General features: G+C 51.4%; 2 protein-coding genes across 3 annotated transcripts; one reads left to right on the top strand and one right to left on the bottom strand.

The window, feature by feature from the left end:
* Positions 1-6,148: 6,148 nt before the first annotated feature.
* Positions 6,149-8,684, bottom strand: HSBP1L1 (heat shock factor binding protein 1 like 1). 2 transcript variants are annotated; one of them, XM_079717156.1, is made up of 4 exons: positions 8,368-8,684; positions 7,388-7,454; positions 6,288-6,390; positions 6,149-6,201 (listed from the first exon to the last, which is right to left on the bottom strand). In XM_079717156.1, the coding sequence occupies exons 1-4, from the start codon at positions 8,416-8,418 to the stop codon at positions 6,180-6,182; spliced, it is 243 nt and encodes an 80-aa protein (XP_079573282.1). In that variant the 5' UTR covers positions 8,419-8,684; the 3' UTR covers positions 6,149-6,179. The 2 variants fall into 2 exon arrangements, with proteins under 2 accessions (XP_079573282.1, XP_079573283.1); XM_079717157.1 differs by having other exon boundaries at positions 6,155-6,390.
* A 9,570-nt stretch (positions 8,685-18,254) lies between these two features.
* SLC66A2 (solute carrier family 66 member 2) lies at positions 18,255-66,537 on the top strand. Its single transcript, XM_079717092.1, has 6 exons — positions 18,255-18,293; positions 18,592-18,929; positions 24,027-24,160; positions 31,254-31,304; positions 53,151-53,367; positions 64,805-66,537. Exons 2-6 carry the CDS (start codon positions 18,727-18,729, stop codon positions 65,010-65,012), a joined length of 813 nt encoding a protein of 270 aa, XP_079573218.1. The 5' UTR covers positions 18,255-18,293; positions 18,592-18,726; the 3' UTR covers positions 65,013-66,537.
* The last annotated feature ends 2,930 nt before the right edge of the window (positions 66,538-69,467 follow it).

Here is a 69,467-nt window from a genome sequence, read left to right as displayed (position 1 = left end):
GCCTCTGAGGTGAAGGAGGAGGCATGTGGCGTGGATGCAGCCCGGGGCCTGTGTGGGGCGCACCGTGGAGCCCCGACCTGGTTTCACAGCCAGGCTCTGTCGTTCCTGAGGACCTTGGGCGAGTGGACCCCAGAGCTCCGTTTCCTCCCGTGTGAAGGGGATGATGGTGTCTGCTGTCCGACCTGTGCTACACGCAGATCAATTAGAACAGTGCCTGGTGGGCCCTCCTTGGAGTGAAAACACCCACTGCCTCGTCAGACTGACTCATTGTTGAAACATGAGGAGTACATACCAAAGAATGAAATCAACAAATACAAAAAAAGCTACACACTCACACGAAGGAGTGTATTTTTTTTTTTTTTTTTTTTTTTTTTGCGGTACGCGGGCCTCTCACTGTTGTGGCCTCTCCCGTTGCGGAGCACAGTCTCCGGACGCGCAGGCTCAGCGGCCATGGCTCACGGGCCCAGCCGCTCCGCGGCATGTGGGATCCTCCCGGACCGGGGCACGAACCTGTGTCCCCTGCATCGGCAGGCGGACTCCCAACCACTGCGCCACCAGGGAAGCCCAGGAGTGTACTTTTAAATGGATATAAAATTCAAATGTAAATCTGCAGTTTAATATCTCCAGCTTTAATTTTCCCATTTACAAAATAGTATAATACCATATCAAATGAGGCGCTAATGAAAAAAGTCAACGTGACCCCAAGTACCTGGCATATAAGAGACATTCAATAATATATTTCTCGGACTGTATGCAAAATGCATAATGCAAAGTATTCTGAAACTCTCAAAATTCATTCATTAATTCAAAGAAAATGTCTGAGTAGCATCTGGGCACCTGGGGTGAACAAAATCAATCCAGTTGCTGCCTTGTGGAGAAGACAATCAAATGATCACATAAAAGTAAAATTACAACTGTGATAGTCAGCAAGCGATCCCATAAAATTACTTCAGACCCAGACAGGCGCTCAAGGAAAGAATCTCTGAGGAAATTATTTTCAAGCTGAGATCAGATATAAGAAGTGCTAACTAGGCGTGTGTGTGTGTGTGTGTGTGTGTGTGTGTGCACGCGCCTGTAACTCCATTCCAGAGGGGACCTCGGGAGCCAAGCCCCGTGGTGGGAGGGAGCGGGGCTCGTCTTGCAGGGAGAGTGTAGTGGGATGGGGGGGGGCGGGGAAGGGGGGTGCTGGCAGCTGCGGAGGCTTTGCTTGGGGAAGGAGGTGTAAGGTGACGGAATTTCAGTTCTGAAAAGATCTTTCTTGCCCAAGCTTGGAGCGGCTGAAGGGAGATTTGGGGGGAGTTAAAAATCTATGGTAATAGACTGGGCAATTGTAAACAAGGAAGTGAAATGTGAGAATTTAAAACTTCAGACAACTGCACCCAGAACTTCTGCCTTATAGATTCAACCCTTTATTATTAAGCTTTATGTTTGCATAAGTTTCATAACAGACACATGAATGCAGGATTTGATATTGAAGTAACTCCATCTTACTTAAGTATTCAATGAATACACTGCTTTCTACTAAAATTTTGTGTTAGTCCAGTTTAGATTAGAATAAGAGTATTTAAGTACATGTAAATCCATCTGTTACTTTCCCTCTTTTCCTTATGAAAACATTCTCATTTCTTTTAAATATATGTAACAGGGTGCTGGAAAATAGCAATTCTTTATAAAAACATTAGGAAGATATAGAAACAGGTATGATATTATAAAATGCCAAATAATCTCTTTAAAGCTAGATGTCTGTGGTTTGAGTGAATAATTGAGATGTCAGTCAAATGAGCCAATAAAAGGGGATCAGCCTGGGACTTTCTTTAGAAAGAAGTTAGTATATTTTTGACAATATCAATGTTTTTATTTTAGTTAATAACTAATAGAAGCTTTCTTTCCTACTTATTTAATTTCTTAAAAATCCTGGACTTTGAATTGTGTTCTATATTATTGATGAAGACTCACATCTGTTTAGTTTACTTTAATTCAAGTATTTGCCCCAGTTTCTGCTAAAATTATAATTATGGCTAAGATGCTTTGAGATTTTTCACATAATCAAATGGAAATATCGTGATTTTAAACCACCAAGAATATTGAATTTAAATGATGCTATTTTAAAACTTTGGGTTTAAACTTTGGGTTTGCATCACTGTCCGGGGTGTGAAATGAACCTTCCTTCCTTTTCTTAGGTGCATTCTGCTCAATGTGCTCGGCCTGTGGTCATACTTCTGGCCCTAGTGAAATGTGCAGAGAATTAGTGGATAACAGTGCTCATTAAAGCATTATTTATAACAGCAAGGAAGTGAGAAATAACCTCAAAATCCAAGGAATAGTTAAGGGGATGGTTAAATTATTTCAACCACATAATAGAATATTAGTAACCATAAAAAGTGTGTATGAAACTTTCACCTGGGGAAAAGTGTTTATGATATGAAAACAGGATATTAGATTATAAACAATATCAGCTATATAAAAGTGCCTGCATAGAAAAAAGTATTGCCAGTGGTTAATTCTAAATTGTAGAATTATGAGTGATTTTGACTTTTGTATAAAGAGTATGATTTATTTTATATGCAGGAATATATATTTTACAATGAGAGCCTTTTTAGGTGATCAGAGCTCTATGTGTACTTCGGCTCAGAGACAGGTGAATTGAACAATTGTTTGAAAGCACCTCTAACTGACAAAGTCAACTTAGGTGCAATCTTTGTGCATCTCCTTGGTAACTACCTCTATGGGGGCTGGAGTGGGTGAGGGTGTCCCAGGAAGCAATCATGGAGCTCCTGCATCACCTGTTTCTTTGGTTGTCCTTTGATTTGGTTTCCTTTGGTTTGGAGAACATACTGTTAGAATTTGCTTGGACTGGGCAGATTAAACCAAGTCTTCTCCAAAACTGTGTGACTGGAATTATTGAATTGAAATGCAGTTATTTAAAAAGCAATTTCTGGGATTTCCCTGGCAGTCCAGTGGTTAAGACTCTGCACTTCCAATACAGGGGGTGTGGGTTCGATCCCTGGTCGGGGAGCTAAGATCCCACATGCTGCAGTGGCCAAAAAAAAAAAAGAAAAGCAACTTCTATCAGAAAACTGCTTGTGGTATTTTAAAGAAGGATGTATGTAGAACTTAATTCTGGAAAAAAAATTGACCTAATATAACTCATGCTTTTCCTCCATGATTTACAAATATTAGGTATGCATTGAAAAGTGTTCTGCCATTTTACAACCATCTTTGTTAAGTGGCTAGTCACCTTCTTAATTACATTCTTATTGCATTGCCTTTGTCCTTTTAATCGTTTATTTTACTAAAATGAATTCTTTTTTTTTTTTTTTTTTTTTTTTTTTTTTTTTGCGGTACACAGGCCTCTCACTGTTGTGGCCTCTCCCGTTGCGGAGCACAGGCTCCGGACGCGCAGGCTCAGCGGCCATGGCTCACGAGCCCAGCCGCTCCGCGGCATGTGGGATCTTCCCGGACCGGGGCACGAACCCGTGTCCCCTGCATCAGCAGGCGGACTCTCAACCACTGTGCCACCAGGGAAGCCCTAAAATGAATTCTTGAATTAAATACTAAAAATAAGAATTCATGTTATGTGGATTATTACTCAAAAAGTACAGTTTTCACTCTTTCACATTTTCAAATGACTGGTCTACTATCTTCAAGTCTGTAAGAAAAAAGTTGAAAGAAGTATGATTGATTTATACATCAATTAATGTACAGTTAAGTAAACTGGAATCTAAAGCTATCAATAAAATTAGCTTACTTTCCCGTAATTACTAGAACAGTTTTGTATAGGAAAAATTCGGAATATAGAAAAACCTAAATGTTAAATGATTTTCATTTTAGTCAGATGGAGTCTGTGTGGATTCACAACTTAAGGGGTGTGTTCTTCAAGTGACAAAACGTTACTTTGCATCAACAGTGTGGAGAGGTTCTCCTCAGACAACAGCCTGCCTGCTTCCTCACAGCGGGAAAGGTGTTCAGATGTCCTACCAAGTCGGGGCAGCGGGCCAAATCCGCTGGAATACGGAACAGTAGCTCCTACCATCTGGGGGTCATGGACTCCCCTCCCCACAGCAGGAACACAGCAAGTTTAGGGGGTTTGCCGAATCCCCTGAAATCCGCAGCACTGTGTTAGGAATCTTTGACCCAGCAAAACCAACAAGCACAGATTTAGCCAAACAGATTTAGACTCACTCAGGTCCTTCTTTTAATTTAAAAGGCATTATCAGCTTTTAAACACACTTTTGGATATCTGACCTCTCATGCTGCTTTAAATAATGGCTGTACGTGCATCAAAAAAGTGAAGTTTTGATACCTACTCATCCATTTAATTTGATGCCTAATATATGGTGGGTTTTGACCAAATTTAAAACAGCCAGCTGGAGTCTGGGTGATGACAGGAAGGAACAAAGTTACTGGCCGCCATCCCCTTCCTGGCAGCGTGCCCAGAGTTGGGCTTGGTGCCCTGCAAAACCTGGTCCTCGGCACCCAGAGGGTGGAGGGCGGACAAGGCCCCAGGGCAGGTGGACCCGTCTGACGCAACCTCCCTGGGTAGAGCTAAGTATTCATCCTGCAGACAGAACTGGAGCACCCTCCCCGAGATCTGCAGCTCGTGTGTGCAGGACACAGATTCCAATTACCTTTTCTACCAGAACAGCAGATGTCGAAATTTATAAATAAGTCACTGACAAGTGAACTCACTCTGATTCAGCAGGGTAAGCACGGATGAGCTGCCAGCTGACCTGGGATAACAACTGACAGAGAAATGCGAAAGCAAGGAAAACAATGGCATCTAATTGTTCAACTAAAATTAGCATGTGCTCATAGAATCAGAATATTATGTCAGTGAAACATGCTTGAGTATCTTCATAAAAGACAAAAGGTTTGTGTCTCCAGGTACGTCACACAGATACACGTTCAGTCCAAGACCTGAAGCCAAGCATTCATCTGCATCTTCAAGGTGAAGTGCAGAAAAAAAACAAAAACACTAATTCGAAAAGATACACACGCACCCCAGTGTTCACTGCAGCACTATTTACAATTGCCAAGATACGGAAGCAACCCAAGTGTCCATCAGCAGATGACGGATGGAGAAGAGGTGGTGTGTACATACAATGGAATACTTCTCAGCCATAAAAAAAGAAGGAAATTTGCCATTTGCAGCAACATGGATGGACTTGGAGGGCATCATGCTAAGTGAAATAAGTCAGACAGAGAAAGCCAAATACTGTATGATATCACTTATATGTGGGAAATCTAAAAAATATAACAAACTAGTGAATATAACAAAACAGAAGCAGACTCACAGATATAGAGAACAAATCAGTGGTTACCAGTGGGGAGAGGGACGGGGGAGGGGCAACTAGGGGTGGGGATGGAGAGGTGCAGACGGTTATGTATGAGATAAGCTACAGGGGGCTTCCTGGTGGCGCAGTGGTTGGGAGTCCGCCTGCCGATGCAGGGGACACGGGTTCGTGCCCCGGTCCGGGAAGATCCCACATGCCGCTGAGCGGCTGGGCCCGTGAGCCATGGCCGCTGAGCCTGCGCGTCCGGAGCCTGCGCTCCGCAACGGGAGAGGCCACAACAGTGAGAGGCCCGCGTACCGCAAAAAAAAAAAAAAAAAGCTACAAGGATACATTGTACAACATGGGTAATACAGCCAATATTTTCTAATAACTATAAATGGAGTATAACATTTAAAAATTGTGAATCACTACATTGTACACCTGTAACTTATATACTATTGTACGTCAACTACAATAAAAACTTCAATGAAAAAATAAAACTGAGACTAAAAATTAAAAATAAAATAGTAAAAAAAAAAAAAAGATGAAATGCAAAATTCCACTGGAAAAGAAATATTTGCATTCTGGGGGGCGGGGTGGGATCCTCAGGAACCACTCATGAAATGGGGTGAGAAGGTAATGCACGTGTGTCTTCTTTAAATCCTGCCATGAATGTCTCAAACAGAAGCCACTAGTTGTCATCCCCAAGCACTCATTCATCGTGACTTGTGTTTTGATTGAAAACTAATTTGAGGGATGAGGGTGAAAAGTACTTTAACAAAATCCAATTTTTAAATAATAGTTTTGTTTAAAATGCGCACTTTTTAAGGAACAATGACAAAGAGTGTTTCTGTTCTATTTAGAAAAGAGCATTTGCGACTTTTTTTTATTATTCCTGAAGGGTTTTCATGTAGTGCAGAAGCAGTAGCTCCCTTAGTGAACAAATATGCGCTTGAATGCTTCAAGACGAAAGCAGAAGATATGTAGACGGTGAACATCTTAGTGCCTTAATACGGCCTCGCCATTTGCTCTTGAGCAGAACTTTCAATCCCAGCTTGCACCATCAAGTCGTTCACATTCTTCTGCAAGTCTTCAATGCGACCTCCCATTTCTTCCAGTACAAGGTTAAGGAGAACAGCACATGGAATACGGGCACCTACCCAGGTCCCTCAAAGCCTCCACGTAAACTGCATCACCAGGGCTGATAAAAATGCCCTGTGGTGCATCTAAAATGAGGGAATCAAAGGCAGCGGACGTGTACTAACACCTTAAGTCAGTGCACATGAATCACATCCCCGAGGGTTTGTACGTGCCTTTAAGCTTTGCCCAGTTCTGAAACCTTGGCTCCCTTTCCGTGGACATGGATTCGGGCATATGAGGTTGTCTGGTATGTTTAACTATGTTTTAACCAAACTCTAATCAGTATGTAAATACAATGAAAATTAACTGTGTTTAAAATAAACTTTCCTACTGTTTAATTTTATCCTGTTTCAGAATCTCCTTTTCCCTGTGGGAGCCCATCTACAGGATCTCTCTGCAAACAATTTGCACACATTTTAAGGCAGGAGTTTAATTGTGTGAAGTGAGTTCACTTGGGCAAGTCTTAGGGCAAGTGTCCCCTTTTCTGGATTTTCTTAAACCGGAAACAAACATTCCACCTAACTCTGTTTGAATCCGTGGCTTACCAAATGGCGAGCTGCTGAAGTTACAAAACAAAACAAGGTCAGGAGAGCCAGATAGCGTACCCTGCGTTGGAGACCTAACCAGTACATGTGCAGGGCTCTGACTGTTTGGGGGAGTATAAATGCTATTGAGCACACTGACCAGATTTATTTAGAGCTTGCTGGAAAGCCCCACTGGGTCGTGTGTACTGTGCGCATGTCCTTGTGTTTTATCCTTGCCTCATGAAGTGCCCTGTATTGCTGGTCAAGCCGGAAGTAATCATCTGTGAGCGGTAATTAATACATCAGGATGCCATGTAAAGGCACAGATGCAAACACCAGGACGTCTTAGGTCAACAATTATCCACTAAGAGCAGAAAACAACAAGATAGTCCATGACAGTTCAGTAGTCCAAAAGCATTGCAGTATTTGTTATGAGATAGAAAAGGATATTTCTGAGGTTTAACGTTGCAGTCAGAGCTTGAAAGTGTTCTTGAAGTTCCTGAAATAGATTTTCTGCCTGAAAAATGAACCACAAGTGAATATATATTTACTTGTGATGCAGAGCATTCTAAGCACCATGGAAGAGAGCCATCTATATATACAATTAGTTGATTCCTGACAAGGTGTTAAGGCTTTCCCACTCAAAGGGTAAGGAAGATCTATTCAACCAACAGCACTGGAACAGTGCTAGCCAAATGCATAACTCACTAAATAAGCAGGCCCGACCTTTACCTCACACCATTCACAAAAATTAACTCAAAATGATCATACACTTAAATATAAGCAGTAAACTATCAGACATCCAGAAGATAACGTAGAAGAAAATCTTATTAACCTTGGGCTCCTCAAAGACTTCTTAAGAAGGCCTGAGACAATCACCAGACACACCCACCTACACTTGTGGGTATTTATTAGCTGGGGTTGAGGTTGCAGAAATTGTCTACCAGGCCATATGGATACATCATCTGTGGTGACTGACAGCAGGCGGTATTGCAAGGCGCCTTACAGTTTACAGCTTTAAATCTCATACCATCTACGACACCGTTCACTCCTGGCACCCGTGTATTATCTCCCTTTTAGAGCCCAGGATATGGAGGCGGATCTCCACCCGGAGCCTGCTTTTACGTATGAGGAAGGCCCTCTGTCAGGAGCTCTTCCCTTCAATCAGGCCAGGAAAACGTGGATTCGAGTGTGCACAGCCAACCAATTCTGTTTAACAAGGCAAACTGCTCAGTCCTGATCACTGGGTGTCTCCTCTCCGGCGCTGCGGCTCCTTCAGCGAACGGGAAGCAGGACCGCGGGCCTCCCGGCGCTGGGCGGGGTGGGAGGGGGAGGGGAAGGGAGGGGGAGGGGGAGGGGGAGGGGAAGGGAGGGGGAGGGGAGGTGTCCAGCCCGGGAGCGAAGCTTGGCGCGCGCGGGGTCCGACTCACCGCGTCCCGCAGCGCGCGCCCGCTGGGGGCTTCGGGGCCCCGCGCGGCCATGGGGGTGTCCCCCGGGTCCGGGGTGCGGGGTGTCCAGGTGGGTCGGCTGGTCCCGGGGCCGGTGGCCCTGTCGGCTCCGCTCCGCCGCCCGCGGCTCCCGCGGCGATGGCCGTGGATCCACCCGCGCGGCCCGGGCTGTGCGCCCGAACCGGGGGCACGGAGGTGAGGCCGTAGCGGGGCGCAGGTGGCCGTCTGCGCGGGGCGGGACCTCGCCGGACCAGCCGATCCCAGCTACGCTGTTGGCTTCGTTTTCATTGCGTCAGAGCCCAGAGTGAGCACGACCTTTTCATTATCATTGTGGCAAAGAACACACAACCCACAAGTTGCCATTCTCGCCGTTTTTCAGGCGCAGTGCGGTGGCTTTAGGTACCTTCACACCGTTGTGCAAACCGCCCCCCCCCAACTTCCTAAGCTTCCCAGACCAAGTTCTGCACCCAGGAGACACCGGCTCCCGGCCTTGCCAACCCCTGGCACTCGCCCTTCCCCTGTGTCCCGTCGTGCTTTTGCAAGGTTGTCACCTGTCTAATGGGGGATCCTGGAGGCAGGGGTGGGGATGGAATCTGGCTGCAGTCACCACACAGCCCAAGTTCGCACCGCGGTCCTGGGACCTGTGATCATCCAGGAGGCTCGGCCATCCCTCTGGATCCCTGCCATGTCTGCTGTCAACTTTAAGATTAAGAATATTCATGCTCTGGGACTCCCCTGACGGTCCAGTGGTTAGGACTCCAAGCTCTCCCTGCCAAAGGCCCAGGTTCAGTCCCCAGTTGGGAGAATTCAGATCCCACAAGCAGCACGCTGCATGGTTAAAAAAAAAAAGAATAGTTATGTTCTGTGACCAACTCCAACAGGCTGACAACACTCGCATCTCTGCTCTGATTTTATCAAAGATCTGGAAGGAAGACCTCACTGTGACTTTCCCTCCCTCTGGTGCCCTTTAGGCCTGTCTGGATTGTGGCTCATGGGGCACTTTATGGGTGATGTCCCAGGACCCTGTTCTTAGCAAGTACCTGCTTTGTTTACATGTCTGTACCCCTCTGTGGGGCAAGGCTGTGTCTGTCTGGGTCCTGCCAACATCCCGGGAGCCCAGCCAAGTGACTACGTGGGGACACCTGGTTGTTGAATGTGTGTGAAACACAGCTTTGCATGCAGAGAAACCCAACATCCTTAGTCATCAGGAGAATGCAAATCAAAACCGTCACAAGATCCACTTCACACGCACTGTGATGGCTAAAATCAAAAGAGACAATAACAGGGCTTCCCTGGTGGTGCAGTGGTTGAGAGTCCGCCTGCCGATGCAGGGGACACGGGTTCGTGCCCCGGTCCGGGAGGATCCCACATGCCGCAGAGCGGCTGGGCCCGTGAGCCATGGCCGCTGAGCCTGCGCGTCCGGAGCCTGTGCTCCTCATTGGGAGAGGCCACAACAGTGAGAGGCCCACGTACCGCAAAAAAAAAAAAAAGAGACAATAACAAGTGTGGGCGAGGGTGTGGCAAAGTTGGAACGTCACACGCTGGTGGGAATGTAAAGTCGTGCAGCTAGTCTGGCAGGTCCATAAAAACTTAACCGTGAAGTTACCATAGAATCTCAGTTCTACCTCTAGGTATGTACCCAAGGGAAATGACAGCATATGTCCACACAAAAACGTGTACACAAATGTCTATAGCAGCATTATTAACAATAGTCAAAAGGTAGAAACAACCCAAATGTCCATCAACAGATGAATGGATAAACAGAATGTGGTCCCTCCTCTCGATGGAATATAATTCAGGCATAAGAAGGAATGAAGCCCTGACACATGACACAACATGGATGAACCTTGGGAACGTGATGTTCAGTGAGAGAAGTCAATCACAAGAGGACACGTGGTTGGATTCCACTCACATGACGTGTCCAGATTGGCAAATCCATGGAGACAGGAAGTTGAGGGGGAAGGGGAGAGACTGTGCCATAGTTAAGGGGTTTCTTCTTGGGGGCAAAAATATTCTAAGATCAAATTGTGGGGGACTTCCTTGGTGGTCCAGTGGGTAAGACTGTGCTTCCACTGCAGGAGGCCCAGGTTCAATCCCTGGTTGGGGAACTAGATCCCGCATGCTGCAACTAAGAAGTCCGCAGGCCGCAACTAAAGATCCCGCGTGCCACAACTAAGACTTGGCTCAGCCAAAATAAATAAATAAATATCTAAGGTCAAATCGTGGCGACGGTTGCACAACCCTGTGAATATATTAAAAATCATTGAATTGTATACTTTAAATGGGTGGATTGTTTCTCATATATATGTGAATTACATCTCAGTAGGGTTGTTAAAATTGTAACTTTCTTATTGAAGTATGGTTGAAGTATACAATATCGCGTTAGTTTTCAGGTGTACAGCAAAAGGCTTCAGATATCTACCTCTGTCTCTATCCTAGATCTAGATCTATATTCAGATTCTTTTTCATTATAGGTTATTCAAGATACTGAATATAGTTCCCTGTGTTATGCAGTGAATCCTTTTTGCTTATCTATTTTATATATTGTGGTATCTGTTAATCCCAAACTCCTAATTTATCCCTCCTTCCCTTTCCCCTTTGGTAACCATACGTTTGTATTATATGTCTGTGAGTCTGTTTCTGTTTTGTATATACATTCATTTGTATTATTTTTTAGATTTCACATATAAGTCATGGCATATAATATTTGTCTTTCTCTGACTTACTTCACTCAGTATAATAATCTCTAGTTGCATCCATGTTGCTGCAAATGGCAATATTTCATTCTTTTTATGGCTGGGTATCTATACCTCTGTATATCTATATCTCTCTATATAGATCTCACATTTTCTTAAACCAGTCATCTGTTGATGGACACTTAGGTTGTTTCCATGTCTTGGCTATTGTAAATAGTGCTGTTATGAACATGGGTGTGCCTGTATCTTTTCAAATTAGAGTTTTCATCTTTTCTGGATATATGCCCAGGAGTGGGATTGCTGGATGTATTTTCAGTTTTTTTTTTTAAGGAACCTCCATACTGTTTATCATCGTGGCTGCACTCATTTGCATTCCCACCAACAGTGTAGGAGGGTTCCCTTTTCTCCACACCTTCTCCAGCATTTATTATTTGTAGACAGTGTGAGGTGATAACTCATTGTGGTTTTGATTTGCATCTCTCTAATAATTAACAATGTTGAGCATCTTTTCATGTGCCTGTTGGCCATCTGCATGTCTTCTTTGGAGAAATACAATAACTTTTAAAAGCATGGCCGTCGTGCCACTTTTCTGTGTGGCAAGATGCTAAAAAGAGCCGTGAGTCCTGCCCCCTCCCTGGAGGGGCCTCTCTGTGTGGCCACCGCCTGGCCTGAGGTTCTTTCACTTCAAGCTTCCAGAACAGCCCGACCAGGGTGACTAGCATCAGATGTGCACAGCGGGCCACTGGGGAGGTGGATTCTCCTGTGGAAACAAAGCCCCAGGCCCTCGCCCAGAGTGGGTAGAGGTAGGGGTGGATGACAGGGGTCTCCCCAGGTGGATCTGGTGGAGATGGCCCAGGTCCACCCTTGGGGAGGCACAGCCTCGGGAACGCCTGAGGCTGAATCCTGGCGGGCTCCCTAAGAGCAGGAATCGGGATGCTACAGCAATTCCTCAAGAAATCAAACATACAGTTACCATATGAATCAATTCCACTTCTGGGTATAAACCCCAAAGAAGTGAAAACAGGGACTTGAACAAAGAATTCCAGGAGCTAGGAAACCTGTGACTCTCTTTCCCTACCTCTTTGCGTTTTTTAGTATGTGTCTATCTTTCTCAACTGTAATCTCTGTGGTCCAGTGGAAACCTACTCAGACATTCTCTGATAACCCTGAGAACCCAATCTCTAATGGAGAAATAGAATCTGTCATTCTACATCTAGCACCTGAATGGTTTTTCACCTATGCTGCCTAATTAGGGATCAAATTCTTAGTTCTGCATCCATGGGGGACAAAACCATTAATATGGAAGTGAGAATCACTCAACAAAAACTCATTTTGTTAAGGATATTAAATTTCAGGAACTAGGTTCAGGGGAAAAATTCTCGAATGCAATTCATCTTGCAAATCTACAATAGGAGAGTATTCAAGTGTGCTGTGAAGCTGCAGGAATTAGATGATGTTTTTAATGGTGCAAAGATAGTTTGGGGAGGAAAATAGAGTCTAGGTAAGAAGAACATAATGGAATCAAAGACACAGACCACAAGAGCAGCAGCTAAATATGAAACAAAACTTTAAATTAGAAAAGTACAATTTTAACTTTGATAGATGAGATTATAGGGTGACCGAACATAAGAGGAAGTTCTATCCCATGAAGCGTGAATGCCAGTGGAAGTGCCCAGATGCCCCTTTGATTCCATGTGAATGGCTTCATTTCTAAGGCCTTAAATCTAAGATGCTGCTGATTTTAAGATGCACCATTATTGCCAAGAAAGGGAGGAATGCTGCTGATTAGACTGTGCTGTTTTTATTTTATATTCATTAAAAGAGCTTTTTTATAGTTATTGATGCTGGGTGATGGATACATGGAATTCACTGTGCTACAATCTCTACTTTTGTGTATGTTTGAAATTCTCACTTAAAAATTCTGTAAGAACCTGGTTCGATCCCGGGTTTTGGCACCAAAAAAATAATAATAATAATAATTCTGTAAGAAAAGAAGGGTTCTTTCAGGGTACTGATTTGGATATAGATTTGAGCATAGAATTTTTTGCTTCCTTTTATTGGTTCTAAAATTGTTGCAATGTTCTCATAATTTTAACTTTTATTTTTAATGCAACATAATTAACTATTTTTTAACACACTAATTATTTATTATGCAATTCTGGCCCCATTTACAGTAAGTGGCCTTTCCCAGAAGCAATTATCCTGAGTCATGAGGACTTCCTGTACTAGTTGTGAATTTTAAAACAGTGGCTCTCAGACCTGGCTGCACGATAGAGCCACGTAACATTTGTCAGCACTCTGGACGCCTTGGCATTTGTGGTTTTAAAGCCCTCCAGTGGTTTCGGTGTGTGAACAAGCAGTCAAAACTGCAGAATGAACAGATTGAGGAAAACAGAAAAGGAGGAACTGGCTTAAACCTCCCAAAAGGCAGAAAGGGTCTTCATTTTCTCAAATTTGGACATAGACCAATGTCTTACTGCAGCTGTTTGGAACTTGAAATAAGATAGATTTTCCAAAGATTCTTTCTCCTGCCTGCTCAAGTCTGCCTTTGGTTTCTCTAGTGAATTTTTCATTGCAGCTATTGTACTTTTCAGCTCCAGAATTTCTTTTTGGTTTCTTTTAGGTTTTCTCCCTCGTTACTGATAGTTCCACTTTGTTCATACATTGCTTTCTCAACGTTCTCTGTTCCTTTAGTTCTTTGAGCATCTTTAAGGCAGTTGTTTTAAAGTCTTCATCGAGTAGATCTGTCATCAGGTCTTCTTTAGGGCCAGTGTCTATTAATTAATTGTTCCCTTTGAACAGGTCATACTCTCCTGTTTCTTTGTATGCCTTGTGATTTTTATTCTGTTGCTGCTGAAAATTGGACATTTGAATCCAATAATGTGGTAACTCTGGAAATCAGATTCTCCCGCTTCCTCAAGGTCTGATGCTTTTTGTTATTGTTTTTGTTCTTTGCTTGTTGTAGGTTGTCTGAGCTGAGGCTCAGCCTGAGGTGGAAACTTAATGTCTGCTCAGGTCTTTCCTGAGCCTTTCCTTGGGCATGTGCACTCACTTTCTAATTTTCTCCTATATGCAATTGTTTTTCAATGCCCTAGTCTTTAATGTCTGGCTTGAAAAGGGGGAAGAGAGAAAAACAAAGGGGGATAAAGGGGGCACTCGCCCTTGAAATCCACTTGGTCAGGGAGGGGTTTGCAACAAGTGGGGAAGTGTGACAACAATGGCCACCTACCTCTTTGGCTGCATCTCTGCCATCAGAAGCAGCATCAGAGCACAGATTCCTGATATTGGAGGACAAGGTCCTTTTGGTCCACGCTGGTTTCTGCAAGCTGCTCCAGGAACACACTTATGGCCTCCTGCCATGTGGCTAAGGGTGGGACGGGTAGGTGCTGCGTGCTAAGACCTGAAAGTCACCGCAACTGACTGCAGTAACCATCCAGTGCTTCCCCTGGAACTTGCAAGCCTTCACCAGCTCTGGATTCCAAATTAGTTACATCAGACAGATTCTGTCCCTGCAGTTGTGGTCCAGGTTGGGGGCCATTCCCGGGGCTTCTTGCTCTGCCATCATCCCAGAATCCTCTCCAACCTATAAACTTCTTTAAAAGCTTTTTAATACTTACTTCCAAGGTTGCCCCAACTCTTGCTCTGACCAGCCCAGCATCTGGTTTTTATTCTGCATTGGTCAGTGCCAGTGTTGGTGTTCCCACCACGCCAGCAACTCCTCTCAAAGGCCACCCCAAGGAAAACACACAAGGAAGAAGTAGCTTTCTTTGCCGAGTAAAAATAAAATCAGCTCTGCTTTTTCCACTTAAGGAAAATCAGTGTCTTGCTGTCAGCCCCTCAGAGGTAGAAACTCTGGGGCTGAGGGCTGGCTCTTGGCACCCCCCACCCCATGTTAGCATTCACAGGTACTTCTGAGCCTCTCAGTGGGCACCTGTCCGTGGCCCACAGTTGCCTTGGGAAGAAAAGAAAATCCAAAGTCTGAGTTAAAAATGAAGTTGCTTCTTTTCCAGGTAAACAATTTTATCACGTCGCAATCTTCTGTTTATTTTCTGCCACACCACGTGGCTTGTGGGATCTTGTTCCCCAACCAGGGATCAAACCCAGGCACTCCCCGCCCTCCCCCCCCCCCCCCCCCCCCCGTAGTGAAAGCGCTGAGTCCTAACCACTGGACTGCCAGGGAATTCCCTATCACATCACAGTCTCAATGAGGGACCTCAAGGAAACACTTGCATGAGCTTTAGAGAAAGTGTCCAGCTGGATGAAGTGTCCAGCTCTCTGGGGAGCCTGGGGTGCTTGTTCCAGCCACGGCGAGGGGTGAGGACCCAGGAAACTCTCAGGCAATGTGGGGGGAGGGAGGGAGGGAAGGAGGGAGGGAGGAAACATTCAAGAAGCCTCTGGGTGATTGGTTGCAAATTAATGCACACTCTGTATTTAAAAATTCTGTTTAGTACAGTCTATTTTCCCTTTACTGTATGACTTTTCAAATAAAAAATTGTGCTTTTTGCTACTGGTCAGGTCACAGTCTTAAGAGGTAAGATACTTGAGGAAATGTGAATGACAGAAAACTTAAGTCGCCTGAAATGTTTCTGGAGCTCGAGCACGTTAATTATCATTTAAAAAGCAGGCCACCAGGCAGGTGAGCAGGAGGGAGGCTCAGGGGGCCCCTGGAGGGAATGAGCATCCTGCACCCCTGCTTCCTTGGTGTAAACATGATGCTGGTAGAAGCAGCAGATGCAAGGCCAGCATCCTGTGACTCCATTTTCTGAAATGTTCAGAACAGGCAAAGGCATAAAGACGGAGAGCAGACTGCTGGTTTCCAGGGCTGGAGGGGGCAGGGGCTGGGGAGAAACTGCCTAAGGGGCGTGAGGTTTTATTGGGGGATGAAAATGTTCCAGAACCAGATGGAAATGGTGTTCCCACCACATTGTGAAGGTAATATGCCACTGAGTTGTTCATTCGACAGAGCTCATTTTCTGTTACATGAATTTTGCCTCAATTAAAAACAAAGAACAGGGCTTCCCTGGTGGCGCATTGGTTGGGAGTCCGCCTGCCGATGCAGGGGACACGGGTTCGTGCCCCAGTCCGGGAAGATCCCACATGCCGCGGAACAGCTGGGCCCGTGAGCCATGGCCGCTGAGCCTGCGCATCCGGAGCCTGTGCTCCGCAACGGGAGAGGCCACGGCACTGAGAGGCCCGCGTACCGCAAAAAAAAAAAATAATAAATAAAAGATACACGTGATGGCATTTAGGGCCCACCTGGATAATGCAGGATAATCTCTGCATCGCAAGATCCTTAACTAATCACATCTGCAATTTTTTTCTTTTCACATAAGGTAATGTTCGCCGGTTCCGGGAACTGGGATGTGCTCGTTCTGGGTATCATTTTTCAGACTGCACAGTTTGGTCGGCTTCTTTTGTTTGGGAACACAGGAAGCCAGCTAATGTGTAGCAGCCGAGATGAGCTCTCTCCTTCTGCCTGAGCGATGGTTCTGGACCAGTGGGTGCCCCTCTATTCCAGACAGGTGGGGTTCAAAAGGATTACAGGCCCCTTCTGTGGGGCAAAATCTTGGATCAAGAATGCAAGATTGCATCCATTTAGCAGGACTCTGGAGGCGCTTGCTGCTGTCCATGCTCCACCTGGCACAGCTGATGGATCCAGAGCAGCAGCTGGCTACGGGCTGGCACCAATTTGCCCATGTACTCCAGGACAAACAGGGCCAGGTGCAGTGGCCTCAGATGCTCCAGTGAGTGGGGAGGGAAGACTATATTCCTACTCCAACCTCCACCATAAAGAGGACAGAACATTCTGGAGGCTCCAGAGCTCGGGGGAGGATCTGGCTAAGGAGGAACACCTACTTTTCTTCTCCAGTCCCTCCAGGATTTCCTTCTCCACCTGTGTTTCATTTCCTTGTACAGTTCTGGTGCTGTGTTCTCGGCCTTCTCTGGTGGATACTCAGCAGTACACCGGCCTCAGAGGCTGGAGAGGATGAGAGCAACCTGTGTTTCACGGAGAGCTCTCCTTATCGCCAGGCTCGTCTGGGAGTTGCTCTAAGTGAGTCTGTACCTGTTCTTAGGATTTCCCACGAAGCATACCAGGTAGGACGCTGGCTGGCCGGTTGTGTGCCCCTGGGGACCCCGCTCACTCACCCACCAGGCCTTCCCTTTTGGGGTGATTTGGGCTTGCTCTGGTGGAGGTGGGAGCCCTGGGGGAGCTCCTCTGTATGCAGAATCCTGGGGGCCTGCAGGTGGTCTTTTCTGCTCTGAGCCCGCCTGCACAGGGTCCTGGGCGGGCTGGCTGGCTTCTCACAGGGCCCTCCCTGACCGCCAGCATCTGGGTTCTGAGCACCTAGCTCCCGAGGGCTCACCTTGGTCAGGTGACACACTCAGGAATTCCTATTTTCTCTATCTGTAAGTGCTAGAATTGTGCGGTTGAGATGAAGCACGAAACCCTTAGCAGATCCGAGCTCCACCGGCCAGCACTGTCTTTAGTGACAAGGTACCTAACGCACTTGTGGACGGCAGTCCTAGCTGCTGCCGCCCTGGGCCCCGAAGAGCCAGAGTGGACCTTCAGAGGCTTCAGGCTGCGGGGTGGGCTTTCGCTTCCCCGGAGGAGTCGCGCCCCCGGCCCCCCAGCCTGGCCGAAACTGCCCTGGCCCTCTGCAAACTTCCGAACGCCGCTCCTCAGGTACCCGCCCCGGCTCAGGATGGGGAGCCCCACAGACCCGGGCAGACCATGAACGGTGGAAGGACCCCTGAAATCACGGGGCGCTCAGACCCTGCCCGAGTCCCCACGAGGGGGGCATCCCCAGGCCTCGCGCCGACCCTCGGGGCGGCGACAGGACCCGGTCCTCTGCTCCCGCTGGCGGCGCGCCGCGTCTACAAGGCCACTCGCCGCGGGACAGATGGAGCCGGGTCCACGTGGGCCCCTGGCCCAGAAGGAGCGGCCCCGCCAGGCAGCGATTTCCTAACCCGGGCCGGGTGGGCCCACGGAGCGCCCTGGCCACGACCCACGACACCCGGCTTCGCCCCGGGTCCCGGGTCCCGGGTCCCGCCCCCACCTCCCCACCCACTGGCGCGCTCTAGGACCCAGCGGCGCCCGCCCCTCCGCCCGGCGTGGGCGGGGCCACGTATTGTGACGTCATGCCGAGGCGGGGCCCGGCGCTTGGACGGACAGAAGGACGGTGGACTGACCGGTGGGAGCCGCTAGCGCGGGTGAGCCCGGCGGGGTCAGCAGCGCGCGTGGACGCGAGCGCCGCGCTGGGCTGAGCGTCCACCCCGGGCCGGGCCCCCTGGGCAGTGTGTTCCCTCTTCCCCCCTCCTCCCATCCCTCTGACCCCCAGGCTGTGCGACCGCTTCCCCCGGAACCGAGCTCCCACCCCGAACTGAAAGTCCACCCCGGGCCGGCGCCCCGGAGGAGGGGGTCGTGCCCCAGCCACGAGCCCGGCGGTGCGCCCCCCATTGGGCGTGGAGGCCCGGCCCGAGCGCTTTACCGCTTTCCCTCTCTCGCCAGGCCCCGCGACGGAGGACGGCCCAGGGCAGCGGCGGCATGTGAGGGTGACAGCGCGCGCGCCAGTAGCCCGAGAGCGCGGAGCGCGCGTGGGCCAGGTGGACGTCAGCCTGCCGGCGGGGCCGCCGGGCGCTCGGGATGGACGCAGAAGGCTTGGGTTGGCTTTGGGTCCCGCTGCACCAGCTGGTTTCCTGGGGGGCAGCTGGGGCCATGGTCTTCGGAGGGGTGGTGCCGTACATCCCGCAGTACAGGGACATCCGGAGGACTCAGAACGCCGAGGGCTTCTCGACCTACGTGTGTCTCGTGCTCCTGCTGGCCAATATCTTACGGATCCTCTTCTGGTAGGTTGAGGGCTTTCTTACTGTAGTTGCTCCCAGGGAGATGGATGGCTTTCTCCTTTTCTGGGTGAGGCCGGGGGGCGGAAGTGTCTGCACTTCCTGGGAAGGAGCTGGTGAAATGGATGAGACTTTTTCCCAGGGAAAATGGTGGGACTGAAGTGGAGAATCTCCCATAATCCCGGGTCTGCGTCTTCATTTTCAGTGGCTCGTACACGTACTGGACGCTTGCCCAGGGCCTTTTCTGTGGGGCTGCGTCCTAGGACTGGGTCCATGCCCTTAGGAATTTGGGTGAGGTTTTGGGGTAGTGGAGAGAAAACGAAGGGAATTAATGAATACCAGTAACAGAAGGTGGTCAGCATAGGAAGGGCAAACCACGGGCCAGTAAAGGCTCTCGGGGGAACCGGACAGGAAGGAGTGCTGGGGGGCGGTCTGCCTGGAAGGGTGGTCCCTTCCTGCCTTCCGCGTTGTGTGTGCGGGTTTGCTTTTGTTTGTTTTTTTTAACAGTAAGTCAACTTTCTGGATAATACTTAAGAGACTATTTTTTCTTGCCCCTCCCAGACCAACTTCCTCTTTTTATCATTTGCATTCTGGTCAGGAACTTGAAGTTAATTTTAACAGTTGTTGAAGCCAGACATAATTGGGAGGGTACACTTTCAGAGGAAGTGAAAAGAAGTCTCGCAGCCTCACTGTAAGGCCAAAAAAGCCTGGAACTTTCCTTCCCTCTCGACGGTCCCAGGCCCTCTGTGAGCACAGACAGGACAGCCTGGGGCCGGGCAGCTGTGGCTCCTTTTGGAGTAATCGTGCTTTCTTGCTAATTGAGTTTAAGTCAGCCTCACTGAGGCATGATTTACAGGGAAGAAAATCACCCGTTGCACGTGTGCAGTTTGATGAGTTTGGGCAGATGTCCCCTCTGCGGTCATCAGGGTGTGAGTCCCCCGAGTCCAGAAGTTCTCTGCTCCTTCTCCTTCTGTCCACCTGGCCTGAGGCAGCCCTTGGTCACTCTCACCGTGTTTTTGCTCAGTCTGAGGTTTTAAAAGGCGAGCTGGCGAGTCGACCCCTTCTCCTGGAAGAATTTGTCACACCATGAGCCCTGTCTCTGGGCCAGTCCGCTTCTGAAGGAGGGGTCAGAGGGCGCTTATCTTTTAACTTGTTTAGCACAAGTTGAAAAACTGCATCTGAAGGCTCCTCCTTTCCCCGTGGCTGAGGGTGGTCCTCACCCGCTGCAGCAAGACTCTCCCCTTCCCGCTCTCAGCTGCCCCTCACTGGGTCTAAGGTTGCACAGAAGCAGGTCCCAAACTGTAATCGTGTGTGACACTGCTGCCGACCCTGAGCACCCTGGGTGTGGCCCCCGGAGCTCCCAGCCCAGGCCCGGGCGTTAGGTCAGGAGCAGCATTTCCTTTAGGCAGTGGCAGGTTTTCTCGGAGGAGTGGAGGAGGATCGGCTGAGGCTGCGTTTCTTATGGGAAGTAGTTCCTTTGAGAGGTCTTCCTTCCCCCAGCTGTGCTTATCATTCAGAATTGCAGAAAGAAGATAGGATATCTAATCTACCTCTAACTATCTGTTTTGGAGAAATCAGAAATTGAACCAGTTTCTTGAATGCCATCTCGTCAGTGTTTCTGGGTTTAACAAGCAAGCATTTGATGCTTTGGGACTGGGAGTTCTCTCTCCATTGTAGGGCCTGAGCCTTTGAGAAAGAAAGAATCTTTGGTGGAATTCTGAACTTTGTCCACTGGCACGTCTATTTCTGCACATCTGATTGCCCCTTTTCCACAGCATCAGCTGCCTGAGCTGTCCTGAGTCCCTCCATGAGTTCAGTGGCTGCCATGTGAACACACAGGGCTGCCTTCAGCCTGGATTCCAGAAGACTGGGGGACCCTATGGGAAGAAGGGAGGGCTGGCAGAGGTCTCTCTTTCAGGATCCCTCTGACCTGGGGTTGTGCTTTCCCTGTGTTTCACACCTGGCAGTACTTTGCAGTTCATGTGGGGAAGCCCAGCAGCCAGGTCGGGCTCCGTCTACGACTTGTAACAAATACACGCGTCTCTGCCCACGTGGTCCCAAGGCCCCACTGCTCTGAGGGTGATGCCTGTGCTCCCTTTCCTTCCTTTCTCTGGAGCCTCCAAAGCCCCTACTCCTGGGTCCCCTAGCAGCCCGTTTGATTTAATAGGTTTTTGAGGGTTTCCCATGAGCCAGACACTGGGCAGATGCTACAGGGTTAACGCTTCAGCAGAAGTGCTGTATGGAACGTGCCAGACACGTGTATATGGGTGGTGGGTGGTGGGGAGGGAGAGAGCGCTGGCTGGGAGCTGTGGTAGGCTCCGGGTGGGACGAGAGCAGTGATGGACTTAGAGGAAATGAAGAGTACGTTTCCCAAAGCTGGCTGGGAATTCAGTCTTCGGAACTCCAGTCTGCCTGGGAAGCCGCCCAAGGAAATGTGTGGTGTGAGGCATGTGAGCAGCTCTGCAGTCCTGGGGGTCGGGGGTGGGGTGGGGGAAGGCTGACCAAGCTATAGAAACCCGGCGTTTCTGTAATTCACGGAACTCAGTGCCTTTATTTCTTGCGATTCTTCCCATCCTTTTGCAGAACCAGCATTGAGCAGATCATACAAAATGCTGACATGCAGGATTTGGCCTTTGTGGTGTCGGAAGCCAGAGGGTGGAGTGATTCTGTAAATGAGAAGAGGAGGGAGGGGGCCAGGGTGCAAGGACGGTGCTGCAGGGCCGCCCGACCCAGGGCCTGAGGCATTCACAGAGCTAGTTCTCCAGCCCCATCCCTATCTGATCAGAGATATGGTGACACTGTACCGGAGCCGGAGACATGGTGACATTGTATTGCAGGTGTAGTAAAGTTGTATCGGGAGATGTGGTGACACTGCACCAGAGGGCTAGTGACAGTCTGCTACTCGAAGCAGTCAGGGAAGTAGATACACAGCTTTTCTTCCAATCGAGCTTTTCTCTGCTACTTTGAAGACGCGTAGAAGGTGTTCCTTGTGGGAGCTTTTGCTCAGGCTCGGTGAGGCAGGACACGTCCTCTGCTGCGTGCGCCGCCCTGGGAGGGAGACGTGTGCGCTGCACGGGGGGACGGCGCTTCCACTGGCTGCTCCGAGCAGCAGGCCACACGCTCGTCTGCTGGGCTGTCCTGTCCTCTGCAGCAGACCAGGCTTTGCCAACCGCATTCTCAGGGCAGGGGAGGAAGAGGTGCCCCGTGACACCTCTGCCAGCACAGACCATTAGCATTCAAGGCAGAAGGTTAACCAACGTGATGAGTAAAAGATAGTGTCTTTCTATTTTAATTGGCTTTTAAAAATTACAAGGGATGTTGAACTTTGTTTCATATTTGTTTTGTCCCTTGTATATCTTCTGTGGAAAGTTGTGCTTTTTGAAATTTTCCGTCTTGTTTAGCCTGTCTTCACCCTAAAAGCAGTTTAATGTTCACTCTGACCCCCTTACTTCACTGCAAATGTCTCATTCCTTACTGTAAATACTGAATTTACCTGGATTCGATGTTTGGTGTGTGGTATAAGGGGAAGCACAAGCCTTCATTCCCCCCCTATGTTTCTAGTCACTCATTGTTTCTGTTGAAAATAATGAAGTGGCGTTTATTACATAAAGGCCCAAATACCACGTCTTCAGCCTTGTAACTAACTGGGAATGAGCTTGGTCCCTAGACTGACTGACTTTTTGTGATGCCCACCTGCTCCAGTCTCCCCAGCCTGGCGCAGAACCTTCTCTGTCTTCTCCTCTGGATTATCTGTTGATTAGTCAGACCCCGGGGTCAGTCAGGTAACCACTGGGGACTAGTTCCTAGAACTGCTAGAAACATCTTCAAGCAGCCGTAGGGTTGTGTCCGCACTTTACAGAAGAGATGAAGCCCAGAGGTGGTGGGGCACAGCAAGAAGGCCGAGGGGCAGCATGGTCCCCAGAGCCAGCCTATGGTGGAGCACGTGTGTGGCCCCATCAGCCAGCTGTCAGTGACCCTCTCCTTGTAGGGGCGGGTGTGAGAGCGAGGCCAAGGAGGTGGGCCGGGCCGTGTCTCCTGGTTTCCAGGAGAAGCTGGAGGTCCGACTGCCATCCAGGACCTCCCGACTGTGACCTGTCGGCCACTAACTCAAGTTTGGGAGGCCCCGTCAGGCAACGCTGCAGCTGGTGCCAGCGGGATCTCTGCTCCAGAACAGCCAGGCTAGAATGGGGGCCTGGGCTTTGAAGGGTGCTGTGCCCAGGCCTCGCCTTAGAGGTGACAGTTCTGCAGGCTAGTCCTGTGATGCTGGTGGCCACGTTTGACACCCCAGCTGGTGTGTGGAGGGCAGTGCTGTGATCAGCCCCTGGGCTGGGGTCTTCTGATGGGCCCAGCGGGTGCCAGTCACTGGATTGTGGCTCTGGCCTCCAGGAAATTTTGGCCGAGTTGCTGAAATGCTCAACACACTGGAAAAAAGTCAGCAGGAAGGCCTTGGGGCCTGTGGCTGGGAGGGCTGGGCGGGCTGGGGCTCGGAGAAGAGAGTGGACATGGAGGCCTCCATGCGGGTCAGCCAGGCCTGGGTCGGCCATCAGGGCCTGAGGTTGGCAGTGGGGACCGTGCCCTGCCTGCCGTCTCCTCTTCTCTGGTGAGGGCTGGGTGGCCCGGCCCCCCACTGCTCTGCTCACACTGGGGGCCGTGCTGGCCTGCAGACCCCACTCCCCACGGCCAGGGTCAGGGCTGCCGTCGGTCTCCAGACTCTGGACCGAGCCCTGGGGAGGCAGGTGTTCCAGAACCTGGGCTTCTCGCCTGGCGGCGGCTGGGCCTCTGCAGGAGGGCAACGGCAGCTGGCCGGACTGGGGGTGTGGGGGCGGGTGCAGGAGACCCGCTCCCACCGGCCCTCGGCCCCGGGAGGGTCGCAGCGGCTCCTGGTGGGGGGTGCTGCAGCACGTGGAGCAGCCTGCCCAGGACTCGGCTCTGGGGGCTGGGGAGGCCCGGTCCGGCCGTCCAGGGGGGTGCCCGGCCCCTCCGTGCCCCGGCTCCGTCCCACCGTGGCGTCTGGAGGCCTGGGCGGCGGCACACGGGCCACTCAGGCTGTGACCGCGGGCGCCCGGCCGGCTCGCCCCTGACGCCGCGGCCCTTCCCTCGCAGGTTCGGGAGGCGCTTTGAGGCGCCGCTGCTCTGGCAGAGCGTCGTCATGATCCTGGCCATGCTGCTGATGCTGAAGCTCTGCACCGAGGTCCGCGCCGCCAGCGAGCTGAACGTGAAACGCCGGGTCTTTGCAGGTTGGTGACCCGCAGCTTTGGGGATGAAGCCCCGTAACTCAATGGGCAAGACTCGGCTGGAGCTCTCGGGGTGGGGGACCTCCACCCAGTGCCACCCCAGCAGCGCTGGCTTCGCCAGGTGGCGCAGGTGTCTGTCCCGACACCGGTGTTCGCAGTCAGGTAGGTGACTGCGTCGACACCGTGTCGTGTGAAACTGGACCTCGGGCGAGTTACGACCTGTTCTTACCGTGTTTCCCGCTGTGGCTGTCGTCACGCGGGCCCCTCAGCTGGGGCAGGAGGGCGGCACTGCTGGTCTGGTTCTGGCTTGATCAGGCCGGAGACAGATGTTTCCTGCAGAGGCGGTTTTATCTCTGACCTTGTGTGTGGCTTGTGCACCAAACACAGCCTCTCTGTTTTTCCCGTTCCCTGTGGCTGAGTCAACCCGGATCTTTCTCACATACCTTGTTGAACATTCACCCGACGTCATTCTCTGTGGGCCTCGGGTGGGCACGCGGGGTCCACAGGCTCGGGCAGGCGAGTCCCATGCTCGGCCCCTACAGCTTTTTGGTGGCTCAGAAGATAGAAGATGCTGCCCCTGGTTTTGCCTTCTCCTTTGAAAATGTTTCTTTCGAGCTGATGTTCTGTGTTTGACCGCGCGGGCTGCTGGGCTTCTCTGTGCCGGAGGGTTGATGCCGTACTTCTGATTTTTCTAATGACTAAGTCTAAGACCGCTCTCCCCTTTGATTTTGTCTGAGAATATGGGTGTGTTCAATCTCAGCTACTGCTTAGAGGAGCGTTTTCTCTGGAGTTTGTTGGGCTCTGGGACTCCTGCAGACTTGAGGTCTTGCCCCGCTATTTTTTCCTTGGTGGTTATTTTCTCTCCCTTTGAGCAACCCCTCTCCTCTTGCGTAGCTTCTGTTTTTAGAGTGAGAGTGAGTGTGTGCTAACTTCAGTCTTTGTAGAAATGGGTCAGCCTCAGCTCCGATGAGTAGCCTGGATCAGTCAGGGTCACTGAGACGATAAAGAGGACCAGCCGCCACTGTCTGTTTCCGGTGTGTTTTTGCTTTTTCTCCCCCATCAACGCCGTCCTCCCAGCTGTGATTCAGGAAATCACACCAGAGGTGGTGCCAGCTGTACTGCTGCTCTTGCCTGGAAAGCAGGGCTTCTGTACCCTGGAGCCCTTATGAGCCGAGGAGCTGCCTCTTAACCTTCTCTGAGTTGACGGCTTTCTGCCCAGGCGGCTTCGGCCCCTGCCCTCTGTGGTCTGTGCCCTTTCGAGCCTCCCCTTTAACGGGTGCAGGATCTCACAGCTGAGTGCAGAGTGGGCCGTGTGGGGTGGTCGGTGGTGTGCGTCTTCACCCAGGGCGGGGGGAAGGCCTGGAGAGGACACCCTGTGCCCTGGTGGCTTAGTGGTCCTGCACCTCAGGCTCTGCAGCGGGAGACCAGGCTTGTGACCTTGTTTGAAACTGTGCGTGGGTCGTGAAGGCGGAGGGTGCCAGATACAGCAGGTGTTGGGGCCTCTGGGTCATGCGGCAAACTTAGAGTTTAACGTTGGACATTTGATTGGCAGCTCATGGCGATGGCCGGTCTGCTGGTGCACGCCGTCGGCTCTGGTGGAGGGAGGGCTGTGCCCCCTGACCTCTGGGCCCCCTCCTGACCCCGGCCCTCCCCCGCTGGGCCCCCTGCGGCCTTAGGGAGAGTCGTCTCCTAACCTCCACCCACACCGCCTGAGAGTCTGAGCATTCAACACTTGAATCCAGATCGGATTTACATGTTTCCGTGTCTACTGTTTATGAGACACACAGGTCTCACCACCCCACTACGGGAAGCTTTTAATGAATGTGTGGGTTTATTTCCTCTCATTTGCCAGAAGTAGGCGGGTGGGGCTGTGAAAAAGCCAAGTGGTTCGGGCCTGGAAGCTCTGAGAGCCTGTGGGCCGCTGTGCCGCGGCTCCCGTCTCTCCCCCGACCCTCCGTGGCAGGTGGCCGGCCTCTGCTTCCCGACGTGTCAGCCGAGGCCTCGGGACACAGACTTCGTGGGGAACTGACCATGCACGTTACAGTAACTCCCCAGGAGAGTCTGGGGAGCTTTGTTTCACGGTTCTCATAGGATGGCCAGGCAGCCTAAAAAAAAGCTTAAATGTTTTCCAGCTATCTTTTATAGAGGTTTGCAGTTTTGAAGGCCACTAATTCAACTTGAAAGTTAAGGTTAAAGAAACATAGATGGCGGTGAGCAGAAAAAGCCGGTTACTTAGAAAATTAAATATCTAATTTGTTATCTGAAGAGCAGCATGTGCTCATTGTAGACACTTTAGGGAAGACGGGATATACAGTAAGAGTAAAAAGCCTTCCTTCCCACCACCCAGAGGTGACTACTTTGAACATTTTGGTATATTTTTCCAGTTGTTTCTTTTTTCTTTGTTAGTCAGTCTCCTATCACAAAATTGGGATCATTTTCAAAATTAGGATCAAACGTTTTAAAACCTCTCATTCCACTGGCAGCTTTTCCATGCCCTTGTGTGTAATGGGGGCAGGGCCAGGGGTGTGGGTCCCCCTCCTCGGGTTGTCCCAGGTGAAATGGCATCCACCGAGGCCACGTGTTTCAGGGAGAAATTAGCTGGAGACACTAATATGCGCCTGCTGTTTAACTGTGAACTAGGAGTGAAGTGTGGTGTCCGTCTCGAAGGTGCTGTTTTTTTCCTTTTTCACTTTTTATTGTGGAGAATTTCAAACACGTAGAAGTAGGGAGAGTAGCATAACGGAGCTCCGTGTGGGACCATAACCACCTCCAGGCCCCGTTCACATCTTTTTCCTGCAGTTTCTGAAGCAAATCCCAGATGTAGCCTCTTTATAGGTAGTCTGTAACGTATCTCTAAAGAAATCATCACCCATAAGAAATCAATGGTTCCTTATCATGAAACTACCATCTGCGTGTGAGTTTCCAGCTGTCTTGTCCATTTCCTGACTTTTTGGCCAGTTTGTTTCCTTAAATCAGGATCCAGCACACACTGTGATTGGCCGGTGTCTTTTTGTTGTTGATTTGTCTTTTTCATCTATAGGTTCTCCCTAACTCCCCTTTCTCCTTGGAACTTACCCGTTGTTGAAACGGGGCATTTGCTGTGAGCTGAGCGCTGCGCACCCAGCACAGGGTCAGCGGGCCAGCAGCAGTGTCCAGAGCGAGTCAGGCCCACAGGATCTGGACGCAATCAGGCTGCTGAGCTGGGTCTGTCTGGGACGCCCTGTAGAGAACATTTTAAAAGACAATTGGACCCAGGTCTGGCCCTTTGTCTTTGCAGGACTGTTGCATCCTTCTTCTAGGAGGTGTGGCTGTCAGCTGGCCCCTCTGGGTGGTGGCAGCCATAGGGGCCCAGGGCCCAGTCCTTACAGTCCTGGGCCGCCAGCCCCGAGGCTCTGCCATCTCAGATTCTGTAGAGAAACTTCCCCACAAATGCTACCTGGTCTTCCGATGGTTTGACTTGTAAAGGAAGCCAGGTGAAGGCTTGCTTATATTCCTCTATATTTGCCACTTTTCAGAATTGGTTCCCAGCATCTTGCAGCAATGAGCACGTCTGTTTGTACGTTATCCTGTGTTTCATGTGGTGGAAGCCCCTTTACCCACCTCTGGCCAGTGGGAGCCTCTGCCGTCGGCTCTTGATCTTTGACCTTTGGTCCGGTGGACCCCGGACACTGGTGCAACAAGATGCTCTGAGCTCGCTGTCCAGTTTCCTGCCCCAGACCTGCAGTCAGCCAGGTGTCCGAGGAGCCTGGTCTGGAGGTTTCCCAGGAGACAGAGTGCCCCCTCCCAGGCTGGCCCTTCACGGGGCCCTGGTCGGCTCTGACGTTCCCGCTGCAGCTCAGGGACCCAAGAATAACAGAGCGTTGCGTCTCCACCAGGCGCCTCCCTCGTGGCTCCCAGCCAGGTCATGAGGCCGGCCGGCAGCGAGGCTGCTGAGAAGTTGTTTCCTCGGCATCCTCAGGGCCACACGTTCCTCCCGCCAGATCCCCGTGTTGTACTGTCACTAAGAATAGTGCATCCCAATGGGTGTGTCACCAGCCGGCTGCGGGCATGAATTCACCTGAGGTTTGCCCACATCTCAGCACTGGGGTGGCATTGGCTGGGGAGGTGGACGGGGAGGGGTGACTGCTGAAGGGGACAGGTTTCCTTGTGAGGTGATGCAAGTTCTAAAATACCGTAGCGGTGGTGGCTGCACTACACACCTGTGAGTATCCTACACACCGCGGGGAGAGTGACGTTTTTATGGTGTGTAGCTATATAGCTCAGTAAAGCTGTAAAAACACGTTGGGTGGGGAGGGTCAAGTACCATCCTGAGACTGAAAGCTGAGGACACCCCCTTCCCCAGGAAGATGTTTATCCACAGACCGTCCTGCATTTTCAGGGGCTCCGTGGTGTCCGCGGACATCAGGCTACGATCCTGCTTCAGTTCAGCCCGCTGCCCCGGGGCTGACACAGGGTCTCCTGTTCCCGTGTTTCCTGGACCACCGTGATAATACTCCTCCCGGCCCCCCGGTCCCCCGGTCCCCCTGTAGCCGTCGTCCCCTCCACCACACGCAGGCACCGGTGCCCCCGCGTGTTCTCTCCAAGGTGCCCCCAGCAGTGAGTCTCAAAGTGTGACAGGACTAAAGCCCCTGGGGCAGTGGAGGGCCTGCCTCCTGTCCACCCCCCAGCCTCCTGCTGGCCGCCAGAGGCTGACTCTCCCGTCTCAGCTCTGCTGGAACTTCTGCCTTGTCACCTCTGGTCCCTGTCTGTGGGGCTGCTCGACGAGTGACCCCAAAACTTGATGACGTGGAAGGATATTTTTGCTTCGGACTCCACAGTTTGGCTGTTTGCTTGAGCTGCTGTCTCACTGTCTCGTTCGCTCTCTCCCGTCCCCCCTTCTCTCTCTCTCTGTCTGTCTCTCCCTCTATCTCTGTCTCTCTTTGTGTCTCTCTCTCTCTCACTCCCCTCTCATGTGTCTGGGTTGGTGCTGGCCGTTGGCTGGACCTCAGCCGGGCCCTGCTGGAACATCCCTGCGTGCCTTCTCATGTGGCCTGGGCTTCCTCACAAAGTGGCGCTGGGTTTCAAGGGGAGAACCGGGTGGACGCTGTATCTTTTTAAAGATCTAGTCTTGGAACTCACACAGCATCACTTCTGAAGACCTGCAGTCTCAGGCCCACCCATATAGTCAAGGGGGCAAAGACCCACCTCCTGGTGGGGGAGGGGAGGTTCTGAGGACAGTGTGTGTTTTTTTAAAGATTCAGTTATTATTTATTTATTTTTGGCTGCGTCGGGTCTCAGTTGCGGCACACAGGATCTTCGTTGAGGCACGCGGGATCTTTCGTTGCAGTGTGCGGGCTTTCTAGTTGTGGTGTGCGGGTTTTCTCTTCTCTAGTTGTGACGCGCAGGCTCCAGGGCTTATGGGCTCCGTAGTTTGCAGCACGCAGGCTCTCCAGTTGTGGCACGTGGGCTTAGTTGCCCTGTGGCATGTGGGATCTTAGTTCCCTGACCAGGGATTGAACCCGTGTCCCCTGCACTGTCAGGCGGATTCTTTACCACTGGACCCCCAGGGAGGTCCCAGTGCAGTTGTTTTGGAACCTTCGTGCCTGGCCTGGAGTGTGTCCTCAGCACAGCTCCGTGGCAGCACATGATGGTTGAAAACATTTCTAGCGTCTCTCAGCTTCAGAGCCCGCTTTCCTCCATCTGTCCTATGCAAAGGTGTCTTTTCTAAAACGTAGATCTGATCATGTTGCTTTCCAGCCAAGGAGCCTCAGGTAGCTTGGCGCAGCACCCAGGGATGTGACCTTCCCACCCAACTTACCCAGCCCTCTGCTTGCCGACCCCCAGCTCTGCACCAGCGCACTCCTGTGCGTCTCCCAGCCACGCCCGGCGGTTCTGCACGTGCGAAGCTCTGCTTGTCAGCTCAGTGTGATCAAGCCTGGAGAGGAGAAGGGAAACCGTGTGTGAAGCGCACAAGGAGCTGAGCTGAGCGCTCTCTCCCGCAGCCTCCCTACTCTCTCCTCCTTCCCTCTTTCGGGATTTTGATCTGTAGAGGAGCTGCCCGTGAATGGTGAAATTGGTCTGAATCAAAGAAATAGAAGCAAAAAGCTGAGAGACTCTGACCAACTCTGGGGAGTCAGAACCCAGAAGGTCCAGGAGCAGGGGGTGTTGGGGAGAGAGGTGGGGTGAGGAGAGGAGACCGCAATTTGTGTTGGTTTATAAACCACTCCCCCTGCCCCGACCCCCCAGCTCCTCCCGGGTCTAGGCAGCAAGTCTGGTGTTTGCTATTAGCTGATTACTTGCAAAATTTCCATTTTGGGGTAGAGTGTACATGGCCTGGGGCAGGTGACACACGACCTTTGATCCTGCCTCTGCTCTCTGACCTCAGTGACTCTCCTCTTTAACTACCGTCCATCCCAGACCCCACCTGCAGGTGGAACCCAGCTGGAGGTGCCCTGTCTTCAGGGCCTCTGGTCGGTAGGTCAGTCATTCATTGTCCTGGGGTGGCCCAGACTAGGGAGGTCTCAGGTGGGGTGGGGTGCTCGGGGGGGCAAGGTACCTGGCCATCGAATTGTCGCACACTGGGTCAGGTACTGCTTCCTGGGCCACAGCGGGACGGCTGCCAGACCTGCCCCCTGACTGGGTGCGATGTCCGAGGGAGGTCAAGTTCACGTGCTGAGCTAGCTCTCCGTGTACGGCGGGAGTCCTGCTGCGTGTCCTCTGAAAACAGCCCTATTGAGCAACCTTCCGGAGAGTTTGGACCCGGAGACAACTATCTTGCAACCAGGGCTTGTGTACAGATGAGTTCCCAGGGGACAGTAGAGGCAGGGTCCGCTGTATCTCTGTCGGCACCTCTGACCTTAGACATTAAGTGAAAATGAGGTGGCTTTTCATTTTCTTCCCTCTGTCCCAAGCACTTATTTGGAGGAGGGTAGGTCTGGAGAAAAATGGTTCAGAAAGTGGATTTCCTAATGCACGAAACCAAAAGCTTGCTGTCTTCCTGTTCCATTGTTGTTGTTGTTGTTTTAAAGAAATACAACAAGGACTTACCAGTGTTAAAACCAGTCTGTTTTTGTCTCCTCTTCCTTCCTGTTTTCTCTCTCTCTGTCTTTAAATGTAGCTGCAGATAATAAAGATGAAGCCAGAGCCCCCCCGAGGCGGTCATATCTGGGTAGGTACCACGCTGCATGAGCCCCCCCAGGCGGTCACATCTGGGTAGATACCACACTGCATGAGCTTCCTCCTCTGCAGCTCGGTCCCTCTCTGTCTCTGCTCGCATCTGTGCCACATCCTCACCTTGCATGCACATCATCCACCCAGTGTGGCCAAGGCTCCAGCCAGCTAACCGACCACACCTGCTGTTTTCAAGCATGAAGTAGCTCCTAGAAACCTGCCCATTTTCTGTGTGTGTGTCGGGAGGAGAGGGAGGGCGGGGCACGGAGAGGTAGAAAGAAAGAGAAATGATCAGAACACAGGGTTTGGAATTCTTTTGTTAAATTTATTCCAAAGTATTTTATTCTTTTTGATTCTATGGTAAATGGAATTGTTTTCTTGATTTCACTTTGGTTTGCTCATTGTTACTTTGTAGAAATAAAATTGATTTTCACATATGGATCTTGTGTCCTGCAACTTTGCAGAACTCATTTATTCTAATAGTTTTTTAGTGGATATTTGAGGCTTTTCTATATGCAAGATGATGTCATCCGCAGATAGAGATAGTCTTGCTCCTTCTTCTCCAATCTGGATGCTTTTCATTTCTCTTTCTTGCCTAATAACCCTGGCCAGAAGTGGGAGAATACATGTGCTTGTCTTGTTCCCGATTGTAATGAGAGGGCATTTAGTCCTTGACCATTAAGTGTGATGTTAGCTATGGATTTTACAGAGATGCCCTTTATTAGGTTAAGCAAGTGCCCTTCTATTCTGAGTTTGTTCAGTTTTTTCATCATGAAAGGATATTTAAGTTTGTCAAATGCTTTTTGTGTCCGTTGGGATGATCATGTGGTTTTGTCCTTTATTCTGCTATTACAGCGTATTACATGGATGGATTTTTGTATGCTGAACCAACCTTGCATTCTCGGGATAAATCTCATCTGATCATGATGTATAATCCTTTTTATAAGTTGCTAGATTCTGTTTGCTAGTATTAGGTTGAGGACTTTTGTGTCCATATTCATAAGAAGTATTGGTCTTTTTTTTTCTTTTTGTGATGACTGGTTTTAGTATCAGGATAGAACTGGCTTTATAAAGTAAGTTGGGAATGGGAAGTGTTCCTTCCTCTTCTATTTTTTTTAATTTTAAGACTTTGTGAAGGACTGCTATCAATTCCTTATTAATTAAAATGTTTTAATTGAAATATATTTGACATATAACATTATGTAAGTTAAATGTGTACATGTTAATTTGATACATTTATATACTGTGATATGATAGCCATGTAGTGATAATGAGCACCTCTATCATGTTACATAATTATCTTTTTTTTTAGTAGTTGGAATAATTACTTTTAGTCTCTTAGCAAGTTTGATGATTATAATACAATGTTGTTATCTATATTCACTATACTGTGCATTAGATCTATGGGGCTTATTTACTGCTTGTTGCAAGTTCACCAATTCTTTTAAATGTTTGGTACAATTATCCAGTGAAACTCTCTGGGCCTAGGCGTTTTGTGGGAAGTTTTAAAAGTACTAATTCAGTCTTTTACTTGTTATAGATCTATTCTGATTTTCTATTTCTTCCTGAATTAGTTTCAATAGAAATTCTTTCTTGGAATTTGTCCATTTAATCTGTTATTTAATTTGTTGGCATATAATTGTTCTTGGTATTCCCTTATAATCTTTTTGATTTCTGTAAAGTTGGTGGTAATGATCTTTCTTTAATTCTTGACTTTAGTAATTTGACTCTCCTCCCTTTCTCTCTCCTTCTTGTTTTGGTTCTTCCAGCTCAAGGTTTGTCCATTTAATTGGGTTTTTTTCCCGAAAGAGCCAACTTCTGGTTTTGTTGATTTTTTTTCTATTGTTTTTCTAGTCCCTATTTATTTCCACTTTAGTATTTATTATTTCTTTCCTTCTGCTTATTTTGGGTTTAGTTTGCTTTTTGTTTTTTAAGTTTAAGATAGAATTAATTTACTGATTTGAGATATTTCTTCTTTTTTTAAATTGATCTTCTTTTTAAATATAGCATTTACAGCCATAATTTTAATTATGCCATAATTACAGCCATATAGTATAGTTGATCTTCTTTTTAAATATAGCATTTACAGCCATAATTTCCTTGTAAGGAATGCATTAGCTGCATCCTATAAGTTTTGGTATGTTGTGTTTTTGTTTGCATTGGTCTTAAAATATTTTTAAATTTCCTTCAGGATTTCTTCTTTGACTCATTTGTTATTTTTGAGTTTGTTGTTTAATTTCCACATATTTGTGAATCCCCCAAATTTCCTTCTGTTATTGATTTTTAATTTAATTCCATTGTAGTTGGAGAACATATTTTGTATTATTCCAGTCATTTTATTTTATATTTTTAAAAAATTAATGTATTTATTTATTTATTTTTGGCCGCATTGGGTCTTTGTTGCTGCTTGCGGGCTTTCTCTAGTTGGGGCAAGCATGGGCTACTCTTTGTTGTGGCACGCGGGCTTCTCATTGCAGTGGCTTCTCTTGTTGCGAGGCACAGGCTCTAGACACATGGGCTTCAGTAGTTGTGGCACGTGGGCTCAGTAGTTGTGGCTTGCGGGCTCTAGAGCATGGGCTCAGTAGTTGTGGTGCATGGGCTTAGTTGCTCCGCAGCATGTGGGATCTTCCTGGACCAGGGATCGAACCTGTGTCCCCTGCATTGGCAGGCGGATACTTAACCACTGCACCACCAGGGAAGTCCCTATTCCAGTCATTTAAAATTGAGGCTTGTTTGATGGCCTGGCTGATGGTCTCTCTTAGAGAACGTTCCATGTGCACTTCAGGATGATGTATATTCTGCTGTTGTCAGGTGGCGGTGGAGGGGTGTCTGTTAGGTTTGTAGTGTGGTCAGGTCTCCTCTTCCCTTTTTCCTCTGTCTAGTTGTTATGTCCATTACTAAAAGTGTGTATTGAAATGTTCAACTACCTTTAGATTATTTGTTTCTCTTTGCACTTCTGTCAGTTTTTGCTTTTTATATTTTGGGACACTGTTGTTAGGTGCATATGTTTATAGTTTTATCATACTGATAGATTGGCCCTTTTATCATTATAAAATTTTCCTTCATTTCTAGTAATTTTTTTGTTTTAAAGTCAATTTTTTTCTGATAGTAGTGTAGCTACTGAAGATCTCCTATGATTGCTGTTTGTATGGTATATCTTTTCCACTTTACTTTTGACTTCTTTGTATCTTTTAATCTAAAGTATGTCTCCTGTAGACAGCATATAGTGGATCGTTTAAAAAAAATCATTCTGGCAATTCTGCCCTTTGATTGGATTGTTTAAGTCATTCACATTTAACGTTAGTGTGATATGTTTGGATTCACACCTGCCATTTCAGTTTCTGTTTTCTATCCTCATGTCTACCCTAACCCCCAACTGTTCCTTCTTTACTGCTTTCTTTTGTATTAAGTGAACATTTTCTAGTGTAATATTTTAATTCCTTTAATGAGCCTTAAATATATATATAGACACACATATATATGTATGTGTGTGTGTGTGTATACTACATTATATCACTTTATATTATATTATGTTATTTTCTTGGTGGTTGCTCTAAGGCTTATGATATGCATCTTACCAGAATCTACTTCAGACTTATACTAACTTAATTATTTAATCAGTTAAGAGAGGAAAGGAGAAGAACTACGCACGTATACTGTCTTTTATAATTACCTACATAATTACCTTTACCTATACTTTTTGTTTTTCTCAAGTGGATTATAATTATTGCCTGATGTCTCTTGCTTTCATCATGAAGAACTTATTTTTTGTACTCCCTGTAAGATGGGTCTGCTAACAAGAAATTCTCCCAGTTCTTTTTTATCTGGAAATGTCTCTGTTTTGCCCTTGTTTTAAAAAAATTTTTTTTTTGCAGGAATTCCCTTGTGGTCCAGTGGTTAGGACTCCACGATCTTGTTGTTGAGGGCCCAGGGCCCAGGTTCAGTCCCTGGTTGGGGAACTAAGATCTCACAAGCTGTTCAGCCAGGATAAAAAAATAAAGTTTTGCTGGATGTAAGAATCTTGGTTGACAGTTTCTTTGCTGCATTTCGAATATGTTACTTATTATCTCTTGCTGATTTCTTTCTTTTTTTTTTAAGTTAATTTATTTTTAAAATTTTTGGCTGCATTGGGTCTTCGTTGGTGCACACAGGCTATCCCTAGTTGCGGTGAGCAGGGGCTACTCTTAGTTGTGGTACGCGGGCTTCTCATTGTGGTGTCTCCTCTTGATGCAGAGCACGGGCTCTAGGCATGAGGGCTTCAGTAGTTGTGGCACACGGGCTCAGTAGTTGTGGCTCGAGGGTTCTAGAGCGTGGGCTCAGTAGTTGTGGTGCACAGGCTGAGTTGCTCTGTGGCATGCGGGACCTTCCCAGACCAGGGATCGAACCCTTGTCCCCTGCATTGGCAGGCGATGCTTAACCACTGCACCACCAGGGAAGTCCCTGATTTCTTTCTTCTTTTTTTAATTTCTTGGCTGTGCCACTCGGCTTGCGGGATCTTAGTTCCCTGGCCAGGGATTGAACCCAGGCCCTTGGCAGTGAAAGCATGGAGTCCTACCCTCTGGACTGCCAGGGAATTCCCTCTCTTGCTGATTTCAAGAGTCTGTCTTTTTCTTTGGCATTCAACATTTAGACTATGGTATTCAGTGAGGGTGTAGTTCTCTTTGTACTTATCCTTTTTGGAACTTGTTAAGCTTCTTGGGTGTGTAGACTGATATTTTCATCAAATCTGGGAAGGTTTTGGTCATTATTTCTTAGGCTGTTTTCTTCTCCTTTCTCCTCTCTTCAGTGCACCCGTCACACACATGCTGGTGCACTGACTATTGTTCTGTGTGTCTTTGAGGCTCTGTTCAATTTTCTGAATTCTATTTTCTCATTGTTCTTCAGATGCATAATCTTTATTGATCTGTGTTCAAGTTTGCTGAATCTTCTGCCAGCTCAGTTCTGTTGTTGAGCCCCTATTGTGCATTTTTTTTACCTCCATTACTGGACTTTGCAACTCCAGAATTTTCATTTGGCTCTTTTTAATGATTTCTACCTCTTTATTGATATTCTCTGTTTGATGAGACATTGTCAGTATACTTCCTTTAATTCTTTTTTTTTTATTTTTTTGCGGTACGCGGGCGTCTCACTCTTGTGGCCTCTCCCGTTGCGGAGCACAGGCTCCGGACGCGCAGGCTCAGCGGCCGTGGCTCACGGGCCAAGCCGCTCCGCAGCATGTGGGATCCTCCTGGACCGGGGCACGAACCCGTGTCCCCCGCATCGGCAGGCGGACTCCCAACCACTGCGCCCCCGGGGAAGCCCCGTTCCTTTAATGCTTTATGTTCTTTAGACGTATTTGTAATGGCGGCTTTGAAGTCTTTTCTGCTAAGTCCAATAGTTCTGTCCCTTCAAAAGCAATGTTTCCTTCTTTTTCTTTTCTTTCTTCTTCTTCTGTGTGTGGGCAACTTTCCATACATAGTTTGTTGAAAACTGGCTATTTTAGGTAAAATATTGTAGCAACTCTGGATACTGACCCCACCCTGGTTGGGGGGCTTCTTTGCGTGTCTGTGTGTTTAGTGACCTGGCTTGATGGCTGCCCTCTTAGAATCTCTCTCCCTGCTCCCCCGCCAGGCTGGCTGTGGACAAGCTGTCCTTGACTCTCCTTGGCCCCCCTGTTAAGCTTCTCTCGGGTCTGCCACCACTGATTAACAACTGATTGCTCTGTTGGTTTTGATAAGGGCCTAGGCCATGCAGCGCTCTAAGGTCTGATCCAGTAAAGTCAGGCAGGGGTGGCCTGAGGCCAGCCTTTGACAGTTGCTGTGTCCAGGAGCACCGCTCTTGCTGTCTCTCTCTGATAAACCGCCAGCTTCCCCTCAGTTGCCCCTCCAGCAGGTTACCTATTGTTTTTGTCTGTGCCCTTAGGCTTGAACCTGTTCCAAGCAAGGTATCCCTCTGGGGGGAGCTGTGGAGCGCTCTGTTCTCACCCCTCCACTTCCAGGGCAGACCCTCTAAACCCTTGCTCTGCAGCTGGAGGCTGGGCAGCGGTGGCCCTTGTTGGGGTGACAGCAGTGCTCTAAGTGCAGGCACTGGGGGTTGTAGCCCGTGGTATTCCCGGCTTCCCCTCCAGTTGTGGGACCTCCACCCCATGAGCGCACTGAGGCAGGAGGGGTATTCTGTGCCTGCTGCTCCTGGGGGCTGCCAGGAGGGGCCCATCTGGGCTGCCCCCGCCTGGGGTGATGCTGTCATCACACTCGGGGTCGGGGCAGGAAGCAGGCCATGTCCAGGCTCTTTTCCCAAATAGATGCCTCTCCGTTCCAGAGACTCACACCAGGGGTGTGGAGAACCTCACACCCCTGTCCTGGACGTGCCCATCCCCTCGGCTGCTTTTCACCCCACTGAAGCCCTGCTGGCCGAATTACAGAGGATGTTTCAGGCCAGGAGGGCACTCACTAGCTTTTCTGTTTTTATTTACTTATGGGTGAACTCAGGGAACTTGAGCATTCTCTGTGGGTTTACTGTCAAGTGGGCGTTCTGGAAGGTTCACCTTACCGGAAGGCCATGTCCTCCCTTATGTTTTGAGAAGTAGCCTTAAAACTTCACTTTTAAAGTGAAGCTGCTATTTTGATTTGGGGAAAACGATTTATCCCAGTCTGCCTGGGTCAGGGCCTTTCTGGTGCTAGTTCAGCTGGGTACAGCCATGTGGGTGCTGTGGTTCAGCACAGAGCTGGTTTGGTCAGCCAGTGACCAGCTCGCTGGACAGAATGGCAGAGCAGGGAGCACAGGCCGTCAGCCTCTGGCCTCCCTCGTTGTCCGAGCAGAAGCTAGCAGTGGGGCCTGGAGGTGTGACGGGACACGACGAAAAGCCTCCTGCAGCCAGGAGCCAGGAAGGCCAACCAACCAGCTCCCACGAGGAGGCTCACCCTGCCCGGGGCCGCCTTGGGACGTGATGAGCTCACCTCCCAGGTAGCACTTTTGAATGAGGGGCGTGTCCCCTCTCAGTGGTCAGTCCTGCCCAGCTAGGGGGTCGGTGGGGCTTTCGGCTGGGTCTCTGAGTCTCTGGGCCATGGCCTGCCTGCTTTGGGCGAGGGTGGTGTTGGGGGCATACGGGATGAAAGGTGGCTTCGAAACGTGGACCAGGCTCTGTAGGCTGAGAGGACATTTATACTCGTGCACCAGATCGCTGGCTACCCTCGCTGAGTCCTGTGTCGTCCCTGGTCATTTGGATAAAGTGAAGCTGGGGGCCAGGAAGGGTCCGCACCTGGGTGCGCTTCCCTCCAGGTCAGCCCCTACCTGGAACCCAGCCGGACCGTGCCCTGGGCTTTCTCAGATGGCCCTGTGCTCCCATGGGGGCTGGCACACCCTCTTTCTTTGCTGGAGGGTGAGCCCTGGACGTGGGCTCGGAGGTCAGGGCTGTGTCCCAGGACCCAGCGGGCACTTCAGAGTCATATAAACAGGTGAATGAGCCAGCAGTGGGGTTAAGAGCCGCGTTTCAGTTTGAACCAGGGCTTTGAAGGGATGGAAAGTTGGCACGTGAGGGTCTTCTGAGAACGGGGCCATCCCGAGGGTGGTCTTGCCCCCGGGAGTGGGGAGCGTGGGGAGCCCCCTTGGTGGTGTTCCCGCCCCGGGGCTCGCGCGCTCTCCCCATGGGGCGGGGGCCGGAGCGCACGGGGCCCTCCGGCGGTCACTCGTGTCTTCCCGGGAGCGGGTCGCACGGGGGCGCGCGCGGGCCGCCAGGCTAGGATTGAGCGTCAGTTGCTGCGGAGCCGTAACTGCCAGTGGTGAATAGGGTCTCGGCTTTAATGGGAGGGGCGGGCCCCGGGCTGTGGGCGGGACGGGTCCGGGCCCCCCTGGCGGCCCGGGAGGCGGTGGTGGCGGTTGTGCCGGTTTTCCGTGGCCTTGGACGGCTACGCGAGGAGCGGACCCGACGGCCGAGTCCGGTGGCAGCAAACCGGCCTCGGCATCGGCCCTGCTACCGGCCAGGCCCAGGCGTCCGGGGTCAGAGGGCAGTGCCCACAGCGTCCCCAGAAGCCTCCTTCCTCTTTGAAATGTGACCTCACGATTTGAGAGGACCAAGTTATTGCATTGAGATAGGTGAGCGGTTTGTGTATTTTTAAAAATCAACTCCGTGGAGGTGCAGTTTACATACAGCGGAGCCCCACCTGGAGGGCGTGCGCTCTAGACAAGTCGCTGGGGGCGCAGGGGGCTCCTGGGCCGGCCGGCTGGTGCGTGTCCCTCGCAGGTACCCGGTGAGGACCCGCGATCCTGCCTGGGGAGGGGCCCGTGTGCCGGCCGGAGCGGAGGCCCAGGAAGGGCTGCCCGGACACGGCTGCAGGTTGCGTGCGGCGGTACCTGGGGTGTCTGAGCGCTGTTCCTGCTTTTCTCTCGCTAAGGAAAGCACCAGGCTGAGTGCGGCGGCCCAGGTCGGCTCCGTGGCGCAGCAGCTTTTGTGTCTGGAGCCGCATTCGGAAACCTCCCCTGGGTCTCTGCTCTTTTCACCGGTGGCCGGTGTACACCCTCTTAGGCCAGATGTCTTCCATATTCGTTTGGAGCATACAAACGCAATCTGATAAGAAACCGAGGCTTTCTTGCCACTAGGACACAGTCTCCTGGTGCAGATTCTCCAAATGGTAAATCACGTCTTAACCCAGAAGCGATCGGACTGAACAAGGAAGGGATGGATTTGTGGATCCAGGGAAGCCTCAGACCTTCCGAGTAACGTTTCAGTAATTGGGAAGCTTCAGGGATGTGCTCGTCACCACCAGGTGTCTTTAGAGGCAGGTAGGGAGCAGTGAGCTGGATGCATCTGAGGCGACACGCGGCTCGGCCCCCAGTCCTGGGCGCCTCCCTTCAGCTCTCAATGCCTTGCTTTCAAGTCTTGCCTTTTTGTCTGGAAACCACATCCCGGGAGAAAGCATATCCTGCCTGAGTTTGGGGCTCGCTGCGGAAATGGTGACGGGGTGCAGTTTATGTTAACACCTCCGGTTCCTCGGGCATCCTCCTGGCGGTGTCCTGCCCGTGTTCCTGGGCTCTGAGCACCGTCTGCTCACGCCTGCACCTGCACTTGACAGACCCCGGCAGAGCAGGGCCCGGGAGCCCCAGGGGAGGAAGGTGTGGCTCCTTTGGAGGAGTCGGGGTGCCCGCCCTCCCCTGTGCCTGGGCTAGCACCAGTTTTTCTGAAAGGAATCCAGACCTCTCTTCTTTCTTAGCTTATTTTTTTAATTATTAATGAGAAAATCTTCTGACACAGGAATCTCTAAAGAAGTAGAAAAAATGTTTGGTCACATCTGATTACAGATCAGGAATTTACTTTTTATTAAGCAGCTTCTGTGTTCCTCTTAACTTTTTCTGACTAAACTCTGCAAATTTCATTTCATGCTTTCTATTCTACCCAGTGGTATCTTCAGCTGACATTTTTCCTTATATAATTCCTACTGTTTTCTCCCTACTGCTTGATTTAATTCACCGCAACACGTCAGTTACAGTTGATGGGTAGATGGGTCACTAAATGTATTTTAAGTTGTCCAGGATTCAGATGACGGCACCTAAAACTTGAAGTTTAAAAGAACTATTTTTAATTTCAGCATTAGAAAATATATTTACTAAAGTGGGTATTTACGTCTGTATCTCTCTATGAAAAGCAAATCATATATATGAAAAACTTTATTATACATTAACATTTATTTTTAAGATATAGTTTACATACCATAAAACTTACCCTGAAAATTTTTAAAGTTGAGATAAAAGTTACACAAAGTAATCCATTTTAACCATTTGAAAGTATACAATTCAGTGTTTTTTAGTACATTCACAGTGTTGTGCAGTCATCACCACTATCTAATTACAGCACATTTCTATCACCCCAAAAAGAGACTCCACACCTCCAATTTCCTCATGCCAAGCCCTGGCAACCACTAAACTGTTTTGCCCGTTTTGGACACTTCACATCAGGGAATAATACAATATATGCCTTTGTGTCTGGATTCTTTCACTGAGCATAATGTTTTCAAGATTCATCCAGTTTGGAGCATGTGTCAGTACGTCATTCCCTTTTTTTTTTTTTTTTTTTGCGGTACGCGGGCCTCTCACTGTTGTGGCCTCTCCCGTTGCGGAGCACAGGCTCCGGACGCGCAGGCCCAGCGGTCATGGCTCACGGGCCCAGCTGCCCCACGGCACGTGGGACCCTCCCGGACCGAGGCACGAACCCGCGCCCCCCGCATCGGTAGGCGGACCCCCAACCACTGCGCCACCAGGGAAGCCCCATCATTCCCTTTTAAGGCTGAGTAACATTCCATTGTATGGCTGGACCACATTTTGTTCATCCGTTCGTCCACTGATGGACATTTGGGTTGTTTCTACCTTCTGGCTGTTGTGAATAGTCCTGCTGTGAATATTCCTTGGAAGTCTTCATGTAGACATATGTTTTCAGTTCTTTTGGGCATTTACATAGGCGTGGAGTTGCTGGGTACGTGGTAACTCCATGTGGAATCATTTGAGGATCTGCCAGACTGCTTCTCAAAGTGGCTGCACCATTTTACATTCCCACCAGCTATGTATGACGTTTCCACTTTCTCCACATTCTCACCAAAACTTTTGTCTTGTTTATTTTCGCCACCGTAGTAACCGTGACCTGATGTCTCACTGTGGTTTTGACGTGCGTTCCCCTTACCATTAGTGACGTTGAGCATCTTTTCATGTGCTTGTCAGCCTCTCCCGGGAGCTGTAAGTGATGCTTGTTTTGTAGATTTCTCTGATTTAGCGTCCCTCAGAGCTTTTCTTGGCCCTGCCGTCTTGGGAGGTGACCCGGGACGCGTGTGTCTTCCCTGCAGCAGCCCCCATGCTTCCTCTCCTGGCCCCTGCATAACGGCCAGTGATTAGAAGAGTCAGGTCCTCAGGAGCCTTCCGGGCGCTGCCCTCTGGGGTTGCCTGGTCCTCGACCATCGCACTGAGGATGTGCCGAGAGCACATCCCCTGAGGGTTTCCTTAACTTCTTGCGAGTCCAGAAGGCAGAGGAGTGGACGGGCTCCAGCTGTTCTCTCATGGCTGCGTGACCTTGGACGAAGCCTGTGTGGGAAGTGGCCGAGGGCTGGGTTGTGGTGGGAGGAGCCCCTCAGAGGGTCGGTGAGGCCCTCTGCGCCGGGGCTGCAGCCCGGGTGGGGTCCGGACACTGGCAGGTCCCTCGTGTGAGGACGCGCGGACCCCTCCTCGCGTCCGAGGGAGCACGAGTGACAGTGACGGTCGGTCCGGGACCTGGGAGGGGCCTCGGTCTTAACCTCTGAACTGGGAAGCAGACCCCCTCCCTCGTGCAAGCAGGATGGCAGGTGAAACCGCACCAGTTCTCACCGACCCCACGTGCAGCTCCGGACACTTAGCCGTGGGGGCGGGCTTCCCGGGACGGAGGGCCTGTCCCCCTGCCGCGTGGCTCGCTCCTTGGGCCCCTCTGAACTCCCGCCCCGTTTAAGCAGCTCCGTTTTCTTTTAGCAGCTTTACTGAGGTCTGATCAGCGCATGATGAGCGCACTTGGGGTGCAGTTTTGGTCAGGCTGGGCATTATACAGCCTTCACCCAAATTAGGACTGTGAACATGACCGTCAGCCCCCAAATTTTCCTCTTCACCCCCAGGCCCTAATCTGCTTTCTCTCACTAGACATTCGTTTGCGTTTACTAGAATTTGACAGAACTGGAACTATACAGTATGTACTATTTTGTCTGGTTTCTTTCACTCAGCATAATCGTTTTAAAATTTGTCCAGGTTGTAGAGTATATCAATAGTTCATTCCTTTTCATTGTTGAGTTATATGGTTGCACTACAATTTGTGTGTTTATTAACTGGTTGATGGAAATTTGGATCGTTTCCAGTTTTTGACTGTTACAAATAAAACTGCTGTGAATGAACCCTTGCATACAGGTCTCTATATGAACATATGCTTTCTTTTCTCTTGGGTGTATACCTAGGAGTGGACTGGCTGGATCATATGGTAAGTGTATGTTTAATTTTTTAAGAAACTGTTGCACTGTCTTCCAAAGTTCTGTATCATTTCGCATTCCCACCAGCAGTGTGTGAATTCCAGTTGCTTTGCATCCTCATCAATACTTTGTATGGACCTTTTAAAAAAAATTTTTAGCCATTCAGATAGGTATGTGGTGGCATTTCATTGTTGTCTTAATTTGCATTTCACTAATGATGTTGAGCATCTTTTCATGTGCTTGTTTGTCATCCTTATATCTTCATTGGTGAAGTATCCAAATCTTCTGTCAATTTAAAAATTGTTCTTATTGAATTTTGGGTTTTTAATGTTTTGGATACAGGTCCTTTTATCAGATACATGGTTTGCAGTATTTTCTCCCCGTCTGTGGTTTGTCTTTTCATTCTTTTAGTGGTTTCTTTTGACAAGCAGAAGTTTTAAATTTTTATGAAGCCCAGTTTATCAGTTTGTTCTTTTATCGGTTGTGCTTTTAGTGTCAGGTTTAAGGCATCTTTGTCACACTCAAGGGCACAAAGGTTTCTCCCTATTTTTTTTCCTGGTGGTTTTACAGTTTTAGGTTTTACATTTAGATCTGTGATCTAATTATCTGTCAGTTAATTTTTGTTCACAGTGTGAGGTATGGCTCCAACTTTATTGTTTTTGCATATGGATGTCCAAAGACCGTCTTTTTTTCCCACTAAATCACCTTTGCATCTTTGTCAGAAATCAGCTGTCTGTGTGTGTGGGGTTCATTTCTGGACTCTGCTCTGTCGCATAGATTTATTTCTTGATTCCTGTGCCAGCACCACACTGTCCTAATTGCTGTAGCTTTTTGGTACTATGTCTTGGAATCAGGTAGTTTTAGTCCTCCAACTTTGTTCTCTGTTCTACATGCTTTGCATTTCTATATGAATTTTAGAATCAATTGTCATTTTCTACAAAAAGCATGGTAGGATTTTGATTGGGATTATCTTGAATCTATAGATTAATTTGGGGAGAATTGACATCTTTATGATTGTGTAGAAAGTGTTAACACAGCAGGCCTGGGACTGCTGTCCTTAGAAAAGCCCGCTTGCCAAGTTGGCCCCTGGCTGATGTCTGGGAACTTGGAGTTTGGCATACTTCCCATCATTCTCAGAACTGATGAGAGGGGCTTTCTATGCTTCAGCTGTCTGGACACCTGCTTTCCTTCTGGAAGTCTGGGATTTTGCTGTGTGCTAGGCAGAGGGTGTCTACGTGACCCGCCCCCAGTAAAAACTCTGGGCACCGAGCCCTTAATGAGCTTCCCTGGTCATCGTCTGATGCTGGAGGAATCCAGCTCATCCGAGGGACGGTCCTGGGAGAGGCTCCTGGGAGCTCATCACACCTGGAGTCCTCCAGATGCCGCGCCATCTGCCCTTTCCTTGGTGGATCTTGCTTTATATCCTGTGGTATAATAATCACGGCTGTGGCTCTGGAGGCAGCTGGGTGAGTCCTCCTGAAAGATCATCGGACCTGGGGATGGTCTTGGAGACTCCCGACACAGCGGTGTTGAGACCGCCAGTGCAGAAACACCGCGTAGCTCTCCACTTATGTCTGCTTTCATTTCCCTCAGCAACGTTTTGTAGTTTTCAGTGTGCCCATCTTGCACATTGTCAGATTTATCCCTAAGTATTTCATATTTTTTTATTACCGTATCATGTATGGTATTGTTTATTAAATCTCAGTTTCTGATTGTTCATTGCTAGTATGTAGAAATGCAATTTACTTTTTTTTTTTTGTGGTACGCGGGCCTCTCACTGTTGTGGCCTCTCCCGTTGCGGAGCACAGGCTCCGGACGCGCAGGCTCAGCGGCCATGGCTCACGGGCCCAGCCGCTCCGCGGCATGTGGGATCTTCCCGGACCGGGGCACGCACCTGTGTCCCCTGCATCAGCAGGCGGACTCTCAACCACTGTGCCACCAGGGAAGCCCGCAATTTACTTTTGTATATTGATCTGATAGCCTGCAACCTTGCTGAACTCGTTTATTCATTCTAGTGGATTTTAGTGGGATCCTTAGATACTTAATAGATAAGATCCTGTCATCTGCAAATAGGGACAGTTTTACTTCTTCCTTTCCCACCTGGATGCCTTTTCTTTCTTTCTTTCTTCTTTTTTTTGCCTGGTTGCTCTGGATAGAAACTCCAGCAGAGTGTTGATTAGAAGTGGTAAGAGTAAGCATGCTTGCTTTGTTCTTGATCTTAGGGAAAAGCATACTTTTGTTTATCCCCTGCCTACCTTAGTGTAACTGTCATACGGTTAACTTTACATGTGCTAAAGCCCCATGCTACATTGTTCTTATTTTGTTTAAATAGTCACTTATCTATTAATAAGATTTAAATGATAAGAAAAAAATCATATATATCCACCCACTTATTTACCATTTCCAATGGTCATTTTTTAAAATTGATTTATTTAATTTATTTTATTTTTGGCTGCATTGGGTCTTCATTGCTGCACACGGGCTTTCTCTAGTTGCAGCAAGCGGGGGCTACTCTTCGTTGTGATGCACAGGCTTCTCATTGCAGTGGCTTCTCTTGTAGCGGAGCATGGGCTCTAGGCATGCAGGCTTCAGTAGTTGTGGCACGCAGGCTCAGTAGTTGTGGCTCACAGGCTCTAGAGCACAGGCTCAGTAGTTGTGGTGCACAGGCTTAGTTGCTCCGCGGCATGTGGGATCTCCCCGGACCAGGGCTGGAACCCTTGTCCCCTGCATTGGCAGGCGGATTCTTAACCACTGCACCACCAGGGAAGCCCCCAATGGTCATTTTTGATTGGATGTCAGACATTGTGAATTTTACTTTGCTGAGTGATGGATATTTTTGTGAGCCTATAAATTTTCTTGAGCTTTGTTCTAGGGTACAGTTAAGTAACTTGGAAACAGTTTGATCTTTTTATTTTTAAAAAAGATTTATTTATTTATTTATCTTGTTTATCTTTGGCTGCGTCAGGTCTTAGTTGTAGCACACAGGATCTTCATTGAGGCAGGCGGGATCTTTCGTTGTGGTGCGTGGGCTTCTCTCTAGTTGTGGCGTGTGGGTTTTCTCTTCTCTAGTTGTGGCATGCAGGCTCCGGGGCCTGTGGGCTCTGCAGTTGTGGTGCACAGGTTCCAGAGTGCGTGGGCTCTGTAGTGCGTGCAGCTCATGGGCTCTAGTTGAGGCGGATGAGCTCAGTAGTTGTGGCATGCGGGCTTAGTTGCCCCGCGGCATGTGGGATCTTAGTTCCCTGACCAGGGATCGAACGTGCGTCCCCTGCACTGTAAGGCAGATTATTTACCTCTGGACCCCCAGGGACGTCCCAGTTTGATCTTCTTAGATCTTGCTTTTACGATTATTTCAGTGGAACCAAAGCAGTGCCCAGTCTGGGCTAACTGTTCCCTACTGCTGGGGCAAGTTGCCCCTGTGCTCTGCCTAACGCCTGTGCGTTTTGAGGTTTCCCAGGCTGGCTGGGGTGAGGGCTGCTAATGTGAACCCTCTTGGTTCCCTCGCTGGTGGGGGCCCCGCCGAGTCCTTGAGGGCCATTCTGCAGGTCCTCTGCCCCCATGCGGCCCTCCCTCCAGCTCCGAGACCTGCACACCCCACCTGCTCATTCCCAGACCAGCTCCTTCACTCAAGGGTGTCTGCCGGCTCGGCTGTGAGGGTCCCACTTCCTGTCCCACGTCCTGGGAACTCTCAGGGTACAACCGGGACAGTTTGGGGCTTTACCACACCTGTTCCCCATCTCACAGATCGCTGTCCTTCACTGCCCAGTGTCCAGGGTCTTACAAGGATATATTTTGCCCATTTTTGGTCCAAAACTCCACATATTTTGACCGTGTTTTGGTTGTTTGGGAGAGTAAATGTGGCCCCTTTGCCCCATCTTGGCTGGAAAGAGAAGTGGCAGCTCAGTTTTCACTTTTCCGGCCTTTGTATTCTTTTAAGCACCCCTAGCCGCTTAGGTGTAAATGCCCAGCTAGTATGGGTTTTTGTTCCTGTCCTACAGCCTGGAATTTGCCAGAGTGGAAGGATGATTAACCTTTCTTCTCAGGGCGGTGGTGACTGGGATGGGCTGTTCCCTCCGCTCCTTTGCTCTGGTGCGAGCTGCCACTGTGGGTGTCCCAGGGAATCCCCATGCTGTCCCCCTGCTGCTCTGGGGGGCCCTCCTTAGATGGCTCCGTTTGTGGTAAATGCATGAATTGAGGTGGCTTAGGGTGTGCTTGGCTTACGGGTGCCTATTTTTTAGGAAGGCCCTGTGCCTTGATTTTCAGTGAACATTGTAGGCTGAGTGAGTTGACAGGCTTGGATGGGGTTGGACGTTCCAGTTCAGTTGCTGGGCCACAGAGAGGGACAGTGACTGCATCTGAAGCCCACCGGCATCAAGTCACACTGTTGCCATGGAAACACAGCTGGTCATCTGTGGGGCTCTCGTCTTCTTTTTTTTTTTTAAATTAATTAATTAATTATATTTATTTTTGGCTGCATTGGGTCTTCGTTGCTGCGTGTGGGCTTTCTCTAGTTGCGGCGACCGGGGGGCTACTCTTCGTTGCGGTGCACAGGCTTCTCACTGCAGTGGCTTCTCTTTTGCAGAGCACGGGCTCTAGGCGCGCGGGCTTCAGTAGTTGTGGCACGTGGGCCCAGCAGTTGTGGCTTGCAGGCTCTAGAGCGCAGGCTCAGTAGCTGTGGCGCACGGGCTTAGTTGCTCCGCCGCATGTGGGATCTTCCTGGACCAGGGCTCGAACCCGTGTCCCCTGCATTGGCAGGCGGATTCTTAACCACTGCACCACCAGGGAAGCCCCTCTCATCTTCTTGATCTCATCACACTTTGCCTTCCTCTTTCGTCTCAAATATGTGATAAGTATTGTGAAAATGCATGTGAGGGTTCTTTTTCCTTCCTCTGGCAATTCACTGCTGTATCATCTTGTAAAGGGCCAGGTGCTCCCTGGTGCTGGTACTTTTTCCTGGAACTTCAGAAACGGTGGTCAACACAGCTCCTGGAAGAGACGATTCCCCTGCCTGTGATACAGGCAGAGACAGACTTCTGGGGAGCGGGCATCGATCATGACCGGTCCTCTCTCCCCGATGACTAGCTCCTATCCCACCTCCTCTGAGCCACACTTCCTCCTGCCCTTTCCCGTTCTCAGGGAGCTTTGTGCTCACCCCCCGGAGGGCGTGCCGCGGTCACTGTGCGGCGGTCACTGTGCAGCAGTGGCCTTGGAGGCACTGACCTCTTGGATCTTGTTTCCTGAGGCGGTAAAGTGCTGTTTGCCACATGAGCGCTGAGTCGGGCGGCTTTCCACCTCGGCCGGAATTCACGCTTACGGACGATGATGCCTGTTACAGTCATTCGGGCCTTTTGCAGAGACACCTTGAGTTACTCGTTCAGAACATGCTTACTTGGTCCCACCTCTTCCTGAGCATAGACCTGTGAGCAAGCTGCGTGCCTTTGTGTTTCGAAGCCCCTCGCACTCAGATGCGGGGCCCGGTGGCACTGCTGGGCCGCCCTCACGTCCCCCCACCGCCCCCCGCACGCCTCTGCCCCTGCCCGCTTCACTCACCCACTCGCCCGGCTGCCGGCTGGTTCCGAGTGTGGTCCTCGCGCGGGGACAGCACTTCGGCTGCAGAAGGCGGATGCTGGTCTCAGGTCGGGTTTACTGAAGGGGGGCACGTCCCAGCGACTGCGGTGGCTGTGGTGGGCAGCCCAGACCCTCGCCACCACCACAGCAGTGGGTGCTCCGGTGAGGGGCTGTTGGATGAGAATTTGACAGCTGTGATGCCTGAGCGCTGCTGTCGGACTCTGACCCACGTGGTTGAAGCTTTATAAACCTGAACGGCAGGAATTACGCTCATTTCCACAGGTCATCACGGTGAGGCACGGTGGAAAGGGCCGTGTCTCCTAGGTTCCCGAAGTGAATTGTTGGCACCTAATCCTTCGGAGGGGGCAGTTTCCTGAGCATCGAGTCCCGGGAGCTGGCGCGCGCTGTGCGTCCTGCCGGCCCGCGTAGCCCCCCAGCCTGGCCCGGCTCGCCCGCCCAGGGCCCCCTGGCTGGTGCCAGGCTGATGGCAGGAGGCCGATCCGTCCGTCACGCTGGGGGTGGAGAGCGGGCGGGCGCTCGTGAGCCTGTACGCAGTCCTTGCTTCCAAAAGAAATTCTTTAGAAATGTATCCAAGAGGCTGTGTTTTCTGCCGCAGATGAGCTTAATTACATAAAATGCAACTTTGTGTTTTCGAGTGTAAACGCAGATTGCGCGCCAGACTTAATACAGTCACGTGCTTTGGCAAATGGCAGCCAGATAACCGAGCTCTCTGGAGGTGGCAGCTGGGCTCCCAGCCCCTCCGCGCTCCCACGGACGCCGTCCCCCCTCATCTTGACCCCACTTTTGGTCCTCATGTCCCTCCTGTGAGTCCGTCATGGTGAACGCAGGGAGGGAGGGGTCCTGTCCTCAGCGTCAGCTGAGCAGGGGGCTTGACAGGATGCTGACTCCACCGAGCGCCCGTGGGGTAACCTCGACCTTCTCTGTACCCTGTTTCTGGCATTTGTGTGGATGATTTTTTGGCTACAACGGCTTTGCAGAACCTGCCTGTGATGCAGCAGGATGTGGACCAGCAGACCAGGGGCCCGGGATGGCCTGAAGAGAGCTAGCGAGAAGTCGGAGGTGGCCACATGGGCCCCCTGCGGCCTCCCTGAAGCCAAGGTGAAGCCCCAGGCCTGACCCTCCCTGGGGGTGGGGGGCGGGCAGAGATGCCGTGACTCTGGCACGGCTCTGGGCACCATTCTTCTGTCCAAGCTCGCGCTGACGTCCTGTAGCCTCAGGACTGGGTGTACAAATATCTGTTCGAGTACCTGTTTTCAGTTCTTTTGGGTGTATGTCCGGAAGTGGAATTGCTGAATCAAATAGTAATTCTGTGTTTAATTTGTTGAGAAACTGCCGTCCTGTTTTCCGCAGCGGCTGCGCCAATTTACATCCCCCCCAGCAGTGCACGGGCTCCCTCTTCCCACCTCCTCACCAACACTTGTTATTTCATGTCTTTTTGATGATGACCATTCTGACAGGTGTGAGGTGACATCTCATTATGGTTTTGATTTGCATTTCCCTGATGATTAGTGGTGTTGAGCATCTTTTCATGTACCTGTCGGCCACTTGTATGTCTTCTTTGGAAAAACGTTTATTCAATTCCTCTGCCCACTTTCTTTTTAATTTTTTTATTTTTTAATAAATTCATTCATTCATTTATTTATTTTTAGCTGTGTTGGGTCTTCATTGCTGCACGGGCTTTCTCTAGTTGCGGCGAGTGGGGCAACTCTTTGTTGCGGTACGTGGTCTTCTCATTGCGGTGGCTTCTCTTGTTGCGGAGCACGGGCTTTAGGCGCACGGGCTCAGTAGTTGTGGCTCTCGGGCTCAGTAGTTGTGGCTCGCGGGCTCTAGAGCGCAGGCTCGGTAGTTGTGGCTCACGGGCTTAGTTGCTCCGTGACATGTGGGATCTTCCCGGACCAGGGCTCGAACCCGTGTCCCCTGCACTGGCAGGCGGATTCCCAACGACTGCACCACCAGGGAAGTCCCATTCTGCCCATTTTTAATTGGGTTGTTTGTTTTTTGATGTTGAGTGGTCTGGTTCTGTATCTGTTTTGGGTATTAACCCCTTATAAGATAGTAAATATCTCCTCCCATTCCATAGGTTGCCTTTTTATGTTGCCGATTGTTTCTTCTGCTCTGCAGAAGCTTTCTCTTTGTTTCTTTTTCCATTCACTTTTTAAAGGTTGCACTCCATTTACAAAGTATTGGCTATACTCCCTGTGTTGTACAGTACATCCCTGTAGCTGATCTTCCACCCAGTAGTTTGTACCGCGCACCCTCCCACCCCTGTATTGGACCCCCCCAAAAACTACTAGTTTGTTCTTTATATCTCTGAGTTGCAGAAGCTTTTTAGTTTGATGTAATTCCACTTGTTTATATTTGCTTTTGTTGCTTGTGCTTTTGGAATCATATCCAAAAAATCGTTGCCAAGACCCATATCAAGGAGGTTTTTCCCTAGAAACACAGAAGTTAAAAATTTTTGATGTAGTCCAATTTATCTATTTTTTCATTTATTGCCTGTGCTTTTGGTATATCTAAGAAATCACTAACAAATTCAGTATCATGATGCTTTCTCCCTGTATTTTCTTCTAAGAGTTTTGTAGTTTTATCTAGTATGTTTAGTCTTTGGTCCATTTTGAGTTAATTTTTGCACATGAAGGTAGGGGCCCAACCTCAGTCTCTTCTCAGAAACTTTTTTTTTTTTTTTTTGCGTTACGTGGGCCTCTCACTGTTGTGGCCTCTCCCGTTGCGGAGCACAGGCTCCGGACGCGCAGGCTCAGCGGCCATGGCTCACGGGCCCAGCCGCTCCGAGGCATGTGGGATCTTCCGAGATCGGGTCACGAACCCGTGTCCCCTGCATCAGCAGGCGGACTCTCAACCACTGCGCCACCAGGGAAGCCCTCAGAAACTTTTTGACAAGGGTTTTCTGGTAGCCATTTGCCAACTGACTTGCTCCCTGAGAACCTAAAATAGAAAGGCTTCCGATCGACTGACCACAGACCCAGCTTTCTGAAGTCCCCGCACACTCACCTGGTGTCCTCAGCCGTCCCTGTCCTGCCCGAGCTCTCAGCCCTGACCATGTTCTCCCCGCTCCTCGGGCACAAAGACAGGACCTAACTCGGCAGGCCTGCAAGTCCTCCCCTGCCACACCCTCTCGGGCCCTCTGTCTGGGACGCCTGTGCGTGGGCCCGCTGCTCCGTGTCCCGCCCCCCACACACGCAGGCCCACACACTGCAGCTGGGGCTTCTTCAGGGAGCAGCCAGGCTCAGGACCCTGAGGTCCTCGGGGAGGGGACCTCAGAGACGCAGGCCGTGTCCATTCCGCCTCTGGCGCCCCTGCCTGCCCTCCCCCTTCCCAGCTCCGATGCCCAGTGTCCTCACGTGGGGGACCTGGATGTGGGGGACAGGGCGTGTGGTGCAGCCTGGACCCTCCCCCATGGCACCTCCCGGCCCCCTGGACGGCCGACTCCTGGTGGTCTCGCCCATGCTGGCAGCCCTTGCTGGGCCTTTTCCCGAAGGGGTGCCAGGCTCTGGACCCTACCAGTCTAAGGACTGGGTCAGGCTCGGCACATCATGCCCTCCCCGACTCCCTCCGTGTTTATCCCCATTCCCTGACCTTCCCGGCCACCACGTCTGTGCCCAGGACCCCCGCGTGTCTCTGCCAGAGCCCCGGAACCTCATGTGAACTGCTCATTTGTGTGAGTGCTTGTGAATTTGGTTTTGGCAGGACACGTCTGTGCAGCAAACAATAACATCATATCAGCTAAGTGTGTGGTGATATCGTACATTTTTGCTGGGCCCTTATTATGGGCTGGGTACTTTTGAGATTCATAACATTAACTCATTTAACCAATAAAACAACCCTAGGAGGTAGGGACTATTGTTCCTCTATTACATCTGAGGAAATGGAGAAACAAAATTAATCCAAAGTTGTAGAGGGAAGGAACGGGGATTCTAACCAGGAGAAGAGGTTCCAGAGGCTCTGGACCAGCCCACGGTACACTACCAGAGTATTTTAAGAAGAATTTAAGGGTTTTAGTGTCTTTCATGTGGAGCTAATATCTGTATCAAGGCTCTTTCAGAAATGCCGTAATGGAGGCAGATGGAGCCCACAGTTTACATCCTCCTCTCACTGGCCTCGGCTTCCCCACTCGGTCCCGTCCTCCCCACACTGACCTTGGCCTCCCCACTCGGTCCCGTCTTCCCCACACTGACCTTGACCTGCTCACTCGGTCCCGTCCTCCCCACACTGACCTTGACCTCCCCACTCGGTCCCGTCTTCCCCACACTGACCTTGGCCTGCACACCTAGTTCACATTTCTCTCCCTTTTGCCCTAGACTTCAACCCCCAGCACTTTTGGCACTGGAACAGCTTTGGGGACTACGTGCAGTGTGTCCTGGCCTTCACCGGTGTGGCGGGCTGTGTCACCTACCTGTCCATCGACTCGGCCCTTTTCGTGGAGAGCCTGGGCTTCCTGGCCGTGCTGACCGAGGCCATGCTGGGCATGCCGCAGCTCTGCCGCAACCACCGCCACCAGTCAACGGAGGGCATGAGGTAGGGGCGTGGCAGGGACCCGTGCGCAAATCTGCTGCTTCACTTTCAGTTCTGCTGGGAAGCTGCCAGTTCAAGAGCAGTTTCGGGTTAGGACGCTGGTCTTCTGACCTCTTGAGGTGCAAGCAGGTGTGTTCCTGTGCAGCAGGTGAGGGGAAGCCGAGACCCTCCCGTGAAGCAGCTCAGTGCGGGCCACGGATGGGAGGCGGGGTCCACAGATGTCTCCAGAAGGCAGAAGGTTCAAGTCCTTTAATGTAGGAAACGACGCGGCAGCTTCCTCCCCCTTAGCACCACCAATAGCAGGTCTCAGGCACTCCCTCCTGCCTCCCTCAGGCACAGTTCCATTTATGAGAACATCAAAAGGCATAAAATGCTTAGGAATTAACTTAACCAAGGAGGTGGAAGACCTGTACAATGAAAACTACGGTGAGATGCCACCTCTCACCCGTTTGGATGGTGACTGTCAGAAAAACAGAACAGCAAGTGTTGGTAAGGATGTGCAAAAACTGGAATTCTTGTTTTCTGTTGGTGGGAATGCAAAACGGTACAGCTGCTGTGGAAAGCAATATGGCATTTCCTCAAAATATTAAAAATAGAATTACAATGTGACCCAGCAATTCTACTTCTGGGCATATAACCAAGAGAATTGAAAGCAGGGTCTTGAAGAGATATTGTACACCCATGTTCATAACATAACAGCATTATTCATAACAGATAAAACGTGGAAGCAACCCAAGTGTCCATCAGTGGATGAATAGATAAACAAAATGTGGTCTGTTCATACAATGAAATATTATTCAGTCTTAACAGGAAGGAAATTCTGACACAGGTTACTTCATGGAATCTTGAGGACATGATGCTCAGTGAAATAAGCCAGTCACAAAAGGACAAATACTGTATGGTTCCACTTATATGAGGGACTTAGGGTCATCAGATTCATAGACAGAAAGTGGAACGGTGGTTGCCAGGGGCTGGGAAGAGGGCAGAACGGGGAGTTGTTGTTTAATGAGTATTTATCTGTAGTGTTTGTGAGTGGGTATCTCTTTGTGTAGATTTCTTTAGTGAAGTGTAGAAGCTCTGCGTCCCTTTGTGATATTTTTTTTTTTTTTTTTTTTTGTGGTACGCGGGCCTCTCACTGCTGTGGCCTCTCCCGCTGCGGAGCACAGGCTCCGGACGCGCAGGCCCAGCAGCCATGGCTCACGGGCCCAGCCGCTCCGCGGCATACGGGATCCTCCCAGACCGGGGCACGAACCCGTATCCCCTGCATCGGCAGGCGGACCCCCAACCACTGCGCCACCAGGGAGGCCCCCTTTGTGATATTTTTAATGTAGTATATTTTATATGTGTGATGTTTCCCTCCGCTTGTAATTTTCTTAAATATCTCCTCTATTCATATTTAGAACCACATCAGATAATATTATAATTTTTGCTTCAATCAACAATGCACAAAACTGAAGAGGAATAGGAATGTCTATTGTGTTTACCCTTATTTTTGCTTATGATATTCTTTCTTCCTTCCTGCTATTCCAAGATGCCTTCTTTTCTTATTTTCGTTTTTTTTTTTTTCCTGTTTTGAGAAACTCCTGTAACTAGCCTTTAAGGGTGTTTCAGGTGGTGGCAGATTTTTTACTTTTTCTTCACCTGAGAATGTCTTGATATCCCTTTCATCTCTGAAGGATATTTTTGCCAATATAGAATTCTAGGTTGATAGTTCATTTCTTTCAGCCCTTGAAAAATGTGCCACTTCCTTCTGGCCTCTGTGGCTTCTGATGAGAAACCCACTGTGATTTTTGTTTTCCCCTATAAGTAAGGTGTTATTTTGCTCTAGCTGCTTTGGAGATTTTTTTTTTTTTGTCTTTAGTTTTCAGAAGTTTGACTGTGATGTGTGTCTTGGTGTGGATCTGACCTGTTTGGGATTCACTCAGCTTCTTGAATCCCTAGGGTTATACTTCCTGCTAATTTGGGGAAGTTTTCAGCTGTTATGTCTTTGAGTCCTTTTTCAGTCCTGCCCTTTACCCCTCTTCTCTAGGACTCTGATGATGTGGAATGTTAGGTCATTTGCTATGATTCTTTTGTGAAGATCATTTCTTTTTTTGTTATGATTCACTGGTTCTTTCCAGTGTTCCAGCCACTGTGCTCTGAGAGCCCATTTACTGACTGTTTCCTTTCGGTTATTGTATTTTTCAATACAGTAAAACTTACATTTGGTTCTTCTTTACATATTTGTTTCTTTTGTGAAGCTTTTTGTTTGTTTGCTGAGACTCTCTTTTTTCATTTGTTTCAAGCATATTCATAATTGCTCATTGAAGCAGTTTTAAAGTGGCTGTTTGAAAATCTTTGCTTTTTCGCACAGTTTTGGCATCTAAACACTGTCTTTTTTTAATTCTGTTTGAGATCTTCCTGGTTCTTGATATGACAGATGATTTCCAGTTTAAACCTGGACATTTCCATGTTATTTGTAAGACTCTGGGTCTTACTTAGACCTTTGGTTTTAGCTGGCTTTCTTGACACTACCCCGGCGGTAGGATTGGGACGCCTGGCAGGAGTAAAAGTCTAGGATTTCCACCCTCCTCTGCTATCACGGGTGGTGGGGGGCTGCCTTTTTTTCTGTTTTGTTTGTCTGGAGTGGAGCAGTTATTGGCTAAAAGTTGCCTGTTGTGCCAGGCTGCACCCTTCCTGGTCTTTTGCACAGAGAGCAGCCTGTTCTGGGACCTTCTGGCATTTCCTGCTTCTTCAGCTCCAAGTCTGGGATTCCTGTGGCCTTCTCCCCACCTTTGAGAGTCTTGGGTTTCTGTGTAATGTCCAGGGTGTATAGGGGAGGAACAGGGAGACGATTCTGTCTTCCAAGAAGCTGAAGTTTGTGTCACACCTGATTTTAACTAACCCTTTGTGTTTGTGTGCGATACTCTTATCTTGGGTACGGGACACATGACTGCAGCTGTCTTTTAGGCTGACCTCCTAAACCCCCCTTTATTTGACCACTGTCTCCCATGTTTCTCCAGAAACATCTTTGCCATCTGACAGGGATGCGCTGATGTTTTCCTTGGCCCACAGCTCATCTCCTTGACGGACAGCCTTGAAGGCAAGGACTGTATCCCGTTTATTTCTTTCCCCAACATCTGACAGCATGCTTGGAAAATTACAGCAGTTCAGTTCAGTAAATATTTATTGAATGAACTCATGAAGGACTAAAATAGTTGATTCTCTAAATCACTTTCGGGAAATAGGAGAACACTTGGGGAAGCAGGCATGAATGTGGAAGGTTTACCAGTGTGGGTACCTAGCTGATCGGGCTAATTCTTGGAGAATTTGTGCACAACAGCAAAAGCTGCAGAAGGCCCCAGTGGGAATTGTGTCCCTGGTGGGGCTGCAGTGACTCATCCAGCAAAGGCAGTGTTGGAAAGATGCCAGGCCGGACCATGGAGGTCTGTGCTGCTCTGCAGAAGCGCAGCCATGGGCGTGGCCGTCCCACTTCCTGTCTCAGGGTGACCTCAGGCGTGACAGGATGCGCAGAAGGCCCTGGTACCTGGGGCGTTTGACCTGAAAAGAGGAGGCCCTGTGTGAGGGCAGGGTGGTGCACACGCTCCTGAGGTTCTGACTTTAGGGCGTGGAGGATGTGTGGGGTCGTCAGCCCCCCGGTGCCCCTCCCCCCGACAGCCCACCCGCCGGCGTGGCACTGGGGAAAGGAGACAGGAGGCAAAGGCGGAAGGGAAGGGAAGGACACTGCAGTCACCGCCGTGAGCAGGTCTGGCGAGAAGGCCCGGCCGCGCCGGGACGAAGACCTGCTCCATGCCACCCGGCAGGGCCCGAGCAGGGCCCGGAGCCGGCGGAGGGGGCCCGTGTCTGTCACGGACACGCGCACGGGCCGCTAATTCAATCAGTTTGGAGTGCAGGGTCCTCTCAAGAGCCACTCATCCTCGTTAAGAAGACTAACCTAATCGTGGCCCCGGCCGCCCAGAGGCGGGCTCCGGGTGGACGTGTAATTAGCTTAGGGGCCTGTTCAGTGTTGCTGTCGTGTCCACTGAGCTGCAGGATGCCCTGGCAGGGCTCCGTGGGTGGGTCTGCAGGGCCAGGCCGCTGGGGGCCAGCTGGGCCCTGAGCCGAGGTCCTGCCCTCTGCACGTGGTGTGGGGTGGTGTGCCCTGCAGGTGACCGGAGGTGACGGGCGGGTCACAGGTTCTCTGCTCAGCTGGAGTTAACAGAGAGGTGACCTTGCTCTGTGTGTATTTAAAGGGCCAACACCCTTTTTCTTAGCGGTGAGCACAGACCAAGTGCTGGGAGAGAGAGTGAGTGCCGGACTGGAGCCTGCTTACAGTTCTGTTTCAGTTCAGCCCAGGTTCAGACCAGAACTTGCCCTGACACGGGACACCCCGGCCGGCTGCGTGGTCAGCGCCCCTCGGCGTGGACACAGGAGCCTCCCGAGGTTGGCTGCGCCCGTCCCGGGCAGAGCACCAGAGGCCTCCCTCCCTCTCCTGCTCCCAGGCCTGGACTCAGGACTTGGTCTCAGGGCTGCCTCTGCCCCTCGTCCCCGCTTCCCAGCAGCCGCTTTGCGTGGCCTGACCCAGCATCCTCAGGCATCCATCCAGGGAGCCCGCCGGGAGGGCTGCTGCATCCCCCGACCTTCTCTGTGATGGAGAAGCCCTGGACCCGCTGGGATTTGGGATTCTCAAAGCTCTGTGGTCAAGGCCACCACAGATTTGCTGCGGGACACTGAGCCTCAACTTGCTTCAGGCAGAAGACCGTCAGGAAGTGTAAGGAGGGAAGGGGCTGTGAGGTCCTATCTGAGGCCAACGTCGTCTCCTGCGGACCTGCTGGAAGGCCTACCCGTGGACGCGTTTAGAGGGTGTGAGCCCACGCACACAGGTGTGTGCACACTCACACGCAGCTCACACACGCACACGTGTGCACACGCCCACATGCACACACTCGCACAAACGCAGATTCTCAAACATGCACACATGCACACACTCATTTTCACACACGTACATTTCTTGGAGGAAATGCAAGAGATACTGGATGATTTCCCTTTACAAAATCTTAAGTGACTGTTGCTTCTGAACCAGTAACAGAAAGTGATGCAGCTTTTGAAATCATGTTACTAATTAGTGCAGAAGTTCCCTCCTCCTTCCTCCGCGTTCTGCCGGATCGGAAGACGTTCCCCAACAAGTAATTACTGGAGAGCTTGGGGGCGGGTGGGACGGGAAGAGGAGGCCAGCTGTGGGGAAAACCAGCCGGGGAACCGGTTGCGATCGAGGACGGGGGTGGGGGTGGGGGGCAGGCGGGAAGCCCGGGGACGAGCAGGGGTCGCGAGAGGAGGGCGCGTGCGCGTGCATGTGCGTGTGTGTGTGTGGCCCCCGTGGCCGCCGTGGTGTGGTGGGGATGCTGAGTTGCAGCAGCAGCTGGGGCCGCCCCAGCCCGCTGCCTCATCCCAGCGGGGACACTTCCTGCCTTGACAGGCAGCATCCGGGAAGCGTCCACCTGCTCCGCCTCCAGCGTTGCCCTTGAACCTGGAGCGGGGCGCCTGGAGCCTTGGCTGCTCGGGTACCAGGGCGGCGTCTCCGCCGGGGGCCGCGCGTACGTCACTCCTCAGCCCCCCACGCATCTTCCTCTGTCGTCCTTGACACGTAACAAGCCCCCGATGCTGTGAGTGGAGAATGCCACGCACGACGCACGTGGGAACAGCGCACGTGTGGGCTCCCACACACGCTTCTCCGCCACAGTACACACACGCACACGCCACACACCCCTGCACATGTGCGCACACGCCACACCCAGGGTCCAGTCGATGGACGAGGAGGGCTGGAATTAGAATTCAGCAAAAGCCCTGGAACTTTAAAAAAAAATAACTTCATTGAGATTGTAAGTTACATCACACCATCGCCTATCACACATTTAAAGTACGCAATTCAGTGGATTTTAGGACTTTCACAGAGCTGTGCAGCCATGACCACAATCTAATTTTAGGACATTTTCGTCCCCCAGAAAGCAGTCTCATCCCCATTAGTGCTCCCCACGTCCCCCACCCTCGCTGCCAGGCCTGGGCAACCACTGGTCTGCTTTCTGCCTCTGCGGCTCTGTCTGCTCTGGGCACGTCACGTAAATGGAATCAGACGACACGAGGTCCTTCGCTGCTTTCGCTCTGCATAATGTTCCCAAGGTCCGTCCACGTACGATGTGTCAGTGTCCACCGTTTCTCAGGTTGAATAATATCTCAGCGTACGGACAGATCAGGTTGTGCTTAGTTCTTCTTCAGCTGGTAGACGTTTGGGTTCGACATCTTTTTGGCTGTTGTGAACAGTGCTTCTGTGAACATTTGTGTACCAGTTTCTGTGCGGACATATGTTTTCCTTTGTCTTGGAATACACCTAGCAGTGGAATTGCTGAGTTGGTGGCTGCACCATTTTCCGTTCCCACCAGGGCTGTTCGGGCTTCCGGCTTTTCCACACCCTCACCAACGCTTGTTACCAGCTGACCTCTTGATTGTAGCCATCCTCGTGGGTGTGAATTGGGATCTCCTGGGGCTTTGATTTGCATTTCTCTGGTGACTAATGACATCAAACACCTTTTCCTGTGATTATTGGCCATTTGTGCGTCTTCTTTAGAGAAAGGTCTATCCAGATTCTTTGCCCATTTAAAAATTTGGTTATTTGTCTTTCATTATTGAGTTGTAGAGATCTTTAACTGTTCTTACCAGATATATGATTTGCAAATATCTTCTCCCATTGTATGCTGTCTTTTCACATTGCCGCACAAAAGATTTGACTTTGACGAAGTCCAGTGTATCTTTTTTAAAAATTGCTATGCTTTGGATGTCACACCCAAAAACCACTGTTTCTTGTGACCCACGGTCACAAAGACCTACTCCTGTGGGATGTGTTCTGGGTAGGGTTTGAATTTCGGGGAGCTTTGGATAGGCGGACAGGAGGGTAGGTGTGGCCTGGGCCGGGAGGTGGGACTGAGGCGCAGCCGGGGAGGTGTGTGGGCTGCTGGCGGGGCCGGGGTGGGTGCAGGGGTGAGGCTCTCACCTCGTGGGCACTGGCCAGGCGGAGGCTTTCTGGACGGCCGGATGGGGCAAGGATGAGGTGAGAGGTATTTTAGGAATAGTCATCTGCCCGCTCACTTTGGGAGGAAAAGTCCTGGAGCCAAGAATGAGGTAACGGGGGCCCGGATTAAAATAGCAGGAGGGCAGGGAGGGCCAGGCACTTGAGGCAGCAGCTGGGGTGGGGACCGGTGTGAGGAGGGACCTAGAGAAAGGAATCCAGCTTCCAGGCGCCCCCTGAGCTGGAGGAATGCAGCCTGGGGACAATCTCCCCTCCCACCCAGACCAGCTTCTGCAAGGTTCTGAGAGCCCTGCGCCCCCGGCATCGTCGGAGCCCTGGGCCAGCTGAGCCCTCTGTCGAGGAGGGGTCTTTCTGGAGACCCAGCCGTGCGCAGGAGGCGAGTTCCGGACGTGGTGTCCACGAGGATGTCCCTGGCCTGCTGGCCGGTGGTAGCCAAGCCGCGGGGCTCGCCCTGCCCGATAGCTGTTGAGGGTAAAGGATGACCTAACACCGATGTGGGGAGAATGGGCCTGGGCTCAGCACACGTCCACAGGGCACCGCAGGGTCTGGGGTGACCAGAGGGTGCAAGGCACGAACTTGTATGTCCAGAGCGCCCTGCACGAGGCTCACATCGCTCAGGCTGGCACTGATCTTCTGCTCAGACGGCCGGGAGCAGCTTGATTAATATTTGCCCCGGGCCCTCGACCCGTGGGGCTGGTGGTGGGGCCTGTCGGATTCCTGCCCCCGGGGCGAGAGCCGACTGGGGGCCAGGCCCGGGGAGGCGCCTAGGCAGCTAAAAATGTTGTGTGTGTCAGGCAGGGCCCAGCTCTCTGCAATGACCTCATGTCTCCACTTGCGGGGTGAAGGTGCACCTGTGCCTTCAGGGCCCAGAGGGACACCAGCCTCAGACAGGCTCCAGCTGTGCCTTCTGCCGTCCCCTCCGCAGCCCTTCCCACAGTGCGAGGCACTCGCTGTGTGCCCTTGGGCGAGCCACCCGACTTCTCTGTGCCTCAGCCTCTCCTCCATGAAAGGGGCCGCACAGGCCACTCCGTGTTGTTTTTGGAGGGAGGGTCGTTGGGTCTCCTATTAAGTTTGGGTATCTCTGGGGGAGACTGTGCCTCAGCTCTTAATTCTGTAAAATGGAACTAGACTCATTTATGACTCGTTGGTTCTCTTCCTGTCTTCATGGCCTTTTGCAGAAATAGCGGTTGCTTGTCGGAGCTTCTCCTTGAAATGCTTGCTCTGTGGGTGTAGGTTTTCCTTTGAAATGGAGGTGCTCCGAGCTGTGGAAAGCTGTGAGCAGCCTTGCTGGCAGGCCGGGCATCTCCGTAGCTCAGATGGGTGGATCTTGGCTCCGGTCTGCCCAGGTGCCTGCAGCCTCCTGGTGCCACCCGGCCACACTGCTGCCCAGTCCCCCGCCGCACACCACTCCCGCCACAGCTGTCACTCTGGTGCATTTCTCCACCGCGTCATGTGCATCTCCCGCCCAGCCTCTGCAACCCCCCTGGGGTTCTACGTGTGCAGGTTGACCCAAGCCACTGCTGGGCAGCCCCTGTGCTCCCACCTGCTGCTCTTCCCAGATACCACTGTGGGCGGCCCCTGTCCCATCCCCTGTGTCCCTGGGCCGTGATGCAGAGTCACCTATAGGCCATTTGTCATACCACTAGTTCACTCTAAAATTCCGAGTTGGTGCACCAGAGCAGGACAGAATTCAGACGGAGAGAGAGGCACAACTTTGCGGCAACAGGTGCCACGTAGAAGAGACGACAGCAACGAGGCATTCTCCCTGCTGCTCCTCAGCCACTGTCCAGGGTCTACTAGGTCAGGTGTCCACAGGGACCAGTCAGCAAAGGCCAGCAAAACTCGGGACGGGGCACAGGGTGGCCAGTGATGGGATGCTACTAATCTCAGGTCTTTTCCATGAAGGGCCCGTCTTTCCCCTTGGGTGCAGCTACAGATCTGGACAGGACGGATGGAGCAGCTCTGGGTGCTGGAGCAGACGGATTGCGGGAGGAAGTGTGAATGACATGAGACGTTTTGTTTTTTCACATCTGCCAGCCTGGACTCCAGCACAGCCCCAAGTCCAGAGCGGTGTGCTGGGTAGAAAGCTCCGAGAGAAGCCGCTCTGCCTGGTCTGAGGAGCAGGAAGGGCCCTCCTCCAGGACCCGCGGGGCAGACCACCACCCAAGTCCCAGCCTGGCCACCGAGGGCTGCCCACACGGTGCAGATACAAATAGCGCCGCAGTGGTTTTGAAAACTGAACTGAAATTGAGCCGTAGCCCCTGAAAACCAGCCAGAACTTGCAGCTTGAACTTAACCATTGTCGGTTCCCTGGTAGAACATAAAAAACGACATTCTCCACAGGATTGAAGCAAGACAGAGTCTCCTTACGTAATGTTAAAAACGTCTAGGATATAAACCAAAATTACTCACCATGAAGAGTAGGAAAATCTCAGCAATTCTCAAAAGACAATCAACAGACAACAAAGAATCGAAAAACAGTCAACTAAGGTGACACAGATACCGGAATTATCAGATTTTAAAGGCACTAGTATAACTATGCTCTAAAGAGCAACAGCAGACACTCTTTAAATCAATGCAAAGATAGACCATCTCAGGAGAGAAATAAAAGCTATAAGAAAAGCCACCTAGAAATTTTTAAATTGAAAAATACAGTAGCTAAATAAAAACTACACTTCAGTAGTTCAGTAGTAGAATGGTGATGACAGAGGACGAATTAATGAACTTGAAGATCAATAAAAGTCATCCATTCTGAACAACAGAAAAAAAATCGGGGGAAAAAAAGAGAATAGACTCAGGGACAGCACCATGAAATCTAACATTCGTGTCACCTGAGACCACAGGAGAGGGGAGGAGTGGTGCAGAAAAGAACGCTGGAGAAATGGCTGGAGACTTCCCAAATTTGATGCACGATCAACGTACAGATTTAAGATAGTCAGCAAGTCCCAAACATGCATTACATCACAAACTGCTAAAAACCAAAGTCAAATAAATGTTGAAAGCCAGAGAAAAAGGATGATATATAATAACCTGGGTTTTTAAATGCAAAGTTAGTTATCAGCTAATTAAAAACAAAAGTCTTTAAACGCCATGTGAGTCAACACAACAAGCCAAGTGAGACGCACTGGGCTGTTCAGACAGGTGGGCCGGCTGCAGGGTCGACGGGAACCAGCCTTCTGGGCCTCCCCGAGCCCTGAGTCATTCTCCTGATTAAGGATCATGGAAGCCTCCAGACGCTGTGGGTGCAGGTCAGGCGAGCTGTCCACTTCCTGTCCCGGTTCTGCACGGTCGGGCTGACACTCCGGTGGGCAGTGGAGGGGACATGGACATCCCTGCACTGGGCCATGGGCCCCTTGCCTGGTTTTACTGATAAGAGCTGACCTGGGGTCGGAGGCCTCCCAGCTCTGGGGTGAACCGGGGCCACCTCAGGGGCACAAAGTGCCCGTCCTGCCTGTGGCACAGATGGCTCCCAGCCTGGTGTCATCCTGTCCCTGAGGGTCCTCACCTCCTCCCCGTGACAGGCAGCCCCCCGCTCAAACCGTGGTCTGGTTTAGTGAGCCATGTAGTGTGCGCCTGCTGTGGAAGTGGGTCTGATTTAAACACTTTATGCAGGAAAACATGATGGTGCTGATGCCCGTTACCTGGCAAGCCAGATGTTAGATGCTGTGTGTGGAGAGGTGTGTGCAGACGTGAGCGACAGATAACACGGGGCCACTCTGTGCCACACGGACCGATCTGAGACTTTGGGAGTGGCACCGATGACCAGGATTGGAAATCGCCCTCAGGCTGTCTTTTGAGTGAGGGGCCTGGCCGGGGGGGGGGGATTCCCGGGAGAAGCCCGCATCACCCTGCTTCCCCCGGCAGCCTCTGGTTTCCTGCTCAGCACCCCTGGGTGCAGATGTGTGTGGCAGAGGGCTGCCCCTCCCAGGCCAGTTCTCGTGCTGCAGGGTCAGCCTGTGGAACGTGGTGTGAGGAGGTGGCGGTCTTCCCTCTCCCGTCTGAGGCCACAGCATGTCGCCCGAGGGACACACACCCGATGTGCCTGCAGCCAGGAAGGATGGGACGTTTGTGAGGCCGTGTGGGCTCGGCCCCTGTGCCGGCCCCTCCCCTGCTCTGGAGAGCTGAGGCTGCTCCTGCCGAAGGGCCTTCCTGTCTCTGCGGCCATGCACGCGGTGGCTTCATGGACAGGACAGGAGGGATGGGAGGGTGGGCCGAGGCCTGGCATGTCCCCTGGCCCCTGGATTATGACCCCTGACCACTGGGTTATGTCCCCTGACCCCTAGATTTTGGCCCCGACCCCTGGATTATGTCCCCCGACCCCAGGGTTGTGACCCCTGATCCATGGTCTGTGACCCCTGACCACCGTTTTTGTCTCCACAGCATCAAGATGGTCCTCATGTGGACGAGTGGCGACACCTTCAAGACGGCCTACTTCCTGCTGAACGGTGCGCCCCTGCAGTTCTCAGTGTGCGGGCTGCTGCAGGTGCTGGTGGACCTGGCCATCCTGGGGCAGGCCTATGTGTTCACCCGCCGCCCTCTAAAGCCGGCCCCCCACGCGGCGCACCCCGCCAGCGCCAAGGCCCTCTGAGGCAGCCGGGAGGATGAGGATGCAGGACCACAGGCCGTGGGCTCCGGCCCGGCCACCTGTCCTCCCCGAGTGGGGCAGGTGGGTGCTGCGGCCCCAAGACAGGGTCCCGCCCATTGGGATCTTGCTCAGCTTCTGTGGCTCTCGGGGGGTGATGAGGGCCTGGGTGCCGACACTGTGCTCTGTTATCCAGGACTTGCGTGAGCAGGTTTCCCCCCAGGCTGGGCGCCTGCTGTTCTCAAGGTGACAGGAAAGCAGGTCTCTCCCACTTTGGCTCAAAATACTGCTGGCTGGGGCCTGGGTCCTGTTCACATACCAGGAGGAGGCCACCCTGGGCCCTGCAGGACCGAGGACCTCAGGAAACCTCCACATCTCAGCCCCCGTGGCCTCGACATGGCTGATGGGGCTGAGGGGGCCTGCAGCTGGGCTGGGGAGCCCCAAGATGGGCGAGACGGGGGGCAGGAGTGACAAACGGCAGCGGGAGAGCCCAGGTCCCAGCCCGCGGAGCCCGCAGCCTCAGACTGGCTGGGGGTGACTCACGGCAGGGTCGGGTCCGGGACACGGGGGGATGAGGTACCAAAGCATCACAGGGCTCTGGTTGTGAAACCCTAGGTGGGTACCTTTCCAGGGCCCCCAGTGGCCTTGCTGCTCTGCTGGCCCCTCCTGGGCAGGCTGCTGTGGACCCACCGTCTCCAGCCAGGCTCCGGCCAGTGTGAGTCCCGGGGTGTTAGGAGCGGGGCCTGGGTTCTCTGTGGGTGCTGGGGCACGGCAGGTGCAGCAGCCCCCGGGGCTGCCTGGGAAGGCCGAGGGCCCGGGCCTGGGGCCGGGCAGACCCACTGCCCATCCCCCCAGAGGGCTACCGCACAGGCATCCCTTTCCTCTGGGAACCGTGTGCTTGCAGATACGGCCTTATGTGTCTGTCTTCCAGGCCTGGAGATGCCTGCGGGTCAGGGCAGGGCACAGCAAGGCAGGTGTCCCCCGTGCTGTGCAGGGCATCCCTGCCGCCCGCCTCTTCCTGTGCAGCCCTCCGCATCCGCTGTGCCTGGTGGTGGGGGGGCGCTGCTGGTCTGACGTCGGTCCCCTTCGGTTTACACGAGCGTCTCAGCCGAGCCCAGCGGCCCTGCTCCAGCTCTGGGCCCCGCAGGGCAAGTGTTGAGATGCTTCCACACGGCTCCTGCAGGCGCTTTCCCTTCCCCCAGGCAGGGGGTGACTCTGTAATGTCCACGGTCCCGGGGCTGGTGCCAAAGCTGCAGCATCTGCCGTGGCCAGTGGAAGGCGTGCGGAGCCGTTTCCTCCTCCTGAGTTTTCCTCAAAAACTCCCGAATGTTTGAGGATTCTGCTTAGTTCTCTGGCCTGCAAGATGCTTTGAAAACGTTTATTTTTTAAAAATGAAAGGAGATGTCTGTAGCAGTCATTGCCTCCAAATTAAAACATTAACCAGTTGCAGGGGTGACCTACATGCCTTGTGTGGGAGCACTGGTGATTCTGTCAGGGTGGCTTTAATTCAATAAACTGCTCGCGGATCCAGTGTGGCCTTGTGAGTGGAGTCGGAGTGGGGGGGTCCAGGGCAGAGTAAAGGACCGGTCTCATCCTCGTTCACCTCAGGGGACCCCAGGGAAAGGCTGGGCCAGCGTCTCCTCCTTGGGGGACAGTTCTGGCCCCTGTGAGACCGGGGCTGCTCCCTCAGGCCCCCGGGGACAGTGACCGCCCTGTGCCAGCAGGGCCAGGCGGGGGGAGGTGGTGGCGCCCTGGTCTCTGCCAGTTCACACAGTTCCCTTAACAACGGGATGCCTCAAAAGGTTGCGGAGTGTCTCCTTTAAAGGCCAAAAGAAGTGTTTCAAGGAAAACCGGTAATTCTGTATAGCAAGTAGGGTTGGATCCCTTTGTACCGAGCAGTTTTTTTTTTCACGGAGAGTATTTATGCTGAGAGCAAGACCAAAAAAATCAACAAAAGTCGAAATACAAGGAAGTGATACATTTTAAGTTTTTTCAGTGAGTCACCCCAGCCTGTAGCGCTGGCCTCGGAGAGTCTGAGTGAGCTGATCAAAGGTGGTGACATCCGGTGTGGCCGCCCCAGGCAGCAGGGAGCCTCGGTGTGGACCCTGGAGCCCATGTACTGAATCACACAGGACAGGGGTCCTGCTCTGGGGGTAGATTCTGTTTTCCTTCTGATAATGTGTTAATTGAAAATAACTATTTTAATTAAAAAATTAATGCCGTAGAAGTTCAAATACTAAAAAAACAAAAACATACATGAAGGTGCCTTCTGGGGACTTCACTAACGAGCCAAGAAACGGCACTGAACAGCCTCCTGTGTCCTCTGAGGAGCGAGCCCTGGAGCCGCCCGTCAGAGACAGCAGAGAGAGCTGCTTCACAGGCCCGGCTGCTGCCCGGCCAGGAGAGCTCGGAACCCCGCGCTCGGGGCGCAGCCACGCACCGGGGAAAAGGCAGACGTTTTTAACAGCCCCACGAGAAGTGGGGCTTCTCGTGAAACAAATGCATGAAGGTCACTTTTTCCCCCAAACCCTAAATGTCCTATTTATTTTTATACCTCTTCCTCTCAACACGGATAGCATTTTGGAAATGGGAACAAAATGGTGCTGCTGCCCCAGCTCCTGGGGTGCGTGAGAAAGTTCCTCTCATCCACTTGAGCTTCTGAAAGCTCTGAGCAGACGAAGAGCTGCAAACGGTGCCGGCACCCTGCCCACAGCTCTCGAGCTGCCCTCGCCACCCCAGCCCTGGTATCCAGCTGGCCAAGAAGAAACTGTATGTGGGGGGGGGACGCATCTTCCCCGAAGGTAAGGGGTACAGGAATTGGGGCTATTTTGGAAGCAAATATGGGGGTTTCCGACGCTCAGCACTGACAGTGGAGCGTGTTCGGCCCTGGAGCTGCCCCGTTCAGTCTGAGTAGCACACGCGGGTCAGGTGGGGGTGGGGGAGGAGGGCCCAAGGGAGGATGCACAGCCTGTGCAGAGAGCAGCCCCGAGGGGAAGGGGAGTGTTGGCTGGTTCCCGGGATGTCACAGACACAAGTCACCCCCTTAAACGCGTTACAGATGTTCTGGGGTCACCCAGAGAGCTCGGGTGGGGACCAGGATCCCGCATCTTGGGGCTGTGGAGCCAGAGGGTTCTTCGGGATCACTCTGGTTTTACCGGTGGGGAAACTCAGGTGCACAGGAGTGTGCCTGGCCCACTCAGCCTACCCACTGGTGTGGTGGCCAGAGCAATCAAAACCCGGTGCCCCCGCGTCAGCGAGCCGTGAGTCGGCGGGAACTGACCTTCCCTCTCTGCACAGCACTTGGGGGGCTGAGACGGCTGCATTCGCAGACTCAGTCTCCTGTCCGCCCTCCTGCCGTGCCTTCGAGCGTCTTCAGCAGGTGGCCAGGGAGGCAGCGATGGCAACACCACGTCTTGCAGGAGGCGCAGAGCTGTTCCACAGCCGTGTCTCCAGCCCGGGTTTCCTTGGCGTGCGTGAGGGAGCAGGCCGGCGGGGGCCTGGCCAGTTCCCGGCCCCCGACCCAGATGGGCGACCGAGGCCACAGCCAGTGGAGCCTGCCTGAGCGCAGACGGAGGGACCGTGGTGGGGGGCCGGGGTGGCGGTGGGGAGATGGAACAGACGAGCCAGCGGCTGGCGCTCCGCCCGCGTGGTGGGCGGTGGGTGGGCTCCGCCCCTCCCCACACACCCGCGGTTCCCAGCAGGACGGCCGACGGGTACCCCATCCCGTGACCCGAGGTGGCCTCTGGTCTTGCAGGGCGCCTGGGTGCCCTCAGAGCCACTGCAGCGAGAGGGGGGGAGGACAAGGGACAGCTGCCTTGGGTCACTCCACCGCTGGCCGAACCCTTGGAGGGAAAATCGGCGAGGCCTCCCCGGCCCGCAGGAGGAAGCGGTTTCTTCCCAGACAACCAGCTGTGCTGGGTGCGAAGCGATGTGTCAGCACAGATTCCTCTGGCCTCCAGAGAAGCAGCTCAGTCATCCCGGGGCGCCCGAGGGGAGGGTGGGGCCAGCTGACGTGCAGGCCTTCAGATTTGCCAGGCGTTTTCAGGGGCAAACAGGTGAGGACGGATCCCGGAAGATCCCCACGGAGCTCGTGCCGGGGCAGGGAGGTCAGAGGTCAGGGCTGGGACACCCCTCCCCGAAGGAGCTGGGGTGCTGTGAGCATCAGTGTCACACCTCTGTCCCTATCGCTTGGCAGCGACGTGGGCTGCTGCAGATGTGATGGGGAGACGCCCTCTGATGGGCATGGCCCACTGTGGGTGACACGGCGGGCGCAGGAAGGGGCCGTGCCCTCCCCCAGCCCCACTGCGCCCCACCAGTGACGAGCAGGGGAAGGTCAGGGTGAGGCCTGGGGACGAGTGTGGCCTTCTGGCATCTGCTACAGGCTTGCAGCTTCTGGGATTGTTGAATTTACTTTTCGCTGGCCATCATGGAGTCCAAAATCCAGAGACAAAAGGAAAGCGG

This window comes from Hyperoodon ampullatus, assembly GCF_949752795.1.
Source record: "Hyperoodon ampullatus genome assembly, chromosome: 13".
Taxonomy (NCBI): Eukaryota; Metazoa; Chordata; class Mammalia; order Artiodactyla; family Ziphiidae; genus Hyperoodon; species Hyperoodon ampullatus.
The sequence above is the reverse complement of the archived record's forward strand: the minus strand, read 5'-3'. Positions and strand labels throughout refer to the sequence as shown.

Coding starts and splice junctions, on each gene's coding strand:
- SLC66A2 (XM_079717092.1), top strand. CDS start 18,727: ATGGACGCAGAAGGCTTGGGTTGGCTTTGGGTCCCGCTGCACCAGCTG. Junction 18,930..24,026: donor ATCTTACGGATCCTCTTCTG/GTAGGTTGAGGG, acceptor CTTCCCTCGCAG/GTTCGGGAGGCGCTTTGAGG. Junction 24,161..31,253: donor GAAACGCCGGGTCTTTGCAG/GTTGGTGACCCG, acceptor CTTTAAATGTAG/CTGCAGATAATAAAGATGAA.
- HSBP1L1 (XM_079717156.1), bottom strand. CDS start 8,418: ATGGCCGCGCGGGGCCCCGAAGCCCCCAGCGGGCGCGCGCTGCGGGAC. Junction 7,455..8,367: donor GGCGCGCGCTGCGGGACGCG/GTGAGTCGGACC, acceptor TTCATTTTTCAG/GCAGAAAATCTATTTCAGGA. Junction 6,202..6,287: donor CAAGAGCAAATGGCGAGGCC/GTATTAAGGCAC, acceptor TCACTAAGGGAG/CTACTGCTTCTGCACTACAT.